This window comes from Salvelinus namaycush, chromosome 23, assembly GCF_016432855.1.
Source record: "Salvelinus namaycush isolate Seneca chromosome 23, SaNama_1.0, whole genome shotgun sequence".
NCBI lineage: Eukaryota > Metazoa > Chordata > Actinopteri > Salmoniformes > Salmonidae > Salvelinus > Salvelinus namaycush.
In genome coordinates this window covers 32,408,071-32,467,779 of record NC_052329.1, presented here as the reverse complement: position 1 = coordinate 32,467,779, position 59,709 = coordinate 32,408,071, and the positions used below count along the sequence as shown (strand labels likewise).

The following is a 59,709-nucleotide window of genomic DNA, read 5'->3' as shown; positions in this document are numbered from 1 at the left end:
TGGTACCAATGAACACTTTGATTATAAATTGTTGTTTTGGTTTGATTCGTTTTTTGAGAGAAATGAAAATGGTTCTACTTACATGTTGCGATCCCTTTCACCAATATCTACATTCAATGCATCCCTCTTTTCAACCAGTTTACTGTAATACTCTCTCACAATGTCATGGGTCTCATCCCAGCTCTTGGTGGAATCCGCAACAGATCTGTAAAAGTCCTCCAGGCAGGTAGCCTAGTGGTTAGAGTGTTGGGCCAGTAACTGCAAGGTTGCTAGATCAAATCCCTGAGCTGATAAGGTAAAAATATGTTGTTCTGCCCCTGAACAAGGCAGTTAACCCACTGTTCCTAGGCTGTCATTGTAAATAAGAATTTGTTCTTAACTGACTTGCCTAGTTAAATCATTTTTTACAAATAAAAACATGGTAGAGGCAACAACATCAAAATCATAGTCGCTCTCCTCACTGGCAATAGTGAAGATCACAGTCTGAGATCTTCCAGTAGCTCCACAATGCTCATGAGGCAGTGAGTGGACTGTGTAACCATGCACGGGGCCCTTACCAGGTACGGACAGCCAGGCCAGCTGACCCTGGGACTTGCATAGGGCAGAGAGGTCATAACATTATATTACCATCTATTACACATGGAATACGTAAGAGGTATGAGCTGCATTATATTCCTTACCTGGTGGATCTTTCTTGACTCAGGCTTAACTGTCAACATCCACAGGGCGGCGACAGAGTCCATCAGGCAGAATTTGGTGAATAAACTATAGTCGTTCCATGGAGGCAATATCGTTTTATTTTTTATCCAACCAACTCTTTTCATTCAGACAACATTTGTTCTTTATTTGATCAAGTTGAATAAATGTTTGTATGATAAAATATTGCATTACTATTATAACTATTGTATGCCCAGCCTGATGGTCCCCAAGGTACAGTTCCACCGCTGCTGCTGGAGCGATTTTAGCAAACAGTGACAGTGCAACTCCTCTTGCAGATCTCTTGGTAGGGAAGGCCTATTATGTAGGCAGACCTGCAAACCACTGCGACAATGACAGTTAACCCTTTCGCGGGAGGGATTGAAACAGGTTTCCTATGTATGGTTTGTTAAACTATCCCCTCTGTTCGGGGGTGTGTGTTCCCATAGCAAGTCCCTACGTGGGCACACCACTCCAATGGCCCCGAAGAGACCATCCCACCACTGCCACCAGTGTAGCGATTTTAGCAAATAGCAATAGTGCAACAATCCTTGCGGATCTCTCAGCCCATAGGCATACCAGCTACCCACAATTGGAGCAGTGGCGGTAGCTATTAAAATAGTGTAGAAACGGGTTGCTGACTAATTGTAAGCACGTTGGCTAACTGTAGGGTGAAGCAGTTACCTTATTTACAGTTAATTAGAAACCGCACCACTCTTTGCTAGGAAACACGACGCTATATCACAAAAAATGCAACAACAAAAACATGTTGAGGTGTTCTATGATGTCTGGAGAGTTTGTCCCCACACTTCACTATAGCAAGTCGCTCACGTGAGCACACCTCTCCAATGCCCCCTAATAGACTAACTTCTCGCTACCACACAGATAGCGATTTTAGCGAACACCAATAGTGCAACTCCCCTTGCGGATCTCAAACCTGGGTATCCCAGTACCGGGGGATTGTAACTGGCCTTCCAATCAAGTTATTGTTATGTAGCCTACTTTACATGATTTGATGTTTGTAATCACTACGGTGGAATCCACAACACATTTGTAAAACTCCTCCAAAGAAATGGGAGAAGCAACAAACATAACAATCATACTCACCTTCACTCTTACCTGTGCCAATGGTGAAGATCACAGGCTCAAACGTTCCAATGATGTTGAAATTTCAAGAACATAATTGATTCAAGTTGTTCCAATGAAGCTCTGTAATAATCCACCAGAGAGACTGAAAAGTCAGCTGAATATTAGCTTGCCCAGTGAGGTTGAATTCAGATTTCACAACTTCTCTGCTTTCCTCAGTGTTCTAGGCATGATGCAACAATGCTACTACCATGGCAACTATGAAGCGTCACAATGTGGGCCATTTGCTCTGATCAGATCTATTTCTATGGTTCTATGGGTCTTCGTCAATGAATTTCAATTTCAAGACTTTAATATTAACAAAATAATAAATAGATAAGTGTTTAGTCAATTCAAAATTATGATACCAAGTCCTATAGGCCATTCACTAAGATAAACTGCTAATTTGGCTAGCAGTAAATACATACACTTCCCTAAATCAGAGATAAACTACTAAAAACATAGGCTTATCTCTCGCCTGTCCCGGGGGACAAGGTCAGGCGGATAAAGCCATATTCTTTACTCAAGTAGGCTACTGCCAATCTTAAAGGGTCTCGAACCATTTCCGCAGCAGCAGGGCGCTGTCCACCAATGAATTGACACGTGTCGAACTATAGCACACTCACACAGTTGATACCAATTGTATTGGTATTGTAGCCTATGCAAATATATTTTCTCTGAGCGAGACCTAAGCTTTCCCGAGACCTTTTCTCCTCATGTAAATCCTATACACATAATTAAAATGTAGGCCTACAAAAGTATTTTTAAGAGCGAGACCTGCGCTTTTCCCGAGAGCTTTGCCGCCTTTTCCCCCATGTAGGCCTTAATAGGTGAATAGAATTTACATCACGTGTCTTGTTACGTACTTAACTTGCCAACTTAAGTTATTGACTACAATCATTATCCTACTGGTTTGATCAGAACTTGAAGCAAAGACCCCTTGCCTGAGCCAGCCTGCTCTGGTCTGACTTTCGCGCGCCACAACCATTTTGCTGTCCAATGAAAGCGTTATGCGTCTGTGTTGTCAAAATAGAGGTGGTTTTGGATCAGAATTCCCTTCTGCAGATGAACGAATGTGGTCTCATCTAAATTTGATCTCGATTTGTTGTATTAAATAAATGGACTGGTGGTCTTTAGCGACCCATATTAAACAGGTTTCCCATTCATACATACAAAAGTTAACTTGCGATTGACTTGCGAACTACAGATAAGAATTTTCAAGACAAAGACCAAAGCACACTGGACAATGCAATGTGAAAAAACGACCCGAAAATACAAGATAGGCTCATTTCATTTCCAAACAGGGATCCGTATGTAGACCTATAATTTCCAATTTTTCTGAAATTATTATATTAAATCGCATGACTTTTCCAATCTGAAATTCACATTTAAAAATGCCAAGATATTACAGCCATTCCATGACTCGTCGGAACCCTGATTAAATTCGAAATAATTATGCTAACTACAACAAAATACAAGCCAATCATAATAACACTTAGGTTAGCTAGCCTAAGGCTCATTATCATCAACTAGTATACCTATTTGGTTGTAGGTACCATTATTATTCATTAACTCAGCATTCATTTAGAGATAAATTAATCAATTTAGACCCTATGGAAAGACCACACCCGTGAAGGGCCATTTCAAAAAACAATAAACAGCACACGATGACACATGTCCTGCTTCATGTAACAAACCAGCTTTTATTTTGTTCAAAGCAATACTATTTCAAAGGCAGACTGTCTGAATTTCACTATACATGGAATATTATTGGTTACAATGGTGCACAGACACACACACACCCAATAGACACACTTGGAACATTGTAATTGCATGATTTATTTGAGACTCTGGCTCTTTGTAGAATTGCATTTGAGTTTAGATGTCGATCAATGTTTGAATGTCTGCTTCTATAATTTCATCACATTTGTATTGTCATGCTCAGTATGCCAGTGAGTTGATCTGTTACAAAGTATGTGTATGTGTCTACATGTATGTGTGCGTGTTTATGTGTTTGTGCGTGCCATATCCGTATGTCTTTGCACATGCATGTATGAATTTCTGTGTGTGTGTATTCATGCATGTAATGTACGTGTGTGTTCATGTGTGTATGACTCTCCCCTCTACTCCTGTGTGAAGGGGTAGACCTGGTATCCAGTGAACCTGTTGAACTCCTTGGTGTTGCCACACAGACTTCTGCCAGACAGCAGCTCCACGTACACCTTGTCGCCCTGGCGCAGAGACACCAGCACCGACTGGGTTCCGCTGTCCTTCGTGTCCTCCCGGTTGTCCTCCCACACAGAGGCCACCACTTCGTTGTTCTTCATCAGCTGCACCTTGTGGTAGAGACGCTCGCCGTCCACGCCCACGTTGGAGTAGGCCGTGAAGGATAAGGAGTAGAGGCCGGCGCGGGGGGCGATGAAGGTACCTGGATAGAGGACACACACAGGGAGATGTGAGTGTAGGTGTGTGTGGGGGTGAGTGCGAGTATGTGTGTTTTAGGTTGTGTTATGTTATTTATCCAGTAAGTATGTGGGGAAATGATGTGACAACGCAGTGTGGCGTCCTACCCAGAGCGTCATTGTATCCATTGCCCTGGTTGAGAGAGATGGCGTAGTAGCGGATTGGCACGTTGCTGGTGAAGGGCCCGAAGCAGTCGCTTCTAGATCTCATCGCCGCGGTAAACGCAATCTTACTGTTGCCTGAGTCACAGAAAGAGGGAAGGAAAACAGAAGAAGTTAGGAGCCTGGGACATGAACATTAGGGATATGTCAAGCTTCCTACCATGGTTCCTGACTTATTCTGACGAGGAAACAGACATATTTTCCAGTACCTGTGACTTCCTCGATGTCGTTTTCCAATCAGGTGAGCTGCTCCCATTTGTCCACCATGCGCGTGAAGGTGTTGTCCTCTAGCATACTCATCTCATTGGCCACACAGCAGCAGCCCGGCTGGCTCTTGATGGCACACTCACAGTCCCACTTCCCACAGGGCAGGGCCCCAGTCCAGCCCACTGGGGACAGGGGGGAGGATAGGGGAGGGGAGGGGAGGTAGAGGGAGGATGGGCAGAGAGTAAGGGTCAGAAGTTGTCAAATGAGTCGAAGCAGGACTGGCATTTTGTAAACAATTCAAATTCACCTGAATCAACTTTGTTTATGCTCATTTTTTATTTATTTATTTATCATGCATTTGAATATAACTCTTACAATCCAAAAGGGCACATTACAATAGGACAGCAGCTGAGATATGGCTGGAACAAGCTATCAGCAAATCAGCATCTAATACTGGAACTTTCCTATCAGTTCTATAAACTGTTGTTAAGCACTGAGTACTGTATTGTCATTGATGACTTCCTTCTCATGGCTTCCAGAATGGATCTGAACGACCAGATGCCAGCCTAGTCCAGTTGACATAGAGTCACAGACGCCCCAACCCCTGACCAGAAGCGGAACCCGGGATAGAGGGGGCCAGTAAAGTCTGTCTGGAGGGAGTGGATGAGATGGGCCTGGTTGTTGGAGATCCTGTAGAAGGCCAGTACTCCTTCATGTTGGTCCAGGTACACCCCCAGCCTGCGAGCCTTGGTTGAACTTAGCTGGGTCTCCTTCCCAGCGTGCCACATGGAGAAGCACGTCCCAGACCAGTTCAGGCTCCAAGACTGCTCGTTGTAGCCCAGCCTGCTGCTGTCGTCAGCCTCCTTCCTGCCCAAGTCTCTGTAGGCCACGCCGATAGTGATCTGAGTGACAAACAATAAAAACAAAGTAAAATACTCATAGCCAAAATAGTGAAAACTAGTCAATTGATGATAGATTCAAATCAAGGGCACCTCTCAAGAACATAACATAAGTTGATGTGATCTTAATGACGAGGGAGCAACCATAGAAATATAATTAGATTGAGTGTGTACCAGTAGAGGCTGCTGAGGGGAGAACGGCTCATAATGTCTGGAATGGAGCTAATGGAATGGTATCAAACACATGGTGTCCATGTGGTTGATAACATTCCATCGACTCCATTCCAGCCATTATTATGAGCCGTCCTCCCCTCAGCAGCCTCCACTGGTGTGTACGCATGAGTGTTCGAGTCAAATGTGGTCGTAGTCTGGGACACTGGGTCCCTTCCAGTAATTCTATTTCTATGCCAGTAATAACACACCTTCTGGCCCGTCCACTCTGTCTCCCAGTAGTGAGGGCTTCCAGCCAGGGGCTCCCTGCACAGTATCTGTCTCCAGTAGATGAAACGGTCGGGGTGCTCCGGCTGGTTCTGCTTCTCTGCTTTCAGAGTGGCTTTACGATCCCCATCACCCAGTTTCAGGTGGCGGTACGCAGTGTTGGGGTCGAATGTTGGATTTAAGCAAACTACATGGAGAAATACAGGAAAGATTGGTGATGCTATTGTCTTCCTTTGTAGTCCACACTCACTTTTGTTGTCTGAAGATCTGAAGATGCTTCAATGGTGAATTTGGCTACATTTCTATTACTATTTAAAGGGTGAAAAGCAGTAAAAGGGGTACTCACATTTGAGCATTTCTTCTCTGGTTTTCGGCTCTGGGTTTGCCAAACCAACAGTGGTCACCTGGTTCACTAAAAGTGAGAGAAAATAAAAATGTTTAATGTCAACATTTTATTTGCATTTTAATGCAAACTTTGGAACTACACTGAAAAATCCTCAGACTGCTGTTTATACATTTATCTTGAGGTCCAGTTGGAGGTAATGGAGGTTGACGTAGAAAGTTTGTTGATGTCACCTCATTCACTAAAGAAAAGCAATAGAGGTGAGAAAATAAGAAAGCTGTTTTTACGGTTATTCTGAAACTTTAACTTTTTTCAGAATACTCTTAATGCGTTTACCTCGAGGTCTAGGTGGAGGCAGCCACCTAGACCTCGAGGTAAATGCATTAAGAGTATTCTGAAATACGCTGGCTATTCTCTGGGAGCTTTTTATAAAAACGTCTATATGTGACGTTGGAGCTCCAGTCCGCCGACACTAGTCGCCGCTCAACTCCGTGGAGTTGAGTTTAATCGGCTAGGTGCAGGTAGAGGTGAAGGGTTTAATGTTATTTCACATACTAAAATGCAACAAGGGGAAAGCATCTTTAGTCTGTTATTAAAGGTTGATAATCTTCTCATACAAAGACTGAATGAAACATTTACCTGTGTTCAGTCGAGGGTTTGATGGCACCTCGGAAGCTGCAGAGAGATAAATACAAATGAAAAAAAAGTCTAACATTCTGATAGGAAATGGCAGCTGCACCTTTCTGTGTTTTCTTTTTCTTTTAGCATGACTTGTAGATGCTTACCTGTGTTTTGTGTAGCCACCTGATTGTTGTCAGTAGATGCTCCCTTCCCTGCAGCTTGACCACTGAACAACTGAGACGGACTAAGAGTGGCATCATTCACTACAAGCAAGAAACAGTTTCAGTAATATTGAGAAGCATATACTGCTCAACCTTTGATCATTCTCAACAGAACTAACACAATCAAAAGGGAAAATAGTAAAACAGGTCCTAATTTCCCTGTATATGTTTCAGGCCATTAAAACGCCCATGGACTCACCAGTTCGGAAGATCTTGGCCATGCTGGATTTACAGAGATCCTTTAGTCCATCTCTTAGCTCTTCCATCACGGTTTGAATCTCAGACACAAGGGCCTCCTCACCCAGCCCTACCCCCTCTCTGCCCCCATTCTGTGTGAGGGGCTCCAGGGTGAAGAAATTCTGTGAAGGACGATAGATTAAGACAGTAACACCTGGTGGTGAGGATGGTCATTGGCACTTGTCTGAATTAAACTGTCATCATCTCAATCCCATTATCTTGTCCCCTTGTACCTTTAAGAAGCAGATGTGGTCCTGCATGCTGGCCAGTCGGCTGAGTTCCTGGTCTTTCCTGCGGAGCTGGGCCAGCTCCTGCTCCAGTTTGTGGATGTGGCCCTCAGATCGGCTGCCAATGGAGGCCTCATGGGTACAAAGCAGCTCCCCGACCTCGGTACCCATCAGCTCCACACTCTTCACCAGCTCAGAGAAGAGCTCTACACCCTCCTTTTGTAGGGCATGGACTGAGCTCTGAGAAGAGAGGGGACACAGACATTGAGAGAAGCAAAGCAAAAATGGAGGGATGGATAGGGGAGAGACGAGGAGGAAGAGGAAAAAGTGAAAGAGGGGACAGAGTGTTATGAAACTGTGACTAACTACTAGGCTCTGACAACAAATTATGTAACCACAACATATTTTACTCATACTGCCATTGATGAGGGGTTTCCTTTACTTTGTGGAGCTGGGCAGCTTGTGGGAACTCCTTGAGCTCCTTCTCCATCTCTTGGATCCTCCTCTGTGTCTCGGCCTGCATCGGAACTAGCTCCCTCTGCACATAGGGACACAGTATACAGAAACACCGGATTCTCTCAAGCACCCAGTATTTTCTCAAATTCAAATGATGCCGTTATATTCAAATAAAATAGTTGTGGCAACAGACAAAACACACAGTCATGGTTCTTTACCTGTCTCTCCTTCCTCTCCTCTTCTGACTTAACCACACGGTGGCCCTTGTGTCCATGACGACAACACTCGTCACACACACACTCCTTATCGTCATGGCAGTAGAGCTCTAGGGGCCGCTGGTGTTGAGGGCAAAGCCTGTGGCTGACGACTGGCAGCTGGGGGTACATCCCCCCTTGGCGAAGGCCTGTGTCCGAACACACCTCCAGGTAGACAGGCATGGATGGTGGGGCAGACGAGATGGAGAGGTAGAGATGCTCCTGGATGCCCTTTCTTCTCAGCTTCTCCATGGCCTCCACTAGCACTGTGCTCTTGGCCAGAGAGGGTCGTGGGGTGAAGACCTGCCTACACTGGGGGCAGTTACACTGACCCTTGGCCTCATTCCGGTCCCAGTGCCCCTGGATGCAGGGAAGGCAGTACGTGTGACCACAGGGCAACGTGGCAGGGTCACGTAGCGTCTCCAGACAGACAGAGCACACAAACTCCTCCTCAGGCCATGCGGCAGTGGCCATGGTGGTGGGAAATGTAGGTCCTGGAAATAGAGTGGACCACAGTCATTCTAAGACTGCCAATGCTTCCCAAATGTCACAGCATGCTGGTTAAAACCAAAATGGGCTGGGCTTGGGTGAGACAGGAAAAACAGGTAAGACCGGAAAGGAGTTTCCAAAACATTCTGACTGATGTAAGGGTTTGGCCAGGGTAGGCCGTCATTGTAAATAAGAATTTGTCCTTAATTGACTTGCCAAGTTAAATAAAGGTTAAATTCAAAAGGCACTCGCACATCTGAGCAATCTTATTTGCAGGTGCATGGCAACAGTTGAACAAGATGAAGGAAAAAGGAAACCGCACACTGCTCTTGATAGTATCACGGATCTTTAATAAGCTTACGTATCGGCCTCATCAAGAGCACTGTGCGGTTTCCTTTTTCCTTCAATAAAGGTTCAATAAAAATGAATGTAAAAAATGTCACAGTCACATTGATGAGGCAAAAACAGTGTAGTTGCAGGACCGCCTCAGTTGTCTACATTTTTTAAATAATCTCAAGGAGGTAGACCAACAGGTTTTTCACCTTCTCCAAGAAGGAACCACATTTTTACCTTCTCTGTGGATATAAATAGCCTAGTTCTTGTTAAAATAAATACACTGCCTTTTCTTTTGGGGTGTTTCTATAGGCCACTAAGTGCTAACAGTCAGTATCTAAATAATATGTGTGAAATGCTTGATAGTGTATGTGATGTAAACAGAGATCTACTTTCTTGGGGACCTTAATATTGACTGGTTTTCTGTCAATATTTTTATAATCTGATCCTAGAGGAAAGTCCGCTGAAGAGGAAGCTTCTCACTGTAACCAGTGCCTGTAATCTGATTCAGGTTATTAATCAACCTACCAGGGTGTTTACAAACACTACAGGAACTATATCATCCACATGTATCGATCACATTTTTACTAATACTGTAGAACTTTGTTCTAAAGCTGTATCCGTACCCATTGGATAAAGTGATCACAATACAGTGGCTATATCCAGGAAAGCCACAGTTCCAAAAACTGGGCCTAAAATAGTATATGAGATCATACAAAAGATTTAGCTGACTCTTATGTGGATGATGTTAAAAATATTTGTTGGTCTGATGTAATAAATAAGGAGCATCCAGATGCTGCACTTGATGAATTTATGAAATTGCTTCTTCCAATTATTGATAAACATGCACCTGTTAAAAAACTGACTGTTAGAACTGTTAAGGCTCCATGGATTGATGAGCAATTGAAAAACTGTATGGTTGAAAGAGATGGTGCAAAAAGAGTGGTTAATAAGTCTGGCTGCACATCTGACCAGCTAATTTACCGCAAATTGAGAAATTATATGACTAAACTCAACAAAAAGAAGAAACTGTATCATGAAGCCAAGATCAATGATATAATGATTATCACATTTTTTGTTGTAGAGTACTTTAAATGAAGTTATGGGCAGACAGACAAATTCCACTCCATCTTTCATCAAATCAGATGCCTTATTCATCACAAAACCATTTGATATTGCCAATTATTTTAATTATTGCTTCATTGGCAAAGTGAGCAAACTTAGGCATGAAATGCCAACAACGTACAGTGGGACATCGTATTCATGCATAAAAAACGAAATAATGAAAGAAAAGCATTGGGTGTTGTAAAGTTAGTGTGGGAGAAGTGGAAAGATTATTATCTATCAATAATGACAAACCTCCTGGCTTTGATAATTTAGATGGAAAGCTACTCTACTGAGGATGGTAGCTGACTCTATAGCCTCTCCTATCTGTCATATCTTTAATCTGAGTCTAGAGGAAAGTCTTTGTCCTTAGGTCTGGAGGGAAGCCAAAGTAATTCCGCTACCCGAGAATGGTAAAGCGGGCCTTTATTGGTTCCAGCAGCAGACCTATAAGCTTGCAGCCAGCTCTTAGCAAACTGTTGGAAAAAATTATGTTTGACCAAATACAGTGCTATTTCTTTGTAAACAAATTAACAGCATGCTTTTAGAGAAAGGGCACTCAACATGACACAAATGACTGATGATTGGTTGAAAGAAATTGATAAGAAGATTGTGGGAGCTGTACTGTTAAATTTCAGTGCAGCCTTTGATATTATTAACCATAAAATGTTGTTGAAAAACATATGTGTTATGGCTTTTCAACCTCTGCCATATCGTAGATTCCGAGCCATCTATCTAGTAGAACTCAACGTGTTTTCTTTAATGGAAGCTTCTCTGTCAAATCTGTAAAGTGTGGTGTACCGCTTGACAGCTCTCGAGGCCAAAGCATGTGTGTACATGTATGCTGATGATTCAACCATATTTGCATCAGCAACCACAGCTAATGAAGTCACTGAAACCCTTAACAAATAGTTGCAGTCTGTTTTGGAATGGGTGGCCAGTAATAAACTGGTCCTGAACATCTCTAAAACTAAGAGCATTGTATTTGGTACAAATCATTCCCTAAGTTCTAGACCTCAGCTGAATCTGGTAATGAATGGTGTTTCTGTTGAACAAGTTGAGGAGACTAAATTACCTTAGATTGCAAATGGTTATGGTCAAAACATATAGATTCAATGGTTGTAAAGATGGGGAGAGGTCTGTCCGTAATAAAGAGATGCTCTGCTGTTTTGACACCACACTCCAAAAAGCAAGTCCTGCAGGCTCTAGTTTTATCTTATCTTGATTATTGTCCAGTTGTGTGGTTGAGTGCTGCAAGGAAAGACCTAGTTAAGCTGTAGCTGGTGTAACAGTATAGCTTCCGTCCCTCTCCTCGCCCCTACCTGGGCTCGAACCAGGGACCCTCTGCACACATCGACAACAGCCACCCTCGGAGCATCGTTACCCATCGCTCCACAAAAGTCGCAGCCCTTGCAGAGCAAACGCTATTAGCGCACACCACCACTAACTAGCTAGCCATTTCACATCGGTTACACTGGCCCAGAACACAGTGGCACGTCTTGCTCTTCATTGTAATCAGATGGCTGATATAAATACTATGCATGCCAGTCTCTCTTGATTAAGAGTTGAGGAGAGACTGACTGCATCACTTCTAGTCTTTATATAGAAACATTAAATCTGTTGAAAATCCCAAATTGTTTGCATAGTCAACTTACACATAGCTCTGACACACACACTTACCTCACCAGACATGCCACCAGGGGTCTTTTCACAGTCCCGAAATCCAGAACAAATTAAAGAAAGCGTTCAGTATCATATAGAGCCATCATTGCATGGAACTCTGTTCCATCTCATATTGCTCAAGTGAACAGCAAAGCTGGTTTCAAAAAACAGATAAAGCAACACCTCACGGCACAACGCCTCTCCCCTATTTGACCTAGATAGATTGTGTGTATGTATTGATATGTAGGCTACGTGTGCCTTTTGTCATTTTTTAAAATTGATGTAGTTCTGTCCTTGAGCTGTTGTCTATTAATGTTCTGTATTATATCATGTTTTGTGTGGACCCCAGGAAGAGTAGCTGCTGCTTTTGCAACAGCTAATGGGGATCCTAATAAAATACCAAATAGTGTGTGTCCACAATAATGTGGTTGTACCTACAATAATAAACAATACAATGGATACAGAAATGGCTATACTGTGTAAGCAGCTGGTCCATATAAAAGGACACACATGAACAGGTGTTAGAGCTCAGGCCTATCGAGGACAACTTATTCAGTAAAATAGCATGATCAACAGTAGGAAAAGTTTTTGACAGCACCACAAACAAAGCAGACATTTCATTTGGGTGCTTAAAGCATAGACAAGATCATTAAACAACTAAAGTGGTTGTTGTAATAGTGCTATAGCGAAGCCTAAACCCTGATTTGGTTTACATTCAAAATACAACTCAGATACAAAAGTTGTACATTTACCAAGAATCTTGACAAGGAAGCCTTGAAATGGGGTGATAATTATTAAGATCATTACTATCCGCCCTTATGGAGTGGCAGCACGAGCTGATTTCCATACTTTTTGAATAATTCCTGATTGTTGTACATTGTTAAATGTTAAATAAAAAATGTGGGTTATTGAGCCAACAATGATGGGTGCTGCACACTTAAGCAGACTATGATCCAATCGGTTGGCCCCTGTGGATTTCTTATCTATTGCTAGCAAAGCATCCAATACTTATTTTTCTGTAAATAGCCTAAAAGAAAAGCTTTCCCCTATCAGTATCCAGCCCGATATCATTGGGCTTAGAAGTTCTTTCAAAGAGAGGGCCTGCTGAAATAAAATGGTGATTCAATCAAATGTATTTATGAAAGGGGTTTTTACAATCAGCAGATGTCAGTGTTTATACAGAAACCCATCCTAAAACCCCAAAGAGCAAGCAATGCAGATGTAGAAGTAGAAGTACTGTGGCTAGGAAAAACTCCCTAGAAAGGCAGGAACCAGGAAGAAACTTAGAGAGGAACCATGCCGTGAGAGTTGGCCAGTTCTCTTCTGCCTGCGCCGGGTGGAGATTATAAGAGTAAGTGGCCATTTAGGCCAGATCGTTCTTCAGGATGTTGAAATGTTCATAGATGGCCAGCAGGGTCAAATAATCACAGTTGTTGTAGAGGGTGCAACAGGTCAACACCTCAGGAGTAAATGTCAGTTGACTTGTCATAGCCAAGAATTTAGACGTAGAGCGAGAGAGAGCCTCTTAAATTCACACAGGACACCAGTAGTCCATGTAATGCTTTGTAGGTTAGCAGTAAAACCTTGAAATCAGCCCTAATATGATCTAATTTTTGGGTTCTAGTCAAGATTCTAGCAGTTGTATTTAGTCTAATCTAGAAGTGACAAAATCATGGATTAGCTTTTCTGCATCATTTTTGGACAAAATGTTTCAGATTTTTGCAATGTACAAAGATGTAAAAAAGCTGCCCTTAAAATATTCTTGATAAGTTTGTCAAAAGTGAGATCAGGGTCCAGAGTAACGCAGACGTCCTTCAGTTTTATTTGAGACTACTGTACAACCATCAATATTAATTGTCAGATCAAACAGCAGATCTCTTTCTTTCTTGGGACCTAGAACTAGCATCTCGGTTTTGTCCGAGTTTAAAAGTAAAGCATTTGTCGCTATCCACTTCCTTATGTCTGAAACACACAGGCTTCCAGGGTAGGCAATTTTGGGGCTTCACCATGTTTCATTAAAATGTACAGCTGTGTGCTGCCCGCATTGCAGTGAAAGTTGACATTATGCTGCTGAATGAGGTAGAACACAGTGATAGGTAGAATACAGTGCATTCGGAAAGTATTCAGACTCCTTGACTTTTTCCTCATTTTGTTGCATTACAGCCTTACTCTAAAATTGATTTTAAAAATCCCTCATCAATCTACACACAATGCCCCTAAATGACAATGCAAATGTATAAAAAACAAAAAACTGAAATATCACATTTACGTAAGTATTCAGACCCTTTACTCAGTACTTTGTTGAAGCACTTTTGGCAGCGATTAAAGCCTCAAGTCTTCTTAGGTATGACGCTACAAGCTTGGCACAACTGTATTGGGGAGTGTCTCCCATTCTTCTCTGCAGTTCCTCTCCAGGTCTGTCAGGTTGGATGGGGAGCGTCGCTGCACAGCTATGTTCAGGTCTCTCCAGAGATGTTCGGGCTCTGGCTGGGCCACTCAGGGACAATCAGAGACGTGTCCCGAAGCCACTCCTGCATTGCCTTGGCTGTATGCTTAGGGTCAGTGTCCTGTTGAAAGGTGAACCTTTGCCCCAGACTGAGGTCCTGAGTGGTCTGGAGCAGGTTTTCATCAATTATCTCTCTGTACTTTTCTCCGTTCATCTTTCCCTCGATCCTGACTAATATCCCAGTCCCAGAGAGACCTAAGACAACATAGCAAGGCAGCAACACATGACAACACAGCATGGTAGAAACACAACATGGCAGCAGCACAAAAACATGGTACAAACATTATTAGGCACAGACAACAGCACAAAGGCAAGAAGGTAGAGACAACAATACATCACTCAAAGCAGCCACAACTGTCAGTAAAAGTGTCCATGATTCAGTCTTTGAATGAAGAGATTGAGATAAAACGGTCCAGTTTGAGTGTTTGTTGCAGCTCGTTACAGTCGCTAGCTGCAGCAAACTGAAAAGACGAGCGACCCAGGGATGTGTGTGCTTTGGGGACCTTTAACAGAATGTGACTGGCAGAATGGGTGTTGTATGTGGAGGATGAGGGCTGCAGTAGAGATCTCAGGTAGGGGGGAGTGAGGCCTAAGAGGGTTTTATAAATAAGCATCAACCAGTGGGTCTTGTCATGGGTATATGGAGCATTGGTGGCAAATCTGATGGCCGAATGGTAAAGAACATCTAGCCGCTCGAGAGCACCCTTACCTGCCAATCTATAAATTATGTCTCCGTAACCTAGCATGAGTAGGATGGTCATCTGAATCAGGGTTAGTTTGGCAGCTTGGCTGAAAGAGGAGCGATTATGATAGAGGAAACCAAGTCTAGATTTAACTTTAGCCTGCAGCTTTGATATGTGCTGAGAGAAGGACAGTGTACCATCTAGCCATACTCCCAAGTACTTGTATGAGGTGACTCCTCAAGCTGTAAACCCTCAGAGGTAGTAATCACACCTGTGGGGAGAGGGTCATTCTTCTTACCAAACCACATGACCTTTGTTTTGGAGGTGTTCAGAACAAGGTTAAGGGCAGAGAAAGCTTGTTGGACACTAAGAAAGCTTTGTTGTAGAGCATTTAACACAAAATCCGGGGAGGGGCCAGCTGAGTATAAGACTGTATAATCTGCATATAAATGGATAAGAGAGTTTCCTACTGCCTGAGCTATGTTATTGATGTAAATTGAGAAGAGCGTGGGGCCTAGGATTGAGCCTTGGGGTACTCCCTTGGTGACAGGCAGTGGCTGAGAGAGCAGATTTTCTGACTTTATACACTGCACTCAGAGAGGTAGTTAGCAAACCAGGCCAAAGACCCCTCAGAGACACCGATACACCTTAGAATGGTGTATCAATGGTAATGGTGGCCCACAAGAATGGAATGGTCTACCGTATCAAAAGCTTCGGCCAAGTCAATAAAAATAGCAGCACAACATTGCTTAGAATCAAGGGCAATGGTGACATCATTGAGGACCTTTAAGGTTGCAGTGACACATCCATAACGTGAGCGGAAACCAGATTGCATACCAGAGAGAATACTATAGACATCAAGAAAGCTAGTCAGTTGATTATTGACAAGTTTTTCCAACACTTTTGATAAACTGGGCAAAATAGTTTATTTAATAATAATAATAATTTATTTCAATCAAATGTATTTATAAAGCCCTTACATCAGCTGATATCTCAAAGTGCTGTACAGAAACCCAGCCTAAAACCCCAAACAGCAAGCAATGCAGGTGTAGAAGCAAGGTGGCTAGGACTAAACTCCCCAGAAAGGCCAGAACCTAGGAAGAAACCTAGAGAGGAACCAGGCTATGAGGGGTGGCCAGTCCTCTTCTGGCTGTGCCGGGTGGAGATTAACAGAACATGGCCAAGATGGTCAAAGGTGACCAGCAGTGTTAAATAATAATAATCACAATGGATGTCGAGGGTGCAACAGGTCAGCATCTCAGGAGTAAATGTCAATTGGCTTTTCATAGCCGATCATTCAGAGTATCTCTACTGCTCCTGCTGTCTCTAGAGAGTTGAAAACAGCAGGTCTGGGACAGGTAGCACGTCCGGTGAACAGGTCAGGAGTCCATAGCTGCAGTCAGAACAGTTGAAACTGGAGCAGCAGCATGGCCAGGTGGACTGGGGACAGCAAGGAGTCATCAGGCCAGATAGTCCTGAGGCATGGTCCTAGGGCTCGGGTTGATAGAGAGCGAGAGAGAGAGAGAGAGAGAAAATACTTAAATTCACACAGGACACCGGATAAGACAGGATAAATACTCCAGATATAACAGACTGCCCCTAGCCCCTGACACAAACTACTGCAGCATAAATACTGGAGGCTGAGACAGGAGTGGTCGGGAGACACTGTGGCCCCATCCGACGATGTTGGGCTCAAAGGCTTCGACACTTGATCTTGCTTCACATGTCAGTGCTAATTGAAGTTGTATCTCTTTGTCCTAGCATTTACATTTACATTTAAGTCATTTAGCAGACGCTCTTATCCAGAGTGACTTACAAGTACATACATTCACACTTTTTTTTTGTACTGGCCCCCCGTGGGAATCGAACCCACAACCCTGGCGTTGCAAGCGCCATGCTCTACCAACTGAGCCACACAGGGCCAGCAAGCTTGGTAGCCTTAGCATTCAGTCCTTATAAAGTCAAATGTATCATTGTAATGTATTTTTCTTCTTGGCTTTTGAAAGTAAAAAAAATAGCTTCAGACTAAGCATTACTCACTCAGTTCCAGGTTGGATGGTGTTTTGTTTGTTTGTTTGCCAGAGCATTTGCTGTATAGGAAGTAAGTGGGCTGGGGTAAATAGATATTGGGGAAATTGTTAATTTTATTAAAGGCAGAGCAGTGTGTTACCTTTGGTCACAAATGTGACACTTATTATTTTCCATACTTTTGGACGTGTGTGTGTGTACTGTATGTGGACACCTGCTCGTCGAACATCTCATTCCAAAATCATAGGCATTAATATGGAGTTGGTCCCCCCTTTGCTGCTATACCAACCTCCACTCTTCTGGGAAGGCTTTCTACTAGATGTTGGAACATCTCAACAATATCAACAAACCATTTATGTATGAACCTCGCTTGGTGCACGGGGGCCTTGCCATGCCGAAACAAGAAAGGGCCTTAGATTCGTCCGTCAGACTGCTAGATGGTGAAGCATGATTCATCACTCCAGAGAACATATTTGCTCTACTCCAGAGTCCAATGGCGGAGAGATTTACACCACTTCAGCAGATGCTTGGATTGGGCATGGTGATCTTAGGCTTGTGTGCGGCTGCTTGGCCATGGAAAGCAATTTCATGACGCTCCCAGCGAACAGTGTTTGTGCCGATGTTGCTTCCAGTGCCAGTTTGGAACTCGGTATTAAGTGTTGAAACTGAGGGCAGGCGATTTTTACGCGCTTCAGCACTCGGCAGTCCCGTTCTGTGAGCTTGTGTGGCCTACCACTTCGCGGCTGAGCTGTTAATGCGCCGAGAGGTTTCCACTTCACAATACTAGCACTTACAGTTGACCGGGGCAGCTCTAGCAGGGCAGAAATTTTACGAACTGACTTTTTGGAAAGGAGGCATCCTATGACGGTGCCACATTGAAAGTCACTGAGCTCTTCAGTAAGGCCATTCTACTGCCAATGTTTGTCTATGGAGATTGCATGGCTGTGTGCTCGATTACATACACCTGTCAGCAAAGGGTATGTCCACATATACAAATATCTCAGACTGGCCTTCTAGGCAGAGTTCCTCTGTCCAGTGTCTGTGTTACTTTCCCCATCTTAATCTTTTCATTGGCCAGTCTGAGACATGGCTTTTTCTTTGCATCTCTGCCTAGAAGGCCAGCATCCTGGAGTCGCCTCTTCACTGTTGACGTTGAGACTGGTGTTTTGCGGGTATGATTTAATGAAGCTGCCAGTTGAAGACTTGTGAGGCGTCTGTTTCTCAAACTAGACACTCTAATGTACTCCCACTCTTTCTATTCTGGTTAGCCAGTTTGCGCTGTTCTGTGAAGGGAGTAGTACACAGCATGGTACGAGATCTTCAGTTTCTTGGCAATTTCTCACATGGAATAGCCTTCATTTCTCAGAACAAGAAAAGACTGACGAGTTTACGAAGAAAGTTTTGTTTCTGGCCATTTTGAGCCTAAAGGCCAGTTTTATTGCTTCTTTAATCAGAACAACAGATTTCACCTGTGTTAACATAATTGCAAAAGGGTTTTCTAATGATCAATTCAACTTTTTAAAATTATAAACTTGGATTAGCTAACACAATGTACCATTGGAACACAGGAGTGATGGTTGCTGATAACGGGCCTCTGTACACCTATGTAGACATTTCATAAAAAATCTGCCGTTTCCAGCTACGTAGTCATTTACAACATTATCAATGTCTACACTGTATTTCTGATCAATATGATGTTATTTTAATGGACAAAAATGGGATTTTCTTTTAAAAAATCAAGGACATTTCTAATTGACCCCAAACTTTTGAATGTTAGTGTATATATATATATAAAACACACACACACAAAACATCCTCTCACTGTCAACTGCGTTTATTTTCAGCAAACTTAACAAGATTCAACAACTGAGACATACACTGAACAAGTTCCACAGACATGTTACTAACAGAAATGGAATAATGTGTCCCTGAACAAAGGGGGGGGGGGGGGGGGGGGGGGTCAAAATCCAAAGTAACAGTCCGTATTAAGTACGCCAGCTGCATTAAGTACTGCAGTGCATCTCCTCCTCATGGACTTTTTTGCCAGTTCTTGCTGTGAGATGTTACCCCACTCTTCCACCAAGGCACCTGCAAGTTCCCGGACATTTCTGGGGGGGAAATGGCCCTAGCCCTCCCCCTCCAATCCAACAGGTCCCAGACATGCTCAATGGGATTGAGATCCGGGCTCTTCGCTGGCCATGACAGAACACTGACATTTCTGTCTTGCAGGAAATCATGCACAGAACAAGCAGTATGGCTGGTGGCATTGTCATGCTGGAGGGTCATGTCAGGATGAGCCTGCAGGAAGGGTACCACATGAGGGAGGAGGATGTCTTCCCTGTAACGCACAGCGTTGAGATTGCCTGCAATGACAACAATCTCAGTTCGATGATGCTGTGACACACCGCCCCAGACCATGACAGACCCTCCACCTCCAAATCGATCCCGCTCCAGAGTACAGGCCTCGGTGTATCCGACCATCACCCCTGGTGAGACAAATCTGTCAGTGAAGAGCACTTTTTGCCAGGCCTGTCTGGTCCAGCGACGGTGGGTTTGTGCCCATAGGCGACATTGTTGCCAGTGATGTCTGGTGAGGACCTGCCTTACAACAGGCCTACAAGCCCTCAGTCCAGCCTCTCTCAGCCTATTGCGGATAGTCTGAGCACTGATGGAGGGATTGGGCGTTCCTGGTGTAACTCGGGCAGTTGTTGTTGCCATCCTGTACCTGTCCCGTAGGTGTGATGTTCGGATGTACCGATCCTGTGCAGGTTTTGTTACACGTTGTCTGCCACTGCGAGGATGATCAGCTGTCCGTCCTGTCTCCTTTTAGCGCTGTCTTAGTCGTCTCACAGTACGGACATTGCAATTTATTGCCCTGGCCACATCTGCAGTCCTCATGTCTCCTTGCAGCATGCCTAAGGCACGTTCACGCAGATGAGCAGGGCATCTTTCTTGGTGTTTTTCAGTCAGTAGAAAGGCCTTTTTAGTGTCCTAAGTTTTCATAACTGTGACCTTAATTGCCTACCGTCTGTAAGCTGTTAGTGTCTTAATGGCTTACCGTCTGTAAGCTGTTAGTGTCTTAACGACCGTTCCACAGGTGCATAGTCATTAATTGTTTATGGTTCATTGAACAAGCATGGAAAACAATGAAGATCCGTTTAGTTATTTGGATTTTTACAAGTCATCTTTGAAAGACAGGGTCCTGAAAAAGGGACTTTCTTTGCTGAGTTTATATATACACTGCTCAAAAAAATAAAGGGTACACTTAAACAACAAAATGTAACTCCAAGTCAATCACACTTCTGTGAAATCAAACTGTCCACTTAGGAAGCAACACTGATTGACAATAAATTTCACATGCTGTTGTGCAAATGGAATAGACAACAGGTGGAAATTATAGGCAATTAGCAAGACACCCCCAGTAAAGGAGTGATTCTGCAGGTGGTGACCACAGACCACTTCTCAGTTCCTATGCTTCCTGGCTGATGTTTTGGTCACTTTTGAATACTGGCGGTGCTTTCACTCTAGTGGTAGCATGAGACGGAGTCTACAACCCACACAAGTGGCTCAGGTAGTGCAGCTCATCCAGGATGGCACATCAATGCGAGCTGTGGCAAGAAGGTTTGCTGTGTCTGTCAGCGTAGTGTCCAGAGCATGGAGGCGCTACCAGGAGACAGGCCAGTACATCAGGAGACGTGGAGGAGGCCGTAGGAGGGCAACAACCCAGCAGCAGGACCGCTACCTCCGCCTTTGTGCAAGGAGGAGTACTGCCAGAGCCCTGCAAAATGACCTCCAGCAGGCCACAGCATGTGAAATTTATTGTCAATCAGTGTTGCATCCTAAGTGGACAGTTTGATTTCACAGAAGTGTGATTGACTTGGAGTTACATTGTGTTTAAGTGTTCCCTTTATTTTTTTGAGCAGTATATATATATATATATATAAAAACAAAAAGGATTACATGCCAAGGTTATGGCATAACATTTGCCTTGTGGCAAGGTTGGGGAAAATTTGGGAACAAATGGGTTAAGAGTTCTTGGAAAACATGGTCAAATTAATTTTGTTAATAAAAGGAGATTTTACAGAAATTCTTTTACCAAAATTTGCATCTGCCCAGTTCTTCCAGTAAATGTTTTGTAAAATATTCAGTGTAAATTGTTCAAAGTAGTCATTGTGCTTAGAGTCATGGTTTGTTAAACTTTTAAAGGCAATGGTTTTTGAATGGCATACATTAAGTGAAAAACCTGAGTCTCCTAGAAATTCTGTCACCGTGGAATTGCCCTGCTTCAAATAAGAAATTAGTATAGTCCTAGTTATTTTCTTTTGTAAATCTTAACGTCATACACGTTTATATTTAGTTAATGGTTTGACATGCCTTATATTATTTGTGGTATGGCAACTCTAAATGGTTGATAACGTTTCACCTTGTAAGGGCAAGTGATTGACATGAAGCTTTTTCAGCGACATATTGGGTACTGGCGCAGTAGCTAGCTGTCGATGTTCAAGGTCAGTTGTCTACCGCTATGTAATATTTATTTTAGTTGTTTAGGGAGGTGCACCGGGGGTTTCATTGACCTCCGTTTCTTACCGGACCTGGAATAAGATTGGGATCCTTGTGAGATGTGATTAACTTTATTTGTTCGTACTAGTTGCATGCGAAAGCTTGCTAGCAAAATGTATTTGACAGCTTGGGAACATTGCCTCACTAGCTAGAACTGCAACGTTAGCTATAGACAGCTAGACCCGAATTGGATTTGTTTGACAACTTTGATTATAGCTAACGTTAACTTTAAACCATTTTGAAAGTAGCTGACTGGTAAGAAACTTAACTAGCTAACGTTAACTAACAACCTTGAATAGCGTTGGTTATAAAACTAACGTTAGCTAGCCATTTGCCAGATTGAGTTTGCATTGTGCTAGCAGCTAACATTAGCAGACAGCAACTTGAACTTTCAGCGTAGTTGCACAATGTTAGCTACAGAATGTGCTATCTTAAATGACCTATGTTTAGCTTTTTTTTCCTTTGTATTACAGTAGTCTTGAATAACTGTTCTCAAACCTCACCTCGGGGACCACCAGACGTGTCACAATTGTATTGTAGCCCTGAAGTAACGTTAGCACGCCTGATTCCCTTAAGTTTATTAAGGGCATGATTAATTGGCAACTTGAATCAGGTGTGCTAGCACTGGAAATTCATGAGCTGCGGGAGATCCCCGAGGAGCGGTTTGAGAACCACTGCTGCAGTGAAGAGTGAGGAAAACCTATTTCTTTGTACTGTACTCGTGTCAAAATAGGTTTACTTAAAAAAATTAACATAACCATTGAGCCTTGTTTAGTGGAGCAATGGAAATTATTATTTTGTCTCGTCTGTTTTCTAGAATGTTCAGGAGTCCACAGATTCTGGCCTTGACATGCCCTGTCAGGACCCACAGACCCCTGCAGCTGTCTGGCAGAGACCTCAATGTGCCTGCCCTACCTGAGCAAGCCTGTCAGAGGTGGACTGGACCCAAAACAGGGAGAAGTCTCTGTCAGGGGGATGGAGGGGAGAAGGCAGTATCCCTCGCTTCAGCCATTTCTTCACAACTTGTTAGCAGAGGCACCTCCTGTTGTGGGAGTTGTCTCCTAAACGTTGCACCTCAACACCCCTTACAAAAAGCCACCCCTCCCAACCGCCCTCAATTGTCTCAGGACTCTAGCTTTGTTTCTTTGAAACGTACACCACGACTGCCGGTGCTTGTAGCATGTGACCCTTGGAAAACCACGTTATTGGAACATTTGGACAATTCTAAAGTCCCTGAATGTTTTAGTGACCTCAAGTGCCTTCTACAAAGGAGGCAAACTGACAATGGTAGCCAATGTTTATCTGCTGAGGAGAAGGTGAACGTCACATTCAGTGTTAAAAGTAATAGTTACAGCCCTGTTCAAAGTGGCAAGGACATTTTTCACAGACTGCTTGCGTCCACACCCAAACTGTGGACTGTGGATCCCCAGAGAAGCCTTTCACTCCAGAGCCGCGGCCTGCACCAGGCTGCTGCCTCCTGCCCAGAGGGTGCCCTGAGGGAGTGCCTTTCACTGGTGAACGAGGCGCGTTGCCGGCAGAGCCTGGGGCCTAACGTGGCTCTTTATGAGAAGGACGTCCGGGGGAAGAGGGGGTCCAGTGAGGCCCAGGGGAATTGGGCGTCCGTGCTGGTCTCTCTTTGCTCTGTGGAGGGAGAGCCCGCCTTCCTGTTCACCCTCAGATCCACAGCACTGAAGGGCAGACACAAGGGTGATGTCAGGTAACCACAGACTCCTGCACCATTCCCACTGCTTTGGGGTATTTAATGTTTGACATATGATGTCATATGACAGAACTTAATTACTCTGAAATTGACAACTTTATTAGTGTGTTTTCACAATATTGTCATGTAAATTAATGTATGAAGTCATACATAAGGCTGGAAATTGACAGTGCTGTGTGAATGTCCAGTTTTGCAGGGGGCAAGCGTGACCCCTCGGACAAGGACGTTGTGGACACCGCCCTGCGAGAAGCTGGTGAGGAACTGGGCGTCACTGTGGCAACAAGCCAAGTGTGGGGTGTGCTGAAACCACTCAGGGATATGGTGAGGACCTTAACCCTACCACTAATCCTTCATGATCCCCATTCCTCTCTGTGTGACGCACTGACAGTTAGTAGCTCCCCTCTGCTCTACACCATTTGAGATGGGGTAGTATTCTTTCAGTGAAACATTTCTTAATATGAGTATGTCTTCACTATGTAAATTGTTGATCTGCTGCTTTTTCTAATCATGGCACATTTTCTCTCAGTCTGGAATGATGATAGCCCCTGTACTGGCCAACCTCGGCCCCCTGGAGGCGTTGTCGTTCAAGCCAAATCCTGCCGAGGTACAGTTACAAGAACTCTTTTTTTCAAATGTTACAATCACTCTTTTTTTCCTTTGGGCTGAAATAACACTATTAACGCCTAACATGGAGTTAAAATTGCATTTACTTTTGTCTCTCAGGTAGAAGAGATCTTCACCCTGTCACTCTCCCACGTATGCAGCCCACAGAATCGGGGATACACCAACTTCCGTACCGGTGAGCGATATGGATACACCTTGCCCGTGATCCGCAACGGGAAGCACCGCGTGTGGGGCCTCACTGCCGTAGCCCTCGAACACACGCTCAAACTCATCATGCCACCATGACAACCAATCATGCCAGCCATCACTACTGTTTTTTTGTAAAGTATAGTGTATTTGTGATTATAGAATAATAAATTGATTATTTGTTTCATATGTGAAATCAATCATTGGGGGTTAGATCAATTGAGGACTTCTTATAGTCAATGTATCCATTATAACCGTACATGTCAGAAGTGATATATTGAATATATGAGATATCAGGTAGGGTCATGTAAGGAACAATCACCTTCCACGTCAAAGCCACTGGATTGTAATGTCACTCTATTTTATAATACTGACATAATAACCTACAGTACTCCCTAGAAAGGTCAAATCTCGACAGTTCATTAATTCACTAACCTTATGAAAGCAACGCACCATGTTTCGGTGTGTCAAATGTTTTCCGATTCTATCCTTTTTTAAATGTTATTTCCAAGGGATTCTGGACAAGATCAATCATTATTTTATGACTTGCAGACAGAAATAAATATAGTGCAACAAATGTGCATTTGATGTACAACATGCAGGTATTGTCTCTGGTTGTTGAAAAGGAAAACATAATTCAGTCAAATTCATTATACAAAAAATGCATGGTCCAATCACACACATTTGCAAAACATCAAGCTACAGTATGTAAAATTCCATAATGTTTTTGTTAATATGTACATTTATTTTCTATTCCCACGTAAACTCCAAGCAGTTCTGTTCCATACATCTGTATTATGCTGTACAAAGCTAGCACCATATTGAGTCTGCAGAGTGCAACATTGTGATTCTTTATTGCATGTCTCCAAGATTCCTTGAAAAGATTGGAGCTTTGATGGTATTCTTAAGAGTTCTTCTAGTCAGTCCTGCATTGGCTTCCTCTCATTACTATGGTTGTACTGTAGCACATTCAGGGGGGCAAGTGCTAAGCTACAGAGGCATCAGGGACTGGAGCACTCCATAGGGTCTTGGGAGTCAGGCAGCAGGTGGCAGTTGAAGGGCCAGCTGAAGGTGAATACGTCCAGGGCCTGACTACACTGCTGCTCGGCCCAGGAGCACACTGACCGGCAGGGCTGCAGCACACCACCCTGAGGGCTGCAGTGGGGCATGAACATCCCGCACACCAGCCGGCGCAGGGGCTGGAAACACGCCAGCTCCGTCAGCACCTAGTAATAACCACAAACCACAGAGGAGAGAGTTAGAGAGCGGCTGTACATTATCTAGCTCCATCAGAATCAAACACTTAAGGGAAGTCCTGCACATCCCATTTATGGTATTTTTCAGTGTGTAGTTGATTTATCGTGGTAGAAACGAGTAATGGCTGGAATGGAGTGAATGGTATCAAACACATGAAAAACATGTGTTTGATACCCTTCCATTATGGACATTATTATGAGTTGTCCTCCCCTCAGCAGCCTCTACCGCTATGCACCTATATTATGTTACAAATAATGTTCAAGTTAACTGAAAACCCATTAAATAAAATATCAATTTCATGTGAAATTGCTATTGTTCGGTGTGGTTGTGTGTTGACAGGCCAGGTGTGCGGTCTCACCATGTACTGGCGGAGCAGCGTGGCTGCCTCTCTCTGGTCAGCAATGGACAGCCAGATGTTGGGGAAGGAGGTGAGGTTGTAGCTCAGGCCCTGGCACATTTCCACCTCGATGGGCTCACAGGACGAGCCTGGGGGAGAGGCATGGAGAGACGGATCCAGAAAAGGCTACTAGACTGTCATAATGGAGTCATTCCACTGAAGGCTTAGCAGTTGTGTTACAAATAAACTCAGCAAAAAAAGAAACGTCCTCTCACTGTCAACTGTGTTTATTTTCAGCAAACTTAACATGTGTAAATATTTGTATGTACATAACAAGATTCAACAACTGAGAGACAAACTGAACGAGTTTCACAGACGGCTTTCGTGTAACGGCTTTCGTCCTCTTCGTCTGAGGAGGAGTAGGAAATATCGGACCAATGTGCAGCGTGGTACGTATCCATAATATCTTTTAATAGAATGAATACAAAATACAAAAAGAACAAGAGAATCAAAATGAAAACCGAAACAGTCCCGAATGGTGAAAACACTGAAACGGAAACAACCACCCACAACACACAATGGAAAACAGGCTACCTAAATATGGCTCCCAATCAGAGACAACGATAAACAGCTGCCTCTGATTGGGAACCACACCAGGCCAAACACATAGAAAATAAACAACCTAGAAAAAAGAACAGACTGCCCACCCCAACTCACGCCCTGACCAACCTAACACAAAGACATAAAAAAGAAACTAAGGTCAGAACGTGACAAGACATGTGACTAACAGAAATGGAATAATGTGTCCTTGAACAAAGGGGGGTTCAAAATCAAAAGTAACAGTCAGTATCTGGTGTGGCCACCAGCTGCATTAAGTACTGCAGTGCATCTCCTCATGGACTGCACCAGATTTGCCAGTTCTTACTGTCAGATGTTACCCCACTCTTCCACCAAGGGACCTGTAAGTTCCTGGACATTTCTGGAGGGAATGGCCCTAGCCCTCACCCGCCGATCCAACAGGTCCCAGACATGCTCAATGGGATTGAGATCCGGGCTCTTCGCTGGCCATGGCAGAATACTGACATTCCTGTCTTGCAGGAAATCACGCACAGAACAAGCAGTATGGCTGGTGGCATTGTCATGATGGAGGGTCATGTCAGGATGATCCTGCAGGAAGGGTACCACATAAGGGAGGAGGATGTCTTCCCTGTAACGCACAGCGTTGAGATTGCCTGCAATGACAACAAGCTCAGTCCGATGATGCTGTGACACACCGCCCCAGACCATGACGGACCCTCCACCTCCAAATCGATCCTGCTCCAGAGTACAGGCCTTGGTGTAACTCTCATTCCTTCGACGATAAACGCGAATCCAATCATCACCCCTTGTGAGACAAAACTGTGACTCGTCAGTGAAGAGCACTTTTTGCCAGTCCTGTCTGGTCCAGCGACGGTGGGTTTGTGCCCATAGGCGACGTTGTTGCCAGTGATGTCTGGTGAGGACCTGCCTTACAACAGGCCTACAAGCCCTCAGTCCAGCCTCTCTCAGCCTATTGCGGACAGTCTAAGCACTGATGGAGGGGTTGTGCGTTCCTGGTGTAACTCGGGCAGTTGTTGTTGCCATCGTGTACCTGTCCCGCAGGTGTGATGTTCGGATGTACCGATCCTGTGCAGGTGTTGTTACACGTGGTCTGCCACTGCGAGGACGATTAGCTGTCCGTCCTGTCTCCCTGTATCGCTGTCTTAGGCGTCTCACAGTACGGACATTGCAATTTATTGCCCTGGCCACCTCTGCAGTCCTCATGCCTCCTTGCAGCATGCCTAAGGCATGTTCACGCAGATTAGCAGGGACCCTGGGCATCTTTCTTTGGTGTTTTTCATAGTCAGTAAAAAAGCCCCTTTAGTGTCCTAAGTTTTCATAACTGTGACCTTAATTGCCTACCGTCTGTAAGCTGTTAGTGTCTTAACGACCGTTCCACAGGTGCATATTCATTAATTGTATATGGTTCAATGAACAAGCATGGGAAACAGTGTTTAAACCCTTTACAATGAAGATCTGTGAAGTTATTTGGATTTTTACGAATTATCTTTGAAAGACAGGGTCCTGAAAAAGGGATATTTCTTTTTTTGCTGAGTTTATATGATGTGTGTGTTGTGTATTGTTGGCTCACTGAAAGGGGGATAGGTTGAGTTGTCACAGTCGTGCTCATCTGTCCCATCTGCACAGTCAGTCCAGCCATCACACAGCCACTCCTGGTGCAGGCACTCCCCACTGCTGCAGGCAAACTGAGGAGGACTGCATGTTCCTGTCACAAACAAGGAAACGGGTGATCCACTCCTCATATTTCCAGTGCAAATCCCTTAAACCACTGTTAGATGTTTTAATAAATTGGCTTATTTTCTACGTTAGAAGAGCCATAATAGACTAGATACAGGGAGACCGATGTGGGTCGTGTTCAGTAAGAAGGAAACGTTTTGAAACAGAGTGAAACGGGGAGGTACTACCTGAATGGAACCGTGTTTATTGTTGCTGAACTTTTTGCTACAGTCTTTCCTACTGAACACTAGCCCTCTGTGTATGGGGGGGACTCACTCTCGGAAAGGGAGATGGCCTGGTAGGAAGCGTTGAAGCCACTGTCTGCTACACCCTCGTCAGCCACAAACACCACGGTTATCTGGGGCCCAGAGGAGGTCAGCTCAGGAGGCAGGCTAGTGCCACAGTACCTGGGACAGGATAGAGAAGGAACGCTAGAGCTGGCTGTGGTACAGTAACAGTAGTACTGTGTTACAGGCTGTGGCACGGTAGGGTACAATTAGCCTGGTTCCAGATCTGTTTGTGACCATCTACTATTTTGCAACCATAGGAGTCCCCACCACAGGCTACTACAGTACACCGTCTTATCAATTAAGAGTGCTGTTACTGTTTTGAATGTTTTATGGTACACATATAGTGTCGTATAGTGTCATACAACACCTATGCTTGATTTCAGAAAATGTCATTTGACTGGATGTACTTGATTTGAACATTCCTTTTTCAACCCTTCTGAGCTCATGTATAGGTAGTGTATGAAAGAACACATTGTGAAGCTGACATAATAGATTTTACCGTCCGAGTACTCTGCCGGTCCCGCTGTCAGCACTATCATGCACCTCCACATAGTCAAACTCACACACGTCCTGGGTCTCCAGACTGAAGTTACGGAAACTCAACCTGATCACATGACCCTCCTCGACAGAGATCCGCCATGTGCACAACTGACGGAGAGATAAGAGTAAATGAAACATAATTTACCATGGTAGGATGGTATTCTATTCTGGGTATATGGCTGGGTATGTCAATTAGATACGATGCGTGTTGGTGATTTTGGTGATGGTTTGCTAGATCAGGTGTAGGTAGGTACAGTACCTGTTGATGAGGGTAAGGCTTTGGGTGGTTTGGAGTAGCCAGGTAGCCGTAGGGTCCAGTCTTTTGGCCTCCACACTCTGTTCAACAACATAGCAAAAAACGAGGATAATTTGTTTTGCATAGATAAGCAAACAATTGCCCTTTTACTATAATTGATTACCAGGCTTCCTCACGACTTTGTCCACGTGATGAACGAGACTTAGACGAATGACAGTGCGAGTCTACCATTTTACATATCAGCCCTATTTTGCTTGTAGCTGCTGTGTGTATGCAGATAAGTCACTCTGACGCTGAGTCTGTACTGTGCTGCACACCCTGTTCTTACCTTTGTGCTTGTGGCTGCAGTTGGCCTCATCAGAGAGGTCATGACAGTGGGGCTGACCGTCACACACTGACACAGGCAGGATGCAGCGTCCGTGGTCACACATAAACTCCTCCCTGGAGCAGCTCTCTGAGAACAGACGCACACATACACGTTGCTGATGTTACGTGTTAATGTACTGTGAACATATCAGGCAAAGATCAGTTCAGTGTACCTGTTGATTCTACCTCTGACCCAGTACTCACTCTGTTCAGGTGTGATGGCGTGGTACTGGGCGGTGAAGCCACTGCCTCCAATGCTCCCGTCAGAGCGGAAGGTCACCCACACAGTGCTGCTGTTGGTGTTTACAGTAGGGGGTGCCACGTTACCACAGAACCTAGGGTGGAGAGAAACATTAACTTTTAAAATGTCAGACCCAAAAGGCAACCATAATGTATGGTTATTCTTTACCTAAAATCCCTGAACAGCAGAACTGCAAAACAAAACTTCTGGGACATAAAGTAGCAAGAGTTGCTACCTATACAGAACTTGTATGCCACCTAGCTGCCACAGTGTGTCATGAAGAGGATGCTTTTTCAAGAGGCTGCCATGCACTAGGTTCAGAAGTATGTAAAACGTGTCCATAGTCACTATATGTTACATCCCCTTCAGTATAGGTTCATCTGATCCTAGGTCTGTGACTAGAGGCATCTTCTACCTCGAAACAGGTTTAGATACAGTGCGTTTGACCCACCTGGTGACAACAGAAGGTTGCTCCGTCTCCTCCTGAAGCTCCAGCCAGTCAAAGAGGCAGGGGGATGGTCCTTCTATGGTCAGAGAGGACACATGGATCTGGACCAGGGATGGCGGGCGCGCCCGGATCACCCAGACACACAGCGAGTCCGGGGGATACGATCCAGGGTGGTTGGGGGAGCTAAAGCTGCCCTCTGAGTCTGTCAATACGCCCCCACATCCTGAGACAGACAGACAGACAGTGAGAAAAGTGCAGGGTAGTGTATCACAGTATTATTACTGTGTTGTACGTACACTATTTGTAGGTAAGTACGCATCTGTAAGGTACAATCATTGGAGTATAATTTTTTTGTTTTTTTCTATGGATACAACTGTAGTAGAAAAATACCCACTAGCTTCAGGGGTAGGGTATCTGGCTGGCTGTGGGGCCACTGTACTGTCCCTCTGACTGTGGTTGGTGGGGGCTGTGGGTAGACCACGAGGCAGTCCATCTCCAGTCAACAAGTCCAGGGGATTGGTCGACACCACTTCCCCATCCACACTCTGCCCCTTTAGTTCTGTGAGGTGAAGAACCCAGTGAGAGATAGAGTAACAGGACATTAGTGAATGACACAAGTTCGTGATGTGCATAGGTACTGCACTGCTATTCCATGCTCAAGGGACCATATAGTGTATGAATTGGCAATGCTAGTTTAAATAAGGACATTGTGTCCATAATTATGTAGGTGTCTATGACGTTGAGATTTTTTTAAATTAGGGTTCTTCTTGCTTTGTTTGAGAGATGAGTGAAATGTATGTACACCATGCTCTGTAATCAGTTCCTTTTGAGGATCAGAGGTCCCACTGTTCCACCCATAGAATTACATTGATTTACAGTATCTGTGTGGTCCCACTCCTCCCACTGTCCCCGTCCCCGTCCCGTCACTCACGTGTGAAGATGAGCACCAGTGCCAGGCCCAGGGCTGCTACCAGGAGCACAGCAGCAACAGAGACCACCAGGGCCCCCCAGCTACACCACGAATCTCGCAGACGCATCACACACACACTGAACACACCTCGGCCTGGGACACATACACACGTACGCATGCACACACACGCAAACCAACACACACACACACACACACAGGGATGAAGATGGGAGGAAAGACATGGGTGGTTGAGAAAACTTTAGGTTGTTGTAACATTCCTGTCTCTCAGAGAATTCTTGTTTCCACTTTCCTATTGTGGAAGACAACAACTAGGTCAAGTTGAATAGGTCTTGGCATCTGGAAACAACCAATCCTATTGCCTATCCAACTCCGGTGTTATATGATGTTATGGAACGGGGAAACTAGGTTGTCAGACTCACTGTTTGCTGCTGAGTCCTTTACTGGCTCTGGGGACATGACAGTACTGGCAGAACTTAATCCTTCCACTTTCTCCTCACGCTCACCCTCAAGCTCAAACGCGGGGTTGCAGAAAACATTCTGGGAAAAGCAAAGACAATTGGTATAACATGGAACGCCAAGTAACTTCCCACCATGAAATACAAGGTCGATATAAAAATTGAAACCAGAATTCCAGGCCCACACAAGCTGTCGCTGTCCTCACCTGGTAAATGTCAGAGGATTCTGAGTAAACAGATACTTCGGTGAGGTCCGTCATCTTCGGTTAAAGTTCAGTTTCAGTCTTCCAGGGAAACATTGAAAGTCCACGTCCTAGTACCCACTCTACCCACAATGTAGTCTTGTGTTGTTGTTAAGAGCACATCAACAACATGTTTGTTGGAAAGTGAAAGGTGAAAAGGTAACGTTTCAGCAGGAAATCTCAATGTAACAGATAAAAGAGGCCTGTATCTTTCCAGAGTGATTGATTCATCATTTTGTTACGAATACCCCCAAAATCTATTTATATATCTATATAAATCCACAATGTAACAAATCCCACAAGAACAAAATATTTAGTCCACCAATTTGAGGTTTAAAATCCAGTGAAAGTGCCCCAGGTGTTTATAGTCCGGTTCTCCTTTCATCACTTTATTAAGTCATGGTGTGTCTGTGTGTGTGAGGTAGGTAGATGTGGAGTCTGTTCTTGTTTTGTTGAGGGTGAGTAATTTGTTAGAAAAGACGCCTAGAACTCCCTTCACAGTGTTCCACAAAGCCGAGTCAGCTGAGAGGACTGAGCTCTGGGGCAGGAGGAGGGTGGGGTGGAGTGGGGTGTGGGGGCGCTCAGAGTAAATTCTCTATAATACGCATAATGATCATCTAATCTCCTAAAACGTTTCTCACACACTAACACACACACAAACAATGGCAAGCACAAACTGTGTAATTTACAAGTCATACAGTGTATTGGCAACATGGTCCTAACTTGGAGTGAAGTTGGGACCCTGTAGTGGAGCTGGGTTAAAAGGATTTGATCTCAGATTTAAGATTTTGTTTTACAACCACATTTCTGATTCTCATTCATAGTCGGCCCCTTTATTACTGACTCAGTAGATGATGCAACAATTTCTAAATATTAGAGGCTATTTGAGTCTCAAAGTAAAATATTACAGGTAAAATAAAGATACCAACACATGGATAATAATGTTTTATGAATCCTAAATGTAAAGTGAAATCACCCAGTTCTGGGAAAACATTACTCAATCCATGTTTTTGTGTTTGCTGTGGTTCGTTAATGGATAGTCACTCATCAAATAAGATAACTACATAGTAGCATGTAGACATATATTTGAAGTCAGACACCAACAGAGACGGAAAGGAATAAACACATACTTGTCATGTATGCTGTCACTCTGTTGCTGTGTGCGGCCTTCTCCTTCAGCTCTGTCAAAGAGGGTGAGTACTGAGATGGTCAGGGAGATGCACGAGTCACAAGTTACTGTAACAAACAACACCATTCATGATCTCTCAGTAATGTGTTTGTATCTCAGTAAAATGTTGAATTTCAGTCAGACATATGTCTGTATGTCAGTCATGTCTGTATTTCAGTAATGTGTCTGTATTTCAGTCATATGCACATCTGTATTTCAGAAATGTGTGTGGGTCGTTCCACCAACAAGGAGCCTTTTTAGAAGTGTAACTTGGTAAAAAAATTTAAAACACACGTTTGATTCCAACTATTTTTAACATTCTGTCATAAAGAGCACATGTTCAACTTCATAAAAAAAATCCCATCTGAAGATGTTAAATAAATAAAATGACAATAGTAAGTGCCTATTAAGTGCCAAATAAAGTTGACCGTAACAGGGTTGGCGATTTCATCCTAAATCAGTCCTGAATCCCCTTGTGACACGGGGAAAGGAAGCTTGTTGTGTGCAACAGGGAGTGGCAATTGAATGCAGGTTTCCCCCCCAAAAAATGGTTCAACAATTTCTAGCCTGTCTATGGGTAACAGGGTAGACATGTTATGCTCGATCCGCTCAGTTTTCCGCCACAAAACACCAGAAAATTTCCAAAAAGAGTATAACCAGCTCACCTGCTTTTACATGATTTGACTATTAGATGTTTAATGTTTCTTTTGAAAAAAATATTGAAAAAATGAAGGTTTCACCATATTAAAACAAGAGTTCAGTTCACGTCACAGGGTTGACCTTAAAATGAGGGACAGATGTAAATGATTCACGGAGGAACGTGTCAAAATGCTGAATTTTGGTATATTAGCAAGTCTTTATTCATATAATAAATATGACTTATTGAATTCTCCATGTGGTCTATATTAAAGGACACTTCATTTAATATAACAGGCTTTTAAAATTCAATATTGGTGCACAATTTCTACTTAAAACATCAAAGTGGCTGTATTTCAGTAATATGTGCCTGTATTTCAGTAATTTGTGACTGGATTTCAGTTATATGTCTGTATTTCAGCTATTATGTCTGCATTTCAGGAATATGTCTGCATTTCAGGAATATGTCTGCATTTCAGTCATACATATGCCTGTATTTCAGTGTGGATGCAGGGGGAGGACTATGGGGACTATGAGGATGAACAGCCCCAGAACTGTTCCATCGCTGAGAAGATCGGAGACGGCAACGTGTCCTACTCTCAGGCAGGTACTGAGGGCAGCGTGCTGACCTATCACTGTAAGGCAGGACACTACCCGTACCCCGTCAGCCAACGGGCGTGCAGCGCCGATGGAGAGTGGTCCACCATGAGACTGGCCAATGGCAGACGAGTGTCGCGAGCCTCCTGTAAAGGTAGTGTTTCGGGTGGATACAGAAGGAGGCAGGTGATGAGTTAATATCTGATAAACTACTGCTGTATTCTCCTCTGTCTCTCCATCTCACTCTCTCTCAAAATGTGTTTCTCCCTCTCTCTCTCTCGCTCTCTCTTTCTCTCTCACAGAGATAATGTGTCCAGGCCAGCTCCAATTGGACCATGGTGAGTTCTGGCCCAGGAAACAGTGGTTGAAGTCAGGGGAGAGCCAGAGTTTCTCCTGCCACAGTGGCTTCAGCCTGTCTGGGTCGGCTCAGAGGAACTGCACCTCTCTAGGAGACTGGACAGGCACCATCCCAGTGTGTGATAGCCAAGGTGAGAAGCCCTCACCCTTGTACAACATGCCAGATAAAGTAAGCTTTAGCATGTTTTTCTCCGTATAGTGCACAATATATTAAGTGGTAGAATGAGGATTCAAATCAGAAGTAAAACATTAAGGTAGAGGTAATATTTGGTGCAAAGAACTTGTGTGTAAAAAAATCTCAGTATTGATTAATAAATCTGTGCCAAAGAGAGTGGACTTTACCTTAGCTAAGTTCAGACAGGAAACGCCACGTATTCGTTTTAACCGTTTATTAGAAAGATTACAATACATGTACAATAGTCTTGGCATTAGGCCCTGCTCCTTCTGGGTAGCTCACTGCCAGAGCATAAATCATGTAAGATATATTAATAACAGGCGGTGAACCATGTACGCTCTACCGATCCCCCTGACCGAAACAAAAGCAGAGCCCCAACAGGTGGAGGCTGGGGTGCGAAAGCAGAAAGCACACACGCATGGCGAGTAGTGCATGTTACAGCATGCTAGATCGAATCCCGAGCTGACATGGTAAAAATCTGTCGTTCTGCCCTTGAACAAGGCAGTTAACCCACTGTTCCTAGGCCGTTATTGTAAATAAGAATTTGTTCTTAACTGACTTGACTAGTTAAATAAAGGTTAAATGAATAAAATAAAAAAATTGCATGTCACCAAAAACAGAAGCGCATAGAGAATGTTTGTGCAAACCTGGTTTATTAAATAGACCGCCATATTAAGGTAGTGTGATTAATCTAATTGGTTCAATATCAGCCGAGGCTATCAGCTGATTCAACACTCAGATTTCCTGTATGAACCTGCTGGGCTTGATGTATGAATCACTATATACCCTGTGGCCGGACGTAAACGATCCTGACTCAGCACTACCGCTCTATTGACATAAACACATCCTTTACACTGAAGACATAGGGTAAGTCCCAAATGCCACCTTATTTTCTTTATAGTGCACTACTTTTGACAAGGGCCCAGTGCACTATTTAGGGAATAGGCTGCCATTTTGGACACTGTCATAGTCGTAAAGTTGTAACTAACGTTGATATTGATATTCTATGCATTCAGGCAAATGCCCACTCTTACAGATGTCTGGTTGGTGTGAGACGGCATTTATTAGTTGAGAGTTGGCTGCACCAATTGTGTTCAAGTGCATACAGGCGTGCATAGAGCCCCACTTACTTCGGTATAATACTTAGGTATAAGAAGCTTTTTGAATCTTAGAAACACATTGACAGGCACAGAGATGAATGGCGCTTTTCATATTATGCATTATAACCCCAAAGCAGGTCAATGAGCAAAGCTTGTACGATGTCTCTGCATATGCTTTTTGCAGTACTATATAATATAATAATATATGCCATTTTATGGAAAGCAACTTACATTACAGTGAGGAAATGCATTTTAGTACATCAACAAGTGACCCCTGCGGGACTTGATCCCACAACCTTGGCGTTTCTTGTTCCACGGATCAGTCAAATAAAGGCCTTTGGATCTTATTATTTAAGTTAGTCTTGATTAGTGCATGTGTCATGGCTCATACAAAATCTTCTAATTTCAGCTGATGACTGTAAGAACCCAGGTGTGCCCCCGGGTGCCCTGAGGTCCGAGGGCCGCTTCCGGAAAGGGGAGAAGGTCCAGTACCGATGCCAGATGGGTCTGGACCTGTTGGGCTCAGCCGAGAGGGTCTGTCTGGAGTCCAGGGAGTGGAGCGGCTCAGAGACACGCTGCCAGAGTCAGTGCCTTGACTGGACCAGGCTACGCTAGACTAATACATTACTGCAACATTATGGCCATACCTACATGCTACCTTTTTATATGTCATCTTCAATCCAATGTTATTTACAGAGTCAAAGTTCTGCACATGCTAATATGCTATTATCTGTCTCAAAACAGCCCAGTATGCCTTTGACTCCCCCAGTGCAGTGGCAGAGGCTATGGGAGGCTCTCTGTCTGGAGTCATGGATGTTATGTCACCTGAGTTCATAAAGAAAAACAAAGGTGATCCATTATAGTGTGTACGTGCTTGCATTTGTGAGTATGCTGTATCTCTGTACCTCTGTATCTGTGTATACTCGGTGTGTCATATGTGTGACTTTAAGCTGAGATCATTACACCCCCGATCTTGTCCCTGCGTTCTAGGAATCAGCTTTGGTAGGACCCTGCGGGTGGCTGATGGTCGTATGAACGTGTTCATCCTGATGGATACCTCAGGCAGCATCTCCAAGACCCACTTTAACCTGGCCAGGGGCGCCATTGCTGACCTCATACGCAAGGTCTTACTTTAATTTATGTCCCCACAAACATTGAGGACGCAGATTAAGCCTAGTCCTAGACTGAAAAGCACTTTCAATGGAGATTCATTTCTGTGCCTGCGAAATCAGCCCTGAGAATCCTCAGAACTTATAAACTTCTCACAGATAATAAACAACACACTATTCTATGATAAGCCGCTAAAAGACACAAACGTCTAACTAACAGGTTTCTCTCTCAGCTTGACAGCTACGAGATTGCACTGAATTTCCAGGTGATCTCCTATGCCAGCCAGGCTAAAGATATTGTGGACATTGTGTCCAACGAGGATGAGCATGTCAGGAGCAACGTAAAACGTGTCCTAAAGAGGCTGGCAGCGTTTGATCACCAAAGTATGTCAGCACCTCTCCCTTTCTGCACTTTATGAAGCCATGACACTGTACAGGAAAATATATACTTTAGCCGTTGACAAATGTTGAGGTGTGTGTGACTGATTAGCATACATGATTGATTAGCATACATTACTGATTAGCGTACAGTGCCTGGTGTAGTTTGATACAATACCTGTCACCTACAGGCCACGGGAAACAGACTGGCACCAACCTGTACGCTGCTCTGTATCGTGTGTATGAACGCATGGCCATCCTGAGAGAGAGGAACGAGACCCGATTCAGTGAGACGCAGAACGTCATCCTCATTGAAACAGATGGTACATTGTAGGAGGGTTCAACCTACTCAAGGACTTTTTCAATATAATGTTCATTGTGTATGGAGAGGAGAGAGGCATCCATGTGTATTCTCTCTGCCCTGTAGGGTACTCCAACACAGGGGGTAGTCCCCTGGCTGTCCTGGCTAAGATCCGCTCCCTGCATGGGTACAGCACCTCGGCACTCGACCACACTGAAGACAAGCTGCTAGGTCAGTTACACAGGGAGCCACACTGAGACAAGCTGCTAGGTCAGTTACACAGGGAGCCACACTGAGACAAGCTGCTAGGTCAGTTACACAGGGAGCCACACTGAGACAAGCTGCTAGGTCAGTTACACAGGGAGCCACACTGAAGACAAGCTGCTAGGTCAGTTACACAGGGAGCCACACTGAGACAAGCTGCTAGGTCAGTTACACAGGGAGCCACACTGAGACAAGCTGCTAGGTCAGTTACACAGGGAGCCACACTGAAGACAAGCTGCTAGGTCAGTTACACAGGGAGCCACACTGAGACAAGCTGCTAGGTCAGTTACACAGGGAGCCACACTGAGACAAGCTGCTAGGCCAGTTACACAGGGAGCCACACTGAGACAAGCTGCTAGGTCAGTTACACAGGGAGCCACACTGAAGACAAGCTGCTAGGTCAGTTACACAGGGAGCCACACTGAGACAAGCTGCTAGGTCAGTTACACAGGGAGCCACACTGAGACAAGCTGCTAGGTCAGTTACACGGGGAGCCACACTGAGACAAGCTGCTAGGTCAGTTACACAGGGAGCCACACTGAAGACACGCTGCTAGGTCAGTTACACAGGGAGCCACACTGAAGACAAGCTGCTAGGTCAGTTACACAGGGAGCCACACTGAGACAAGCTGCTAGGTCAGTTACACAGGGAGCCACAATGAGACAAGCTGCTAGGTCAGTTACACAGGGAGCCACACTGAAGACAAGCTGCTAGGTCAGTTACACAGGGAGCCACACTGAGACAAGCTGCTAGGTCAGTTACACAGGGAGCCACACTGAGACAAGCTGCTAGGTCAGTTACACAGGGAGCCACACTGAAGACAAGCTGCTAGGTCAGTTACACAGGGAGCCACACTGAGACAAGCTGCTAGGTCAGTTACACAGGGAGCCACACTGAGACAAGCTGCTAGGCCAGTTACACAGGGAGCCACACTGAGACAAGCTGCTAGGTCAGTTACACAGGGAGCCACACTGAGACAAGCTGCTAGGTCAGTTACACAGGGAGCCACACTGAAGACAAGCTGCTAGGTCAGTTACACAGGGAGCCACACTGAGACAAGCTGCTAGGTCAGTTACACAGGGAGCCACACTGAAGACAAGCTGCTAGGTCAGTTACACAGGGAGCCACACTGAGACAAGCTGCTAGGTCAGTTACACAGGGAGCCACACTGAGACAAGCTGCTAGGTCAGTTACACAGGGAGCCACACTGAGACAAGCTGCTAGGTCAGTTACACAGGGAGCCACACTGAGACAAGCTGCTAGGTCAGTTACACAGGGAGCCACACTGAGACAAGCTGCTAGGTCAGTTACACAGGGAGCCACACTGAGACAAGCTGCTAGGTCAGTTACACAGGGAGCCACACTGAGACAAGCTGCTAGGTCAGTTACACAGGGAGCCACACTGAAGACAAGCTGCTAGGTCAGTTACACAGGGAGCCACACTGAGACAAGCTGCTAGGTCAGTTACACAGGGAGCCACACTGAGACAAGCTGCTAGGTCAGTTACACAGGGAGCCACACTGAGACAAGCTGCTAGGTCAGTTACACAGGGAGCCACACTGAGACAAGCTGCTAGGTCAGTTACACAGGGAGCCACACTGAAGACAAGCTGCTAGGTCAGTTACACAGGGAGCCACACTGAGACAAGCTGCTAGGTCAGTTACACAGGGAGCCACACTGAGACAAGCTGCTAGGTCAGTTACACAGGGAGCCACACTGAGACAAGCTGCTAGGTCAGTTACACAGGGAGCCACACTGAGACAAGCTGCTAGGTCAGTTACACAGGGAGCCACACTGAAGACAAGCTGCTAGGTCAGTTACACAGGGAGCCACACTGAGACAAGCTGCTAGGTCAGTTACACAGGGAGCCACACTGAGACAAGCTGCTAGGTCAGTTACACAGGGAGCCACACTGAAGACAAGCTGCTAGGTCAGTTACACAGGGAGCCACACTGAGACAAGCTGCTAGGTCAGTTACACAGGGAGCCACACTGAAGACAAGCTGCTAGGTCAGTTACACAGGGAGCCACACTGAGACAAGCTGCTAGGTCAGTTACACAGGGAGCCACACTGAGACAAGCTGCTAGGTCAGTTACACAGGGAGCCACACTGAGACAAGCTGCTAGGTCAGTTACACAGGGAGCCACACTGAGACAAGCTGCTAGGTCAGTTACACAGGGAGCCACACTGAAGACAAGCTGCTAGGTCAGTTACACAGGGAGCCACACTGAAGACAAGCTGCTAGGTCAGTTACACAGGGAGCCACACTGAGACAAGCTGCTAGGTCAGTTACACAGGGAGCCACACTGAGACAAGCTGCTAGGTCAGTTACACAGGGAGCCACACTGAAGACAAGCTGCTAGGTCAGTTACACAGGGAGCCACACTGAGACAAGCTGCTAGGTCAGTTACACAGGGAGCCACACTGAGACAAGCTGCTAGGTCAGTTACACAGGGAGCCACACTGAAGACAAGCTGCTAGGTCAGTTACACAGGGAGCCACACTGAGACAAGCTGCTAGGTCAGTTACACAGGGAGCCACACTGAGACAAGCTGCTAGGTCAGTTACACAGGGAGCCACACTGAAGACAAGCTGCTAGGTCAGTTACACAGGGAGCCACACTGAAGACAAGCTGCTAGGTCAGTTACACAGGGAGCCACACTGAGACAAGCTGCTAGGTCAGTTACACAGGGAGCCACACTGAGACAAGCTGCTAGGTCAGTTACACAGGGAGCCACACTGAGACAAGCTGCTAGGTCAGTTACACAGGGAGCCACACTGAGACAAGCTGCTAGGTCAGTTACACAGGGAGCCACACTGAGACAAGCTGCTAGGTCAGTTACACAGGGAGCCACACTGAGACAAGCTGCTAGGTCAGTTACACAGGGAGCCACACTGAGACAAGCTGCTAGGTCAGTTACACAGGGAGCCACACTGAGACAAGCTGCTAGGTCAGTTACACAGGGAGCCACACTGAGACAAGCTGCTAGGTCAGTTACACAGGGAGCCACACTGAGACAAGCTGCTAGGTCAGTTACACAGGGAGCCACACTGAGACAAGCTGCTAGGTCAGTTACACAGGGAGCCACACTGAGACAAGCTGCTAGGTCAGTTACACAGGGAGCCACACTGAGACAAGCTGCTAGGTCAGTTACACAGGGAGCCACACTGAGACAAGCTGCTAGGTCAGTTACACAGGGAGCCACACTGAGACAAGCTGCTAGGTCAGTTACAAGCTGCTAGGTTACACAGGAGCCACACTGAGACAAGCTGCTAGGTCAGTTACACAGGGAGCCACACTGAGACAAGCTGCTAGGTCAGTTACACAGGGAGCCACACTGAGACAAGCTGCTAGGTCAGTTACACAGGGAGCCACACTGAGACAAGCTGCTAGGTCAGTTACACAGGGAGCCACACTGAGACAAGCTGCTAGGTCAGTTACACAGGGAGCCACACTGAGACAAGCTGCTAGGTCAGTTACACAGGGAGCCACACTGAGACAAGCTGCTAGGTCAGTTACACAGGGAGCCACACTGAGACAAGCTGCTAGGTCAGTTACACAGGGAGCCACACTGAGACAAGCTGCTAGGTCAGTTACACAGGGAGCCACACCGAAGACAAGCTGCTAGGTCAGTTACACAGGGAGCCACACTGAGACAAGCTGCTAGGTCAGTTACACAGGGAGCCACACTGAGACAAGCTGCTAGGTCAGTTACACAGGGAGCCACACTGAAGACAAGCTGCTAGGTCAGTTACACAGGGAGCCACACTGAGACAAGCTGCTAGGTCAGTTACACAGGGAGCCACACTGAGACAAGCTGCTAGGTCAGTTACACAGGGAGCCACACTGAGACAAGCTGCTAGGTCAGTTACACAGGGAGCCACACTGAGACAAGCTGCTAGGTCAGTTACACAGGGAGCCACACTGAGACAAGCTGCTAGGTCAGTTACACAGGGAGCCACACTGAGACAAGCTGCTAGGTCAGTTACACAGGGAGCCACACTGAGACAAGCTGCTAGGTCAGTTACACAGGGAGCCACACTGAGACAAGCTGCTAGGTCAGTTACACAGGGAGCCACACTGAGACAAGCTGCTAGGTCAGTTACACAGGGAGCCACACTGAGACAAGCTGCTAGGTCAGTTACACAGGGAGCCACACTGAGACAAGCTGCTAGGTCAGTTACACAGGGAGCCACACTGAGACAAGCTGCTAGGTCAGTTACACAGGGAGCCACACTGAGACAAGCTGCTAGGTCAGTTACACAGGGAGCCACACTGAAGACAAGCTGCTAGGTCAGTTACACAGGGAGCCACACTGAGACAAGCTGCTAGGTCAGTTACACAGGGAGCCACACTGAGACAAGCTGCTAGGTCAGTTACACAGGGAGCCACACTGAGACAAGCTGCTAGGTCAGTTACACAGGGAGCCACACTGAGACAAGCTGCTAGGTCAGTTACACAGGGAGCCACACTGAGACAAGCTGCTAGGTCAGTTACACAGGGAGCCACACTGAGACAAGCTGCTAGGTCAGTTACACAGGGAGCCACACTGAGACAAGCTGCTAGGTCAGTTACACAGGGAGCCACACTGAGACAAGCTGCTAGGTCAGTTACTAAGGGAGCCACACTGAGACAAGCTGCTAGGTCAGTTACACAGGGAGCCACACTGAGACAAGCTGCTAGGTCAGTTACACAGGGAGCCACACTGAGACAAGCTGCTAGGTCAGTTACACAGGGAGCCACACTGAGACAAGCTGCTAGGTCAGTTACACAGGGAGCCACACTGAGACAAGCTGCTAGGTCAGTTACACAGGGAGCCACACTGAGACAAGCTGCTAGGTCAGTTACACAGGGAGCCACACTGAGACAAGCTGCTAGGTCAGTTACACAGGGAGCCACACCTGAGACAAGCTGCTAGGTCAGTTACACAGGGAGCCACACTGAGACAAGCTGCTAGGTCAGTTACACAGGGAGCCACACTGAGACAAGCTGCTAGGTCAGTTACACAGGGAGCCACACTGAAGACAAGCTGCTAGGTCAGTTACACAGGGAGCCACACTGAGACAAGCTGCTAGGTCAGTTACACAGGGAGCCACACTGAGACAAGCAGCTAGGTCAGTTACACAAGGAGCCACACTGAGACAAGCTGCTAGGTCAGTTACACAGGGAGCCACACTGAGACAAGCTGCTAGGTCAGTTACACAGGGAGCCACACTGAGACAAGCTGCTAGGTCAGTTACACAGGGAGCCACACTGAAGACAAGCTGCTAGGTCAGTTACACAGGGAGCCACACTGAGACAAGCTGCTAGGTCAGTTACACAGGGAGCCACACTGAGGCAAGCTGCTAGGTCAGTTACACAGGGAGCCACACTGAGACAAGCTGCTAGGTCAGTTACTAAGGGAGCCACACTGAGACAAGCTGCTAGGTCAGTTACACAGGGAGCCACACTGAGACAAGCTGCTAGGTCAGTTACACAGGGAGCCACACTGAGACAAGCTGCTAGGTCAGTTACACAGGGAGCCACACTGAAGACAAGCTGCTAGGTCAGTTACACAGGGAGCCACACTGAGACAAGCTGCTAGGTCAGTTACACAGGGAGCCACACCGAAGACAAGCTGCTAGGTCAGTTACACAGGGAGCCACACTGAGACAAGCTGCTAGGTCAGTTACACAGGGAGCCACACTGAGACAAGCTGCTAGGTCAGTTACATAGGGAGCCACACCGAAGACAAGCTGCTAGGTCAGTTACACAGGGAGCCACACTGAGACAAGCTGCTAGGTCAGTTACACAGGGAGCCACACTGAGACAAGCTGCTAGGTCAGTTACACAGGGAGCCACACTGAGACAAGCTGCTAGGTCAGTTACTAAGGGAGCCACACTGAGACAAGCTGCTAGGTCAGTTACACAGGGAGCCACACTGAGACAAGCTGCTAGGTCAGTTACACAGGGAGCCACACCGAGACAAGCTGCTAGGTCAGTTACACAGGGAGCCACACTGAGACAAGCTGCTAGGTCAGTTACACAGGGAGCCACACTGAGACAAGCTGCTAGGTCAGTTACACAGGGAGCCACACTGAAGACAAGCTGCTAGGTCAGTTACATAGGGAGCCACACTGAGACAAGCTGCTAGGTCAGTTACACAGGGAGCCACACTGAGACAAGCAGCTAGGTCAGTTACACAAGGAGCCACACTGAGACAAGCTGCTAGGTCAGTTACACAGGGAGCCACACTGAGACAAGCTGCTAGGTCAGTTACACAGGGAGCCACACTGAAGACAAGCTGCTAGGTCAGTTACACAGGGAGCCACACTGAGACAAGCTGCTAGGTCAGTTACACAGGGAGCCACACTGAGACAAGCAGCTAGGTCAGTTACACAAGGAGCCACACTGAGACAAGCTGCTAGGTCAGTTACACAGGGAGCCACACTGAAACAAGCTGCTAGGTCAGTTACACAGGGAGCCACACTGAGACAAGCTGCTAGGTCAGTTACACAGGGAGCCACACTGAGACAAGCTGCTAGGTCAGTTACTAAGGGAGCCACACTGAGACAAGCTGCTAGGTCAGTTACACAGGGAGCCACACTGAGACAAGCTGCTAGGTCAGTTACTAAGGGAGCCACACTGAGACAAGCTGCTAGGTCAGTTACACAGGGAGCCACACTGAGACAAGCTGCTAGGTCAGTTACACAGGGAGCCACACTGAGACAAGCTGCTAGGTCAGTTACACAGGGAGCCACACTGAAGACAAGCTGCTAGGTCAGTTACACAGGGAGCCACACTGAGACAAGCTGCTAGGTCAGTTACACAGGGAGCCACACTGAGACAAGCTGCTAGGTCAGTTACACAGGGAGCCACACTGAGACAAGCTGCTAGGTCAGTTACACAGGGAGCCACACTGAGACAAGCTGCTAGGTCAGTTACACAGGGAGCCACACTGAAGACAAGCTGCTAGGTCAGTTACACAGGGAGCCACACTGAAGACAAGCTGCTAGGTCAGTTACACAGGGAGCCACACTGAGACAAGCTGCTAGGTCAGTTACACAGGGAGCCACACTGAGACAAGCTGCTAGGTCAGTTACACAGGGAGCCACACTGAGACAAGCTGCTAGGTCAGTTACACAGGGAGCCACACTGAGACAAGCTGCTAGGTCAGTTACACAGGGAGCCACACTGAAGACAAGCTGCTAGGTCAGTTACACAGGGAGCCACACTGAGACAAGCTGCTAGGTCAGTTACACAGGGAGCCACACTGAGACAAGCTGCTAGGTCAGTTACACAGGGAGCCACACTGAAGACAAGCTGCTAGGTCAGTTACACAGGGAGCCACACTGAGACAAGCTGCTAGGTCAGTGACACAGGGAGCCACACTGAAGACAAGCTGCTAGGTCAGTTACTAAGGGAGCCACACTGAGACAAGCTGCTAGGTCAGTTACACAGGGAGCCACACTGAGACAAGCTGCTAGGCCAGTTACACAGGGAGCCACACTGAGACAAGCTGCTAGGTCAGTTACACAGGGAGCCACACTGAGACAAGCTGCTAGGTCAGTTACACAGGGAGCCACACTGAGACAAGCTGCTAGGTCAGTTACACAGGGAGCCACACTGAAGACAAGCTGCTAGGTCAGTTACCCAGGGAGCCACACTGAGACAAGCTGCTAGGTCAGTTACACAGGGAGCCACACTGAGACAAGCTGCTAGGTCAGTTACACAGGGAGCCACACTGAGACAAGCTGCCAGGTCAGTTACACAGGGTGCCACACTGAAGACAAGCTGCTAGGTCAGTTACACAGGGTGCCACACTGAAGACAAGCTGCTAGGTCAGTTACACAGGGAGCCACACTGAGACAAGCTGCTAGGTCAGTTACACAGGGAGCCACACTGAGACAAGCTGCTAGGTCAGTTACACAGGGAGCCACACTGAAGACAAGCTGCTAGGTCAGTTACACAGGGAGCCACACTGAGACAAGCTGCTAGGTCAGTTACACAGGGAGCCACACTGAGACAAGCTGCTAGGTCAGTTACACAGGGAGCCACACTGAGACAAGCTGCTAGGTCAGTTACACAGGGAGCCACACTGAGACAAGCTGCTAGGTCAGTTACACAGGGAGCCACACTGAAGACAAGCTGCTAGGTCAGTTACACAGGGAGCCACACTGAGACAAGCTGCTAGGTCAGTTACACAGGGAGCCACACTGAGACAAGCTGCTAGGTCAGTTACACAGGGAGCCACACTGAGACAAGCTGCTAGGTCAGTTACACAGGGAGCCACACTGAGACAAGCTGCTAGGTCAGTTACACAGGGAGCCACACTGAGACAAGCTGCTAGGTCAGTTACACAGGGAGCCACACTGAGACAAGCTGCTAGGTCAGTTACACAGGGAGCCACACTGAAGACAAGCTGCTAGGTCAGTTACACAGGGAGCCACACTGAGACAAGCTGCTAGGTCAGTTACACAGGGAGCCACACCGAAGACAAGCTGCTAGGTCAGTTACACAGGGAGCCACACTGAGACAAGCTGCTAGGTCAGTTACACAGGGAGCCACACTGAGACAAGCTGCTAGGTCAGTTACATAGGGAGCCACACCGAAGACAAGCTGCTAGGTCAGTTACACAGGGAGCCACACTGAGACAAGCTGCTAGGTCAGTTACACAGGGAGCCACACTGAGACAAGCTGCTAGGTCAGTTACACAGGGAGCCACACTGAGACAAGCTGCTAGGTCAGTTACTAAGGGAGCCACACTGAGACAAGCTGCTAGGTCAGTTACACAGGGAGCCACACTGAGACAAGCTGCTAGGTCAGTTACACAGGGAGCCACACCGAGACAAGCTGCTAGGTCAGTTACACAGGGAGCCACACTGAGACAAGCTGCTAGGTCAGTTACACAGGGAGCCACACTGAGACAAGCTGCTAGGTCAGTTACACAGGGAGCCACACTGAAGACAAGCTGCTAGGTCAGTTACATAGGGAGCCACACTGAGACAAGCTGCTAGGTCAGTTACACAGGGAGCCACACTGAGACAAGCAGCTAGGTCAGTTACACAAGGAGCCACACTGAGACAAGCTGCTAGGTCAGTTACACAGGGAGCCACACTGAGACAAGCTGCTAGGTCAGTTACACAGGGAGCCACACTGAAGACAAGCTGCTAGGTCAGTTACACAGGGAGCCACACTGAGACAAGCTGCTAGGTCAGTTACACAGGGAGCCACACTGAGACAAGCAGCTAGGTCAGTTACACAAGGAGCCACACTGAGACAAGCTGCTAGGTCAGTTACACAGGGAGCCACACTGAAACAAGCTGCTAGGTCAGTTACACAGGGAGCCACACTGAGACAAGCTGCTAGGTCAGTTACACAGGGAGCCACACTGAGACAAGCTGCTAGGTCAGTTACTAAGGGAGCCACACTGAGACAAGCTGCTAGGTCAGTTACACAGGGAGCCACACTGAGACAAGCTGCTAGGTCAGTTACACAGGGAGCCACACTGAGACAAGCTGCTAGGTCAGTTACACAGGGAGCCACACTGAGACAAGCTGCTAGGTCAGTTACACAGGGAGCCACACTGAGACAAGCTGCTAGGTCAGTTACACAGGGAGCCACACTGAGACAAGCTGCTAGGTCAGTTACACAGGGAGCCACACTGAGACAAGCTGCTAGGTCAGTTACACAGGGAGCCACACTGAGACAAGCTGCTAGGTCAGTTACACAGGGAGCCACACTGAGACAAGCTGCTAGGTCAGTTACACAGGGAGCCACACTGAGACAAGCTGCTAGGTCAGTTACACAGGGAGCCACACTGAGACAAGCTGCTAGGTCAGTTACACAGGGAGCCACACTGAGACAAGCTGCTAGGTCAGTTACACAGGGAGCCACACTGAGACAAGCTGCTAGGTCAGTTACACAGGGAGCCACACTGAGACAAGCTGCTAGGTCAGTTACACAGGGAGCCACACTGAGACAAGCTGCTAGGTCAGTTACACAGGGAGCCACACTGAGACAAGCTGCTAGGTCAGTTACACAGGGAGCCACACTGAGACAAGCTGCTAGGTCAGTTACACAGGGAGCCACACTGAAGACAAGCTGCTAGGTCAGTTACACAGGGAGCCACACTGAGACAAGCTGCTAGGTCAGTTACACAGGGAGCCACACTGAGACAAGCATGCTAGGTCAGTTACACAAGGAGCCACACTGAGACAAGCTGCTAGGTCAGTTACACAGGGAGCCACACTGAGACAAGCTGCTAGGTCAGTTACACAGGGAGCCACACTGAAGACAAGCTGCTAGGTCAGTTACACAGGGAGCCACACTGAGACAAGCTGCTAGGTCAGTTACACAGGGAGCCACACTGAGACAAGCTAGCTAGGTCAGTTACACAAGGAGCCACACTGAGACAAGCTGCTAGGTCAGTTACACAGGGAGCCACACTGAAACAAGCTGCTAGGTCAGTTACACAGGGAGCCACACTGAGACAAGCTGCTAGGTCAGTTACACAGGGAGCCACACTGAAGACAAGCTGCTAGGTCAGTTACACAGGGAGCCACACTGAGACAAGCTGCTAGGTCAGTTACTAAGGGAGCCACACTGAGACAAGCTGCTAGGTCAGTTACACAGGGAGCCACACTGAGACAAGCTGCTAGATCAGTTACACAGGGAGCCACACTGAAGACAAGCTGCTAGGTCAGTTACACAGGGAGCCACACTGAGACAAGCTGCTAGGTCAGTTACTAAGGGAGCCACACTGAGACAAGCTGCTAGGTCAGTTACACAGGGAGCCACACTGAGACAAGCTGCTAGGTCAGTTACACAGGGAGCCACACTAAGACAAGCTGCTAGGTCAGTTACACAGGGAGCCACACTGAGACAAGCTGCTAGGTCAGTTACACAGGGAGCCACACTGAAGACAAGCTGCTAGGTCAGTTACACAGGGAGCCACACTGAGACAAGCTGCTAGGTCAGTTACACAGGGAGCCACACTGAGACAAGCTGCTAGGTCAGTTACACAGGGAGCCACACTGAGACAAGCTGCTAGGTCAGTTACACAGGGAGCCACACTGAGACAAGCTGCTAGGTCAGTTACACAGGGAGCCACACTGAAGACAAGCTGCTAGGTCAGTTACACAGGGAGCCACACTGAAGTCAAGCTGCTAGGTCAGTTACACAGGGAGCCACACTGAGACAAGCTGCTAGGTCAGTTACACAGGGAGCCACACTGAGACAAGCTGCTAGGTCAGTTACACAGGGAGCCACACTGAGACAAGCTGCTAGGTCAGTTACACAGGGAGCCACACTGAGACAAGCTGCTAGGTCAGTTACACAGGGAGCCACACTGAAGACAAGCTGCTAGGTCAGTTACACAGGGAGCCACACTGAGACAAGCTGCTAGGTCAGTTACACAGGGAGCCACACTGAGACAAGCTGCTAGGTCAGTTACACAGGGAGCCACACTGAAGACAAGCTGCTAGGTCAGTTACACAGGGAGCCACACTGAGACAAGCTGCTAGGTCAGTTACACAGGGAGCCACACTGAAGACAAGCTGCTAGGTCAGTTACTAAGGGAGCCACACTGAGACAAGCTGCTAGGTCAGTTACACAGGGAGCCACACTGAGACAAGCTGCTAGGCCAGTTACACAGGGAGCCACACTGAGACAAGCTGCTAGGTCAGTTACACAGGGAGCCACACTGAGACAAGCTGCTAGGTCAGTTACACAGGGAGCCACACTGAGACAAGCTGCTAGGTCAGTTACACAGGGAGCCACACTGAGACAAGCTGCTAGGTCAGTTACACAGGGAGCCACACTGAGACAAGCTGCTAGGTCAGTTACACAGGGAGCCACACTGAAGACAAGCTGCTAGGTCAGTTACACAGGGAGCCACACTGAGACAAGCTGCTAGGTCAGTTACACAGGGAGCCACACTGAAGACAAGCTGCTAGGTCAGTTACACAGGGAGCCACACTGAGACAAGCTGCTAGGTCAGTTACACAGGGAGCCACACTGAAGACAAGCTGCTAGGTCAGTTACTAAGGGAGCCACACTGAGACAAGCTGCTAGGTCAGTTACACAGGGAGCCACACTGAAGACAAGCTGCTAGGTCAGTTACATAGGGAGCCACACTGAGACAAGCTGCTAGGTCAGTTACACAGGGAGCCACACTGAGACAAGCAGCTAGGTCAGTTACACAAGGAGCCACACTGAGACAAGCTGCTAGGTCAGTTACACAGGGAGCCACACTGAGACAAGCTGCTAGGTCAGTTACACAGGGAGCCACACTGAAGACAAGCTGCTAGGTCAGTTACACAGGGAGCCACACTGAGACAAGCTGCTAGGTCAGTTACACAGGGAGCCACACTGAGACAAGCAGCTAGGTCAGTTACACAAGGAGCCACACTGAGACAAGCTGCTAGGTCAGTTACACAGGGAGCCACACTGAAACAAGCTGCTAGGTCAGTTACACAGGGAGCCACACTGAGACAAGCTGCTAGGTCAGTTACACAGGGAGCCACACTGAAGACAAGCTGCTAGGTCAGTTACACAGGGAGCCACACTGAGACAAGCTGCTAGGTCAGTTACTAAGGGAGCCACACTGAGACAAGCTGCTAGGTCAGTTACACAGGGAGCCACACTGAGACAAGCTGCTAGGTCAGTTACTAAGGGAGCCACACTGAGACAAGCTGCTAGGTCAGTTACACAGGGAGCCACACTGAGACAAGCTGCTAGGTCAGTTACACAGGGAGCCACACTGAGACAAGCTGCTAGGTCAGTTACACAGGGAGCCACACTGAAGACAAGCTGCTAGGTCAGTTACACAGGGAGCCACACTGAGACAAGCTGCTAGGTCAGTTACACAGGGAGCCACACTGAGACAAGCTGCTAGGTCAGTTACACAGGGAGCCACACTGAGACAAGCTGCTAGGTCAGTTACACAGGGAGCCACACTGAAGACAAGCTGCTAGGTCAGTTACACAGGGAGCCACACTGAAGACAAGCTGCTAGGTCAGTTACACAGGGAGCCACACTGAGACAAGCTGCTAGGTCAGTTACACAGGGAGCCACACTGAGACAAGCTGCTAGGTCAGTTACACAGGGAGCCACACTGAGACAAGCTGCTAGGTCAGTTACACAGGGAGCCACACTGAGACAAGCTGCTAGGTCAGTTACACAGGGAGCCACACTGAAGACAAGCTGCTAGGTCAGTTACACAGGGAGCCACACTGAGACAAGCTGCTAGGTCAGTTACACAGGGAGCCACACTGAGACAAGCTGCTAGGTCAGTTACACAGGGAGCCACACTGAAGACAAGCTGCTAGGTCAGTTACACAGGGAGCCACACTGAGACAAGCTGCTAGGTCAGTTACACAGGGAGCCACACTGAAGACAAGCTGCTAGGTCAGTTACTAAGGGAGCCACACTGAGACAAGCTGCTAGGTCAGTTACACAGGGAGCCACACTGAGACAAGCTGCTAGGCCAGTTACACAGGGAGCCACACTGAGACAAGCTGCTAGGTCAGTTACACAGGGAGCCACACTGAGACAAGCTGCTAGGTCAGTTACACAGGGAGCCACACTGAGACAAGCTGCTAGGTCAGTTACACAGGGAGCCACACTGAGACAAGCTGCTAGGTCAGTTACACAGGGAGCCACACTGAGACAAGCTGCTAGGTCAGTTACACAAGGAGCCACACTGAGACAAGCTGCTAGGTCAGTTACACAGGGAGCCACACTGAAGACAAGCTGCTAGGTCAGTTACACAGGGAGCCACACTGAGACAAGCTGCTAGGTCAGTTACACAGGGAGCCACACTGAAGACAAGCTGCTAGGTCAGTTACACAGGGAGCCACACTGAGACAAGCTGCTAGGTCAGTTACACAGGGAGCCACACTGAGACAAGCTGCTAGGTCAGTTACACAGGGAGCCACACTGACAACCGTACAGCTCTATGATGCTTCACTCAAGACTCTATAAATATCTACTCAGATCGTGTGTGTGTGTGTGTGTGTGTGTGTGTGTGTGTGTGTGTGTGTGTGTGTGTGTGTGTGTGTGTGTGTGTGTGTGTGTGTGTGTGTGCGTGTGTGTGTGTGTGTATTTTATGCAGATATCTACGTGTTTGGTGTTGGGGACAACGTGAATAAGAACGAGCTGAATCTGATTGCCTCTAGAAAGAGACATGAGAAGCACCTGTTCATTCTGAAGGACTACAAACAGCTGGGAGAAGTGTTCAACAGCATGATCAGTGGGTTGTCTTAGCGTCATCATTAGATTTACTGTAACAAGTGCATTTGATCATTTCTTGGTACAAATTCTGTATCATAGTCTTTGTATGTAGTATATTTAGCAATAGAATGGCTGAACCACACAGAATGAAGTCAAATGTAATAGTGAGGGTGCATTTATTTCTAGGTGATAAAAGTGTGACCATGTGTGGGGTGGCACAGGAAGATGTGTCAGAGAATCAGGAGGAGTTTGGGCCCACCAAGAAAGCCTATACCAGGCCGTGGCATGTCAATGTCATCACAGTAAGCCTTATTTAACAGAACATAGAAGACTGTACACAATAAACTCTATCAAAGACATAACTAAATACAGTACCAAGGAATGTACAGTAAACACAATCTACTCTATTCATCCCTCTACAGACTGGCGCTAAGTCTGAGACCTGCCAGGGATCCATCGTGACCCAGAACTGGATCCTGACCGCAGCTCACTGCTTTTCTGCCATCAGATTTGGGGGGAAAGTGGACCAAGAGAAAGTGACTGTGAAGCATGGTCAGTATCCTACCTAATTGCACATAGGTCTCTGCATTGACTTCAAAATGTTCATGGGTCATTTGGCAGTGTGTCTGCCCATTTAGAAATACTAATCTATAACACGGATGATAGATAACACAGACTACTGATTATTAAATAGGTGATGTCTATTCTACCTTTCATCCCCAAGTAATGCTTACTAGTAAGTATCAACCTCATGCCAATGTCCCCCAGATTATGAAGGAAAGGTGGTAGCAAAGGTGCTGTTTGTGATCCCGCACCCACAGTACAACGTTGATGGACTCAGCCACAAGAACGTGAAAGAGTTCTATGACTACGACATTGCTCTGGTCAAGGTTGAAAAAATCCAGCTGTCATGGACGGCGAGGTGGGTTCGAGCAGCAACACTAGCTCATGAAATCATTCCCTTGTACATCGTTCTCATTCCAAACCACCACGACTCCATCTACTTGGTCAAATCATTCACCAGCAATGACATTGTTACTCATTGTTACAATATTAACACGAGTACTTTATTGCACTCTATTCTTGTGTAACTACATGACTTCCTGTACCTCCCTGTGTTGTTTATCTGGTATGTGTTCTCTACAGGCCCATCTGCTTGCCGTGCACCAAGCCCGCCAACCGAGCCATGAAGATGGGTCCCAACTCCACCTGTGAACAACACGGTAAGATGATTATTACTCATCCTGAACAAGCAGACGGAGTGCAATCCTTTTTTTTTTAGCTTGACAAGCCCAACTCAACTAGTTGAACTTGGTTCTGCTGGCCATGACTGGTGTCATCCACCCATGAATCAGATCATGTCTGGGCTTGACTCGAGTTCTATTTCTAATATATATATATATATATATATATATATATATATATACACTCACCGGCCAGTTTATTAGGTACACGACCTCGTTCATGAAATTGGATCACTCAGACAGTGAGTCACGAGGCAGACAGGCATCCAGTTACTGTTCGAATGAACAAAACAAGTGACCTAAGCGACTTTGAGCGTGGTATGATCGTCGGTGCCTTTATTTTTTATTTAACTAGGCAAGTCAGTTAAGAACATATTCTTATTTATAATGACAGCCTACCGGGGAACAGTGGATTAACTGCCTTGTTCAGGGGTAGAATGACAGATTTTTACCTTGTCAGCTCGGGGATTCGGATCCAGCAACCTTTCGGTTACTGGCCCAGCTCTCTAACCACTAGGCTACCTGCCGCCCCTGGTGAGCCAGATCCAGTACCAAACAAAACCATTCAGTCCTGTGAGCGAAAACAGCTCGTTGATGAGAGAGGTGGAATAAATCATACATTGGTGAGTGTATAATAACCGGTTAATGGAGTGTGTGTCTGCAGAGAAAGCCCTGCTACCCATGGAGGAGACCAGAGCCTACTTCATCAACAAGGGGGCTACAGTCAAGGATGCAAAACGCAAGCAAACACACATTCATACAGGGAGTAAGGTTAGTGGTACTCAACAACCAAACACACATTCATACAGGGAGTAAGGTTAGTGGTACTCAACAACCAAACACACATTCATACAGGGAGTAAGGTTAGTGGTACTCAACAACCAAACACACATTCATACAGGGAGTAAGGTTAGTGGTACTCAACAACCAAACACACATTCATAAAGGTCATAGGTCAAATCCACAGGCCTTCTACAATATAATCTCTATCGTTGGCTCTGCATTTACTACCATTTGTGTATGAGGAGTGAAGTTCTACAAATGTACTTTGTGAATAAGACAGTTTGTCTTCATGTATGCCTGCAAATTATGTCTAATTGATGTGCATGTTTGTGATGGGTGTCGTGTGAAGGGCGCGGTGTTAATTGGTAGCACCATTGTTTGATGTTCCTATTTGCAGAGGCCTGACTGTATTAAACAGGCTGAGAACACACTTCTAACTCCTCACGATGCAACTCTGAATGAATACGTGCCAGACAGGTTTCTGTGCTCGGGCGGATCTGCCAATCATATAGATGCTGTAACGTGCAAAGGTATGTTTGTAGGAATAGACAGCATGGGAAGTCACATTATACAACTCGGGAACACATACATTAATTCATATACAAATAATGGGATAAACCTTTATGTTATTCTCATGCGTGATATGATCCAACTTTTCCCGACAGGTGACTCTGGAGGCGCTCTGTTCCTTCTTAACAGACTGCGATATTTTCAAGTGAGAAACTCCCCTTCCACTAAATCTTCTCCATGATAAGCATACTTCATACTAGCATATAGAACTACGTACCAGTATCTGGTGTTTGGTTCATTAGGCCAAGCTAAGTGTACTTTTGTATGACTCTATTCAATAACCAGGCATATACAGTTGAAGTTGGAAGTTGACATACACTTAGGTTGGAGTCATTAAAACTCGTTTTTCAACACTCAACAAATTTCTTGTTAACAAACTATAGTTTTGGCAAGTCGGTTAGGACATCTACTTTGTACATGACACAAGTAATTTTTCCAACAATTGTTTACAGACAGATTATTTCACTTATAATTCACTGTATCACAATTCCAGTGGGTCAGAAGTTTACATACACTAAGTTGACTGTGCCTTTAAACAGCTTGGAAAATTCCAGAAAATTATGTCATGGCTTTAGAAGCTTCTGATAGGCTAATTAACATAATTTGAGTCAATTGGAGGTGTACCTGTGGATGTATTTCAAGACCTACCTTTAAACTCAGTGCCTCTTTGCTTGACATCATGAGAAAATCAAAAAATATCTGCCAAGACCTTAGAAAAAAAATTGTTGACCTCCACAAGTCTGGCTCATCCTTGGGAGAAATTTCCAAACGCCTGAAGATACCACGTTCATCTGTACAAACAATTGTACGCAAGTATAAACACCATGGGACCATGCAGCCGTCATACCGCTCAGGAAGGAGATGCGTTCTGTCTCCTAGAGATGAACGTACTTTGGTGCGAAAAGTCCAAATCAATCCCAGAATAACAGCAAAGGACCCTGTGAAGATGCTGGAGGAAACAGATACAAAAGTATCTATATCCACAGTAAAAGGAGTCCTATATCGCCATAATCTGAAAGGCCGCTCAGCAATGAAGAAGCCAGTGCTCTAAAACCGCCATAAAAAAAGCCAGACTTCAGACTTTGAAACTGCACATGGGGAGAAAGAGTGTACTTTTTGGAGAAATGTGCTCTGGTCTGATGAAACAAAAATGGAACTGTTTGGCCATAATGACCATCGTTATGTTTGGAGGAAAAAGTGGGAGGCTTGCAAGCCGAAGAACACCATCGCAACCGTGAAGCACGGGGGTGGCAGCATCATTTTGTGGGGGTGCTTTGCTGCAGGAGGGACTGGTGCACTTCACAAAATAGATGGCATCATGTGGATGGAAAATTATGTGGATATATTGAAGCAACATCTCAAGACATCAGTCAGGAAGTTAAATCTTGGTCGCAAATGGGTCTTCCAAATGGACAATGGCCCCAAGCATACTTCCAAAGTTGTGGCAAAATGGCTTAAGGACAACAATGTAAAGGTATTGGAGTGGCCATCACAAAGCCCTGACGTCAATCATATAGAAAATGTGTGGGTAGAATTGAAAAAGCGTCTGCACGCAAGGAGGCCTACAAACCTGACTCAGTTACACCAGCTCTGTCAGGAGGAATGGGCCAAAATTAACCCAACTTATTGTGGGAAGCTTGTAGGAGGCTCCCTGAAACATTTGACCCAAGTTAAACAATTTAAAGGCAGTGCTACCAAATACTAATTGAGTGTATGTAAACTTCTGAGCCACTGGGAATGTGATGAAAGAAATAAAAGCTGAAATAAATCATTCTCTCTACTATTATTCTGACATTTCACATTCTTAAAATAAAGTGGTGATCCTAACTGACCTAAGACAGGGAATTTTTTATATAATTAAATGTCAGGAAATGTGAAAAGCTGAGTTTAAATGTATTTGGCTAAGGTGTACGTAAACTTCCGACTTCAACTATAGGAATGAATCCACACCTGCGGTTCTATTCTATCTATCCTGCAGGTGGGAGTAGTGAGCTGGGGCACCAAGAACGTGTGTGAGCCACAAGACAGTAGTGACAGGCCCCCTCCTGATGCAAGGGACTTCCACATTAGTGTCTTCCACTTGCTGCCATGGTTAAAACAGCACTTGGGGACGGAGCTGGAGTTTCTACCTATGGACGACTGAGTTTCAACTTGAATTCTCACAAAAACCTTAAAATATTGATTTAGTAGCGCCATTTTAGGACGGTGGCTTACTAGCAGAAAAAAATGCCTTTCCCGTTTCCCTACTTTACAGAATAGGACCCATTGTAAAATGAATCAAATTAATAACAATTTATTAAACTATAAAATTAATTAAACATTGCTCATGGTTTTTTACTTTTTAGGCTTTCTGGAAACAAGTACTGTATATCTGACAAGAAAACATGATATGAAAATATGAAACTCAAGCAAATCAAACAAAAATGCTGTCTGCTGTGGTTACATTTAGTTAAAACATCTGTACCTTCAAATGTGTGTAGTACAATAACAGTGATTTGTTGATTAGCAGCAGGTAACTAAATAGTTTGCCTACATACAGCCACAGGGTACAACTGCTAGATTATTTTCCTGAAATTACTCTGCACCAATAACATTCTGTCAAATCTTAGGTTAGAATACCGTTAGAATGCCAGCCACCCAATCAGCCTTCAGAGAACTGCCTGAAGAGGGCCTCTGATTGGCTGTCTGTAAAGGTTGGGACAAAATTAACTTGCAGGATTTCTGAAAAACCTTCCAATAGACTGGGCGCCACAAACTTCTTCCTGTGTGGAGAGAAAAAGTCTGTGAGGCAGAGAAGTTGAAGCAGCGACAGGACACGCCCAATCTCTGGCTGACAGCATCATACCTGGAGGGTTAGGTTCATGCATGTAGCAGATTTACCACCATCTGCTATGTACGTGGTTTAGGTTGTTCATGAATTACAAACCAAAAGTGCTCCACACACTAGTAGGAGCACAGAGACAGGTACCGTTTGCTAGACTCGGGATCTGGGTTGGTGTTATCCACCACCACGCTGCGGCCCTCCATCAGAGCCCGCTCACAGATCGATACACAGCTCTGCTACGAGCCCAGGGTGTCCTGACTAACACAGGTCAGGTGTCGCCAACTGCAGCTCAAGGTTCAGAACAAACTAGTTGAGAGAGACAATCAGGCACTATTAAGATGTGCAATGCATGCCTGTACAACACCTGGTCATAAAGTGTATCTACAACATAGCGAGAATCACCTTTCATACAGTGAATGGACACAGAACACTTTCTCTGCTGTTTTGTCTCCATTGATTTTATCATATTCAAATTCCTTATTTCAACCCACTATTTGGGCCACTTTTCTGTTTGGTGAGTATGAAGATGCGCTGGAACTAGAGGTTAGGACAGACTGGTGGACAGTTGAACAGACTGGTCTAGAGGTTAGTACAGACTGGTGGACAGTTGAACAGACTAGTCTAGAGGTTAGTACAGACTGGTGGACAGTTGAACAGACTAGTCTAGAGGTTAGTACAGACTGGTGGACAGTTGAACAGACTAGTCTAGAGGTCAGGACAGACTGGTGGACAGTTGAACAGACTAGTCTAGAGGTCAGGACAGACTGGTGGACAGTTGAACAGACTAGTCTAGAGGTTAGTACAGACTGGTGGACAGTTGAACAGACTAGTCTAGAGGTTAGTACAGACTGGTGGACAGTTGAACAGACTAGTCTAGAGGTCAGGACAGACTGGTGGACAGTTGAACAGACTAGTCTAGAGGTTAGTACAGACTGGTGGACAGTTGAACAGACTAGTCTAGAGGTTAGTACAGACTGGTGGACAGTTGAACAGACTAGTCTAGAGGTTAGTACAGACTGGTGGACAGTTGAACAGACTGGTCTAGAGGTTAGTACAGACTGGTGGACAGTTGAACAGACTGGTCTAGAGGTTAGTACAGGTTCTCTCGCCAGTCGGTCACTGCAGGAGAAGTCATTCGTCTTTTTGCCAGGAGCCTAGTTAACAGGCCGTCCCGCTGTATCTGTGGCAGAGGAGAGAGAAAGGTCTCAGGCTCTCAGCTTCTGGAGGGCGAGTACACGTTCATCAAACGTGACCATAAGCAGCACCTCACTTACAAGAGTCAAGATAAGAATAGGCTATGTAAGAGGAAGAAGTTATGTTGCTATGGGGGGTTCTGTTGTTGTTGACTCACCTCCCACATAGAGACTCTGGCTCTTGTCTACAGCCACACATTTGCCTGAGAGAGGAAAAGCACAGACACATGGTGTACCATGTTTGTTTGTTTTTTGGGGGGGTTGGGAAGAATACATTTCTAGCTGGAAGCATATGGGCAAATTAAAGTACTTTTCTATCCTATCCTAATATTTCTATTGTATTCTAATCTGATATTTCTATTCTATTCCATTTATTTCCCGCACCATGCGCTTGTTGAACTATGAAAATGTACGCACTCACTACTGTAAGTTGCTCTGGATAAGAGCGTCTGATAAATGACTAAAATGTAGAGTAAATGTTGAAGCAGTGACTGATCTATGTCATGACTCACCAGGGTAATGTGGTCTAAGTTGATGACAAGCACAACTAGACAATGCCAAAGGGAGTTGGTATTGTGAACCTTTTGCGACACACCCGTGTTGTGGTCTTTTGTAGAAGGATACAATCATAGTCTCCCTTTAATCCCTATTCACAATGTCTGATATGAGGCATGTCTTCTGGTCTCACCTTCTCACAAAGGTGCTCCCACATCCCCATCACTGGCTTCCTGTAGATCCCAGAACCAGACACCACAAAGACATGAGACACACACAGTTTGAGGTGTCAACATCTGAATTACACACAATAAAACACTGACAAACACAAAAATACAACACAGTGCATCTGCTTCCAAGCTCCATCTTTGTGTGTAA

The 59,709-nt window shown here is 46.0% G+C and overlaps 3 protein-coding genes and 1 pseudogene across 6 annotated transcripts; 2 read left to right on the top strand and 2 right to left on the bottom strand.

The window, feature by feature from the left end:
• Positions 1 to 3,944: 3,944 nt before the first annotated feature.
• On the bottom strand, positions 3,945 to 8,822 carry LOC120018645 (annotated as a pseudogene).
• A 12,835-nt stretch (positions 8,823 to 21,657) lies between these two features.
• Positions 21,658 to 24,840, top strand: LOC120018331. Of its 4 annotated transcripts, none has more exons than XM_038961468.1 (5): positions 21,658 to 21,767; positions 22,531 to 23,430; positions 23,622 to 23,754; positions 23,960 to 24,037; positions 24,157 to 24,840. In XM_038961468.1, exons 2-5 carry the CDS (start codon positions 22,532 to 22,534, stop codon positions 24,340 to 24,342), a joined length of 1,296 nt encoding a protein of 431 aa, XP_038817396.1. In that variant the 5' UTR covers positions 21,658 to 21,767; position 22,531; the 3' UTR covers positions 24,343 to 24,840. The 4 variants fall into 4 exon arrangements, with proteins under 4 accessions (XP_038817396.1, XP_038817394.1, XP_038817395.1 ...); XM_038961466.1 differs by having other exon boundaries at positions 21,665 to 21,774; XM_038961467.1 differs by having other exon boundaries at positions 21,688 to 21,968.
• On the bottom strand, positions 24,766 to 32,414 carry LOC120018330 (membrane frizzled-related protein-like). Its single transcript, XM_038961464.1, has 13 exons — positions 31,887 to 32,414; positions 31,645 to 31,762; positions 31,226 to 31,357; positions 30,689 to 30,853; positions 30,298 to 30,517; positions 29,810 to 29,940; positions 29,568 to 29,693; positions 29,243 to 29,319; positions 28,943 to 29,091; positions 28,430 to 28,560; positions 28,008 to 28,142; positions 25,859 to 25,986; positions 24,766 to 25,469 (listed from the first exon to the last, which is right to left on the bottom strand). Exons 1-13 carry the CDS (start codon positions 31,938 to 31,940, stop codon positions 25,245 to 25,247), a joined length of 1,791 nt encoding a protein of 596 aa, XP_038817392.1. The 5' UTR covers positions 31,941 to 32,414; the 3' UTR covers positions 24,766 to 25,244.
• Positions 32,415 to 32,988: 574 nt separating this feature from the next.
• si:ch1073-280e3.1 (complement C2) lies at positions 32,989 to 57,137 on the top strand. Its single transcript, XM_038961463.1, has 18 exons — positions 32,989 to 33,115; positions 34,229 to 34,477; positions 34,626 to 34,811; positions 36,365 to 36,538; positions 36,700 to 36,804; positions 36,946 to 37,079; positions 37,298 to 37,448; positions 37,634 to 37,765; positions 37,870 to 37,974; positions 52,104 to 52,241; positions 52,409 to 52,524; positions 52,645 to 52,774; positions 52,991 to 53,144; positions 53,369 to 53,445; positions 54,131 to 54,237; positions 54,647 to 54,779; positions 54,915 to 54,964; positions 56,798 to 57,137. Exons 1-18 carry the CDS (start codon positions 33,058 to 33,060, stop codon positions 56,960 to 56,962), a joined length of 2,364 nt encoding a protein of 787 aa, XP_038817391.1. The 5' UTR covers positions 32,989 to 33,057; the 3' UTR covers positions 56,963 to 57,137.
• Positions 57,138 to 59,709: the final 2,572 nt, after the last annotated feature.

What these genes read in the sequence shown, in the direction of transcription:
- LOC120018331 (XM_038961465.1), top strand. Translation starts at nt 22,302, where the DNA reads ATGATTAATTGGCAACTTGAATCAGGTGTGCTAGCACTGGAAATTCAT. An exon ending in AGACACAAGGGTGATGTCAG is followed by an intron (nt 23,431 to 23,621) that starts GTAACCACAGAC and finishes GTGAATGTCCAG; the next exon opens with TTTTGCAGGGGGCAAGCGTG. An exon ending in TCAAGCCAAATCCTGCCGAG is followed by an intron (nt 24,038 to 24,156) that starts GTACAGTTACAA and finishes TTTGTCTCTCAG; the next exon opens with GTAGAAGAGATCTTCACCCT.
- LOC120018330 (XM_038961464.1), bottom strand. Translation starts at nt 31,940, where the DNA reads ATGACGGACCTCACCGAAGTATCTGTTTACTCAGAATCCTCTGACATT. An exon ending in GGCCATCTCCCTTTCCGAGA is followed by an intron (nt 28,143 to 28,429) that starts GTGAGTCCCCCC and finishes TGTTTGTGACAG; the next exon opens with GAACATGCAGTCCTCCTCAG. An exon ending in CTCAACCTATCCCCCTTTCA is followed by an intron (nt 25,987 to 28,007) that starts GTGAGCCAACAA and finishes CCTCTCCCCCAG; the next exon opens with GCTCGTCCTGTGAGCCCATC.
- si:ch1073-280e3.1 (XM_038961463.1), top strand. Translation starts at nt 33,058, where the DNA reads ATGTATGCTGTCACTCTGTTGCTGTGTGCGGCCTTCTCCTTCAGCTCT. An exon ending in CTCAGAGACACGCTGCCAGA is followed by an intron (nt 36,539 to 36,699) that starts GTCAGTGCCTTG and finishes GTCTCAAAACAG; the next exon opens with CCCAGTATGCCTTTGACTCC. An exon ending in TTGCTGACCTCATACGCAAG is followed by an intron (nt 37,080 to 37,297) that starts GTCTTACTTTAA and finishes TTTCTCTCTCAG; the next exon opens with CTTGACAGCTACGAGATTGC.